At 36.1% G+C, this 72,089-nt stretch overlaps 1 protein-coding gene across 1 annotated transcript; it reads right to left on the bottom strand.

Moving 5' to 3' along the window:
- Nucleotides 1-17,556: 17,556 nt before the first annotated feature.
- Nucleotides 17,557-71,336, bottom strand: LOC145685881 (uncharacterized). The gene is made up of 6 exons (XM_081758600.1): nucleotides 70,813-71,336; nucleotides 28,369-29,352; nucleotides 27,334-27,448; nucleotides 25,794-26,073; nucleotides 23,898-24,026; nucleotides 17,557-17,931 (listed from the first exon to the last, which is right to left on the bottom strand). The coding sequence occupies exons 1-6, from the start codon at nucleotides 70,933-70,935 to the stop codon at nucleotides 17,832-17,834; spliced, it is 1,731 nt and encodes a 576-aa protein (XP_081614726.1). The 5' UTR covers nucleotides 70,936-71,336; the 3' UTR covers nucleotides 17,557-17,831.
- Between the last annotated feature and the right edge of the window lie 753 nt (nucleotides 71,337-72,089).

The following is a 72,089-nucleotide window of genomic DNA, read 5'->3' as shown; positions in this document are numbered from 1 at the left end:
GCAGAAGATCCTCGTTCCTACAAAATATTCTACAGAATGGACTATTCAGAATTTCATACGTTACTGGAATTAGTAACTCCGAAAATTCAGAAGCAAGATACGAACATGAGGGAGTCTGTATCAGCTGTAAAAAAAAAAAAAAAAAAAAAAAAAAAGTTTGTAGATCCTTGCATCAACCAGATTGTAGAACTCAAAATCAAATGACTTGGAAAATATGTAAATGAGGGCAGTTATCAGGCCCGGAAAGCTAAAATAAAGGAGGAAAAGCAATTTTCTAGTATCGCTACTGAGGGTATCCGTTAAGCTTACTAGCCACAAACACCATAAAGTAAACTTATACCGCGCCGGAGGTCCCTCTCATGCACAACACCCGGACTTTTTGTTTTGTGCCAGCATTCAGTAAGTGTTCCTAAAATTGCACGAAGGTCACACAATACTGATGAAAATTAACTCTCATTGTTTTTTTTAATATATTACATTATCTTTTGGTATACAAATTGCACAATATACTTAAATTAACTATTGTTAATCTCTTAAAAGATGTAATTACATTTGTTCACACCTGTAGTGTTTGGTCGGATACTACTTACTTCACTGCATACCTTCTCTAAGGCCTATATTCTTGAATATTTTTTAAAAAATATAAATCGTGCTTCACGTCATACAAAAAATCATATTTTTCGTATGACTAGTAATACCATTAATACTTCTCTTGTCCAGGTAGCATTGTTTTGAAATGACAGTGAGAAATAAAGTTGAATATCGTGAGGCGCTATTGTTTTCTGATTGGTAATCGTATGCAAGTCCAGGAGAAAAATAGAAACTGCTTCTATTTCTTCCAAGTCCGGATCCAAATAAGGACAGCAGAAAATTTCAACTTGGAATAAGGACAAGTCACACGATTGTTAAGTAAGGTCGTGAGTTAAGAGTCGTGAATCGCATCCTTACTTCAGTCCCGTCTGAGAGAGGCTTAATGGTTTGAGACAACGCAACGCAAACTCTGTGGTTTAGCTTGTGGTCATAGATATGCTAGTTATAATTGATTTTTGCACATTTTACATTGTGATACGAATCGCAATTATTGCAAAGATTAGTACAGAATTACAGCCCACAGCTTTTAAAATCTAGCGTACACTATCTAATCGTACTTTTACGAGAACTGACCTACTAGTTATAAAAGACAAATGAGAAATTCAGTTCCGGCAAGTATTTTCTGATGTGGAAAATTTATATGCATGCAACCAGAATTGAACCTAAACAGAAGGGACATTCTATTCAAAATTAATTTACCAATTTTAAATTTCTGAAAGATTTCACATTGAAACTTTGGAAAATGGAATTCAAATGGAAACCATGTTTTTATGCTTAATCAGAATCGAGTTACTATTAATCAAAGAATTATTTAAATTATCGTTTCGATTGAGACGGATACAAGTGCGATTTTTGTAAATTTATTAGCCATTCAAAAATGCATATTATATTTTACGAACCGTTTAATTCATTAATACATACTGTTAAACAGTGTTGGAAATCCACAAGTTTGAAGTGATTTATTAAGCCTATTTAAAATTATTTCTATGCTTGTGGTACTCCACGATTATTAGATAGATAGATATAATTCCTGTCATTTCAGTTACTTGCTTCCAATCTTTAAGATATGACTCGAACCATTTATATGATACACTTCTAATTGCATAGGAACAAAGTTTTTCCAGTAATATATTATGATTTATTAAATCAAAGGCTTTTGTTAGATCCAAAAATATTCCTATACATAATTCTTTCCAATCCAACAACTTTCTGCGGGTTTTAAGAAACTGAAAAATTGTTGTCTCATTGGATTTACCTTTCAAGAAACTATGTTGTGTTTTGTTGGATAAAATAGAGTATTTATAAATCCATTACTCGATTGAACATTATTTTCTCCAGAATTTCACCTATTGGGTAGCAAAGATAGTAGTTTTCTATTTCATTGCATTTATCTTTTTATGTAACGGCGTAATTTTAGCAATTTTTAGTTTACCGGGAAAATTTCCTGTGTCGAGTGAAATATTTGAGAGATAACATAATGGTTTAACTAAGTATTTATAACAACTTTAACAAATTGTGAGATATTTCACCAGTTCCAGCCGAATTCGAACTTTTTATTATGATAATTATTTCAGTCTCTGTTGCCGATTTTCAGAATATTGATTTATCATATTTTTAATTGTTAGTTCCATTATGTAAGTTTTACTAGTTCTTTTGTAATACTCGTATGCTCCACTTTATAAAAGCAAGTTTCCTAAAATACCTTTTATCTATATACTGTAAAGTTCTCTTACTTTTCTTCCAATTGTCTTTAATGTAAAAGAATAACAAACAAATTCAGATTTTATGATATCAACGCCGTACAACGATGTTGAAGTTCTTTAGTGAAGTTCCATCTCTCAGGTAACGTGAAAACTACGAAGAACTGAACCTATGGTCCAGTCAAAAGCTGTCATCTCAACTCACGGAATCGCGTAGATCGATTAGTGACAAGGTATGCAACTCCACACGAAACAAAATATTTACAATGCCATGTAGAAATTTTATAAGAGATATAACAATTAATTTACTAATAAAGTCGTTAACCATAAAATCAACAGAATTTATATGTAAACAGTGTTTTCCCCGGAAACAATATATTACCTATAATATCAAAAATACAACTGAAAAGCACTGTTTTACAAATGTTTTATGCAGTAATGTCCGAATGTTCAGATGAATTTTTAGATTTGTATATTCTACAGTTCCATAAATGAATGTTGTTTACATATGATTATCATGCTTACGGAATTTAGATTTAAACTTTCAGGTAAATATTAATGATTTCAAATAGTGGTAGTGATGTTTTAATATAGATAGAAGATAGTTGAAGTTCCAGACAAATTTGAGATAAGTAAAGTTAATTTCCAGAAAGTTAAGTTTTATAAAGATAAGTGTAGACAGAACGTAGTTGAAGTTCCAGACGAATTTCAGGTAAATAAGGTTGATTTCCAGGAGGTAAGCACTTAATAGAAATCCGGGTGAGTAAGCTCCAATAGGCAAGTATCGAGTAGGTTTGCAGGTATATATATTTGAATTAATTCTATACCTGTTTATATAAATTGGAAAACATATTAATATGTTTGGTTAAATATTTGAGCAATTGGTTTAGGAATCCTTGTTTAATTTCTTTTTTTAACAAGTAGGTTGTAACGCTAACTTTTATTTATTATTTTTATATAACTGTTATTTTACATGCCTTTTAATTGTTATTAATATTTCCTTTTATTGCCTTTCAGATAGGCAATACGGTAATGTAGCAGACGTCGCAGAAAACATCAACATTAAGAGAACAATCCCTGTATCATGTTAATTCTCCTTTCCAGGCACGTAGACAGGATTTTGTAAAGGGGGGGGGGGCTGTGGTCATCACACCAGGGGCTCGATCATTCTAAACTATTTTACTGGCAACATTTTTTATTTTTCGATTAGCCAGGATTTCGTAATGGGGAGGGGTTGACATGAAATACTGAAGGCCCAGGAGCTCGATTTACCTAAACTATTTTACTGGTAACATATTTTAATTTTTTAGGACAATAAAATGAGGATACGTTAGTAAGTATTTTAATAACAACCTATGAAGAAATCTCGAGTAAAACAATATAAAAAAGTATTGAAAAAGATTTTACAATATCTACGTTTCTTCCTCTGTTCATTCAAATATAACAATTTTCCTTTCATTATGACCTCAACTATTATAAAAAGTACACATCTACTACTATAAAACGTACATATCCAATATTGTCTTGTAAAATATTTAACAGAACTTTCTTTCCACATAATCCTTTTGTTTTCATTGTTCCGTCAACTACTGTCTGTTCCAAATGACAGGTTAAAAGAGCAGTACAAAACTGTTTCTGAAATAACGTGTTTGATGCTGAAGAGAAGCGATGACAAAAAAAAATTGATAAAAAAATGTCCACACTATTACACAACGGCGCTGTGTTTTCGAAACCGTCAAACTTCCCTGACAAGTAGCAGAAATTCTGAGAATTCCGTAACTTTTCTAAAAACTTCAAATTCCCCGACTTTTCCAGGATATCCCACTCATTCGCCATCATATATTGCAAGGAATACAAATCTTTTCATAAGAAAGAGGAACTAATAGTTTGCTGTAGCTTTTTATTTTAAACGGTGGTTCTTAATTTTGTTGTTTCTTTTTGTTTCATCCTTCCTTATTTTTTTCATTTCTGGTCTCGAAGGGGGGCTCCGGACCCCCTGGACCCCACCTTGGCTACGTGCCTATCCATTCCCATATCGAAACATTATTTAATTAATGAGGTTTTTACACTTAGTCGATTTCCGTTCGATTCAGTTGAACTGACGTCACTTTCAACTCAATCGACCGTGTAAACAAACTTCAACTTAATTGCCTGTTGATCGAAAGCGACTAATCAACTGGCAACCGAATTGAAAGACGTTCTATTTTCTGGGGTCGATACGATCAGATTGTCCAGCGAGTACGACTGGGTTGCTCAGTGTAAAAACCTGATTCCAAATGGTTTTTAACGAAAAGGAAAAGTGTCTTGGAAATGGCCCGTTTCTGTACAGCTGAGATGGTATTACTTTTAGAATTATATGAGGAAAATATATGGTTATGGAATACAAAAATTCTCTTTACAGGAACATTGCTGCTAGAGAAACAGCACTAGAAGCAATTATTTATCAAATTAATTTAGAAATCACAACTGCAGATCTACAGAATAAAATTGAAAATATTAGAACGACCTATAGTAGAGAAATTGTAAAAGTAAATGCTTCAAAAAGATCGGGTGCAAGTGTGGAAGAAATATACCAACCAAAGATAACTTGGTTTCATAAATCTAATAGCTTTTTATGCTACATTATACAAGGACGGAGCTCCAAGTATTATGATATGACCTCTTAAAAATAATCTAATATTTAATGCTAAGCAAAGGTTTCATTGCTCCTCACCTGAGTGATTTAGATAACATTCTCTCTTTTAGTAGCTATCTAGCACAATTGGTTAGTGCTTTTTGTACTTACTGTTATTTTTTTATGGTACAATGCTCTATTTGTACCGATAACAGGTAAACCTTTCAGAAGTAAATCTGCATCCAGTAATGCAAGTTACATACAACAAATCGGAATTCGCAATAAGGGACGCCAGACATCTCTTCTTATATTATCTTTTCTCCTTTATACATCCCTTGTAGGGCTTCATGTGTGTTACCTATATATAGAATGAACTGGCAAATTGTGAGTAGCAACCGGGAAAAGACAAGTATTGAATTGACTCTGATCAAGTGAGTAGGAAACCTGACCATATATATAATCTGAGATTGGTGTCCCGGTTTTTCGTTTACAAAATCTGGCAACCCTACCTACGGGGATGGTGAATATTGGTTCTAAATAGTAACCGGTGGAAAGTCGTTTCGCCAGTGCCATTAGTTAATATCGGTACCAAAATGTTTACTATTCTCATAGGTATTGATTAACTCCAATGTCATATCTCTATGACTTACCATTTCCAAAATATTGGCCAAAAAATAGTTCCGATTTCGGGAGATTTAAGGAGCCATATCTCGCGAACCGTAAGTCATAGAGAGATCACATTGCTGTTGATCCAATACCTAAGAGGATGGTGAACATTTTGGTACTAAATTGTAACCTGTGCCCACTGGCAGCTGTCTCCAGATATTGACCAAAAAAGTTCAAATTTCGGGAGATTTAAGGAGCCCTATCTCATGAACCGTAAGTCATAGAGAGATATTTTGTAAATTTTTACAAGAAAGAAAAGAAGGTACGGATAAAAAGATTTGATTTTACATGTAGGAACAATCACAGTTATCCTTCCCGCTCCATCTCTCCATTCTTTTTAAGTTCGTTCTGACAATGCTCTTGGAGCATTCTCAAGTGTTTTTTTTTTTTAATTTTTTTTTATTGGAAACAGTATTTCAAAACTACGGTTTATGGTATCATATATTTTATCATATATGTCATTCACGTTTATTGGCTCATAAATACTACCACACATCTCCTATCTAAGCAAATAAGTAAAGTTGAACTAAAACACCTTGTTTTGTAATTGTATTTTATGTATACTTATATTACAGCACTAGCAAAAAATGATCCTTCTAGCAAAACTATAATCTGTACAAGGGGGTCCATGTTGTGGTTTCAGGGAGGGGAAAGTATAAGCAACATTTCAGATATAGTCTCAAACTTTGCTGTAACTATTTTTAAAAATCTATTGGGTTTTCGATCTTCCGAAGTACAATTTCCTCTAGATGGTGCGAGCGCCCCGCCTTGCCCCCTGATGGGCGCCCTTGAATCTGTATATTGTTAATTTCTTTTGTACTTGTTATAATAGAACATAGTATACGATACAAGATATTACAGACATAATGTTCTGTAAGATAACAGTTAACTTATGATCGAATATTACCCTTAAATCATTGATTTCTGCTCCCCTTACCAAAATTTTACAACCCATCTTATACTCTAAGCAGAAGAAACCTACCTTTGTCATTTGGCGTCGTTACCATAAGGTTTATTTAATTTTTCCCTACTTATATTGAAATGATTGTACATATTAAAGATATCAAGGTTAACAGGTGAGTTTACAAGAGAATTGTATGAGGAAGTACGATTTCGATCTGTAAATGTAGTCCAAAAAATAACATTTCTGCAGAACGACGACTGTGAAACAACAGGGGCTGTGCTCTAGTAAACCCACTGGAACCGCCAGTATTGTTAACCAGATCTTATAGGAATGGGATGCTGGATTCCAATCACAGAAGAATCGCAGAGTCACCAAGAAGTTCATAGAATTTTCTACAAACAAATGGTTATTCCTTCTTTTCTGTTATATACATATATAAGCTCCTTGTGGGTGTATGGTTAGCATACTTATCTTTGCGGTGGGAGACGGATTCGATTCCCAGCGGTAGTTCATATGATTTCCATTTCACATTAAGCTGTAGGCCCACGTTTCATATAGCTGACGAAAGGGACGCTAAACTCAAAATCAACCAATCATTAATTATATACATATCTGACTCTTTTTTGTGTTTAGTACGGCTTTTGTTAGTATGAGAGAAAAATGTAAAATAATATTAAATAGCTCAGAATTTTTGCTATCTGATAAACATCATTAATTAGACATACAATGTATTTCAATAATAATAATAATAATAATAATAATAATAATAATAATAATAATAATAATAATAATAATAATAATACCTCATACATTTAATAGATTTAAGATTTACAAGAATATTCGTCTAAAAATCATAATTGATTACGCTTGCTTCAGTTTCTTTCCAAAAAAGATTCAAATTTTAAAAATTACTTCTTAAATGCAACCTGTATAATGTAAACTTTTGAAACTTAAATGCAGTTTATGAGTACGATACTTTGCAGAATTAATATTTATACTTAGTCTCGCGCTAAGTCGTGCTCGTGCTGACTTCGTTCAATTGGACGGCGCTCAGGCTCACTTTCCTTAAATGGGATAGCGCGCACTAATTTCAATTGAATTCGGACTCACTTCTCTTTATTCTCGCGCTGACATCAATGGACCACAAGTTTGTGCGTTTACTGATCTCAATTGAGGTCGAGCTTGGCCTCACTTCCCTAAATTGACTTATTTTATTGCGTCTCAATCTCATATGGACATGCACTCACTTTTTACATTGGGGATCGGGCAAATTCATCTCAATTAACTCGGGCTTGGGCTCACTTCCTTCAAATAAGGCTCATGCTCACTCGAGTTCGCGCGTACTTATTCCACTGGGGCATGGACTCTATATCTTCATCTCAGCTCAGATTCACGCTCAATTACTGAGTCCGAGACCGGTTGAACGAGAGTCTCGGATTAGCGAGCGACGAGATCGCGAGTTTGGATATCTCTGCCTATAATGTATGCATTACTACATTCATACTTACGATAATCTTATCCTTCCAGAAAATCAACAGCATAGTGTCATATTTGTAACATTTCCAGAAATAGAGTTCACTTATTACTAGAGCCTTTCTATTTCAAGGCCTTTGCTGGCGCTGCTGTCGATGTGTGCTTTCCGATGTGAGGTCTTACTTTGATACCAAAGTAAAATTTATTTTCCTTAAATAATCTATTCTGAATTTTTAGTCTACTCCTGTGGCAGAAGTTTAATATGTTGCCTTCTTCACTTCGCTCTCTAAAACTGAACAGACCCAATACTTCTCCTATTCTTTTCAATTTGGGTACTTATGTCCAGTGATGTAACTAAGTCGGATCAAATAGAGCTTGTACCTCGGGCGCTGTACCTAGGTATTGAGGGGACGCAAAGGTGGGCAAATATTTATTTTCACTATAAGGCAAGGAAATGAGTTTTAGCAACCTAAAGATCATTTAAAAAATCTCACAAACTTAACAAGACATCAACGACTCACCAAACTTAGGATCATATCCATAGAGCATAAGTTAGCTTCCAAGCTATCTTCTGAGGACATTGTAAAAAACCTTCGCAGCCAAAAGAGCCCGCAAAGATAAATTTTAGTTTCAGTTTTTTGTGTTTTCATTGAACTTACACTGATTTATGATATTTGCAAAATGGTCCAGTTTAATACTCGAGACAACAGTTGGACTGTTTGTCATAATTAAATATTCTATTTTAAAGCAACAGACTGTTGATTCATTCTACACATATGCACATTCCGATATAATTCCAAAAACATTGTGATTTGTAGGTATTAACTTTTAAGAATATGTCAAGCATGCTACTATCAGATTGTTTGGCAATCAAATACTAATTGCATCAGGTCAAAAAAAAAAAAAACTTTTGATTGGGTGTTACTATAGACCGCACAGAAACTCTCCTATTTATGTGCTCGAGAATTGTAGGGACCTGCGCTTGCAACCCTTAATGGATGCGATATTGTTCTTTATGATGATTTTAATTTATCAATAGATTGAATTGACCCCAGGACAGGTGTAGGTAAATGTTCTAGCGACAACTGGTTTTTAGATATGTTTATCCAAGAATTAGAGGTTAGTCAATTTAACCTATTTCCTACTCGTCGCGAGAATATTCTTGATTATATGGTCTCCTCTCTTAATGAACTTGACATCACTCCACGTAGAAATTTGTTTCCATCGGACCATGAACCTTGGATGTCAATATTCCTTTATCTAGACCGTCATCGAAAAACAACAGCTTCGAGCCTAAACAATTTATTTGGCTATGGAAGAAGGCACTATAGGACAGTATAAATCGCGCCCTTGAATTAATTCCTTGATGTAGTGAATAATGGTAATATCAAAGATGCTGTTTCACTTTTTACGGATATTATTTCTGCTGTTGTTAAAGACTTTGTCCCGTGAAAACTGAAACGGCTTCGTCAGTCCCCTCCGTGGTATGATGCAGAATCTCGGTTTGTTCTTCGAAATAAACACTGCGCTTGTATCTGTGGTGGAAGCAGTTTCCGAGGGAACAAATCTATAGGTCTTTTTCGAACATTAGGCGACATTCCAAATATCTTCTTCGCATGAAATATAAGAAACATGTGGAAAATCTATCATGAAAATTCACTTCTGAACCAAATAACTTTTGGACTCTCAAATACCCGGAGGCAACAATCCTGTATCCTGCAAGAAATAGACTACAACTCAAATAGTTTCGATGAGAAGCACAGATCTGCTGCTTTCAATGACTACTTTTGCAATAGCCTTTCTAAGCTTGGGACTCCTCCCTCTTTACCTAAGATCCAATCTGTGTGTTCGCTTTCACTAACTACAATTAAAACCTCCCCTAATGAAGTCAAATCAACAATTTCTTCACTATCTTCTCGCCGTTCTTCTGGTCCAGACAATATCAGTACTATTTTTCTCTGTAACACAGCGCACTCACTTGCCTACCCTTTGTCGTTGTTATTCAATAGATGTTTCTCGGACGGTATCTTTTCCAATCTGTGTAAGGCTGCCAATATCATACCTATCCTCAAATCTGGAGATAGAAAACAACTTTCATCTTATAAACTTATTTCTCTTCTCTCTTCTGTGTCGATTCTTTATGGAAAAATAGTTAAAGATAGAGTGTACAGCTTTGTCAAACCTTTTTTAAGTAGTTCTCAATATGGTTTCCTACCTAGACGCTCATGTCTTACAAATTTGTTAGTGTTAGTCGCCCATGCGGCACAAACATTCATAACTAACTCCCAGCTAGATGTACTTTATTTTGACATATCAAAGGCATTTGACACCATAAACACCAAGTTGCTTCCTTACAAACTCTCCAATAGATATAACATTCATAGTACGCTCCTCTCTTTCCTAGATTGTTATCTCTTAGGGAGAGAACGTGTCACTCTACCTGGATCCGTGTCTTCATTTAGTTCCGTCTTATCCGGAGTGCCTCAAGAGAGCGTGCTAGGTCCGCTTTTGTTTTTGGACGATTTACCTAGCATCTTCTCGACCTCATATCAAATATATTGCTTTTCGCTAATGACTATAAACTCTTCAGAGTCGTTAACACTGTAGACAATGCTTCTGCACTGCAAGCTGACAGAGATATGTAATGTAATTGCTACTCTACCTGGAATCTGCCTCTGAATCCCAATAAATATACTACAACCTATATTTCCTTTTTAAAAAAATGTGCTTTTGGCATTATATATATATATAATGTTAACAATGTACCTATCAAAAGCGTTTCATCTCAAAAAGATCTAGGCGTTGTGTTTGATAAAAACTCTCCTTTGCGGATTTTATCAATTGGATCTCATCTAGAGCTATGAAACTACTTGGTCTACTCTGGAAATACAAACTCTCCCTGCCCTTGCAATGTTTTATAAGGCTCTTGTTTCTCCGATCATTAAATATTGTTCACCTGTACCTACTAATCTATCTCGCATTGACTCTGTATTAAACTTATTTCTTGCTATAGTTAGATTCAGAATTCCCGAGTTATGTAATTACTCGAAACAAGAACTAATGTCTTTAATGAACTTACGTTCCCCTGACAAACGACGCCGCGGGGCTGACTTACTTTACCCGTATAAGATCATCAATAGCAAAGTTGATTCTGAGCTTTTGCCGTCGCAAATTAACTTCCGTGTTCCTCAGCGGCAAACTCGCTCTCTCAACTTGCTAACTTATGACACCTAGTTATCGATTGTAAAGTGCTCCTTGTTTTACAGGCTACTGCACGATTATAAAGCATTGTCAACAGGATGTAACATTTTTACCTCTGAAAGTTTAGAACTCACAAGGGAACCTTCCGAAAATGATAGTTGCAGTGAAAGATGTGGCTTATGCCAATTGAAAGAGCTGTAACAGAGATGTTCATTCCCAAAAAAAATTAGCTGCCCATGGCAATAGGTTCAAGAAATATAATGGGTGGAAGTTCGGGAAACAGCAAGGTTGGACAGGGGGAAAAGTGCAAATTCCGCAAAAAGGGGGCACGGCAAAATACAATGCTAACAAGTGATGTATAGAAAGAGACTTGCCACAATAGGGAACAAATGAAGGCCAACAGTGGGGTTAACAGTGTTTCCAACTGCAATGAAAAGTACATGTTTTGCAAAGAGCACTATATGAAGTGAGTGCAATATTCAGTGCCAACCTGTCATGTAGAACATAAGATATGGCGTGTATAATCAGTGGTACAATCTAACAAAAGAAAATAGAAAAAACAGAAGTATGAAAAATACGGAAAAGACAGAGTTGGTCATAATGCGCCACATTTGTCACGAGCTGTGCATATTAGAGTGAACAAAACAAGAAAGCACCGACTATGCTGGAAACCGATGTACCTAGAGTCGAAAAGAAAAACGAGTTCCAAGGTTGGCAACACTGGCCATGAAAATCCAGACAAGTCTAGTATAGTTAGGCCACTCGATTCACAAAAAGAAAATTCCGGCAACAGGCATCACTCGGAATGCATCAATGCTAGAGTGATTGAGGCAATATCAAGTTGGGGAACATGAAATGGTTGGGTTGAGCCAACAACCGATAAAGAAGTAGAGAACATTATGTCATGGTTGGGTCGTATGTGGAAATATACAGGGTGTCCCACCAAACTTTGTGACTTAAAAGATTTGCGAAACGAACAAAAATGTGACGGATCCAATTGTGAAGGAATGTACCAATGTCAGCGGGTGATAAAAGTCTGTGAGAAGCAAGTGCCCCCAGGATCCCCATTATAGGGCCCCAGGAGCCAACTTCAAATTTTCAAATGGCAACAGGGACCGAGTGGTACCTCTCTCGATAGATTATGGAATGTGCAATAACATCTATAGGAAACATTTGCTATATGAAGCATGTTTTTCAAAATGGCCGCCACAAATATATGTTGTCTTAACATGGCATCGAACATTGTAATCCTAAATTGCTGCGAAGCGAAAAGAGATGTTGCAAATCCAATTGCATGTACTCATGTCGAGAGCCAAGAAAACTTTGTAAGAAGCAAGTCCCCCAGGGCCCCCATCATAAGGCTCGAGGGGTCAACCGCAACATTTCAAATGGGAAACAGGGGCGGATGATATTTCTCTGGATAGATACAACACCGCCTATAAGAAACATTTGCTATATGAAGCATGGGTTTCAAAATGGCCGCCAAAAAGGGACGTTGTTCTTGTCACCGAGTAGATATTTTTGGCGACTATTTTGAAATTCCATATAGTAAATATTTCTGATATGCGTTGTTGCATATTCCAAGATTTATCGAAAGAAATATAACTCGAACGATGGTGCTATTAGAAATTTTGAAGTTGGCCCCTGGGACCCTATGATGGGGGACTTGGGGGCACTTGCGTCTCACAGAAGTTTGTCGCCCGCTGACAGGGGTACATTCCTGCACAACTGGATGTGTCACATTTTTTTCGCTTTGAAACTATTTCAGTCGCAGAGTTAGGTGGGATACTCTGGATATATCATATAGGCAGTGATAGTACTGCAGACAGCAACACACAGCAGATCAAGCCTTTGATTAAGTTTCCTTTCTAGAGGTGTGGATATGTAATAGAAAGACCACCAAAGGTTCCGACACCTCTAGAGTACTGTTTCGAGACATTCACAAGCGATCATTCTACCATGTGTGACGGATTGGCAGTATTCCGCTGTGTTCACTCCAAATGTATCTTCTGTTTGAGCCATTGTCTCATCGAACAATTGCACGTACAATGTGGACGAGCATGTACAAATGATGCGAAGGCTAATGCGCTGTTGCCGGAATTTTCTTTTTGTGAATCGAGTGGCCTAACTATATTAGAATTGTCTGGGTTTTCATGGCCAGTGTTGCCAACTTTGGAACTCGTTTTTCTTTTCGACTCTAGGTACATCGGTTTCCTGTATTGTTGATGCTTTCTTGTTTTGTTCGTTCTAATATGCACAGCTCGTGATCAAATGTGGCGCACAATGGCCAACTCTGTCTTTTCCGTATTTTTCGTACTTCTGTTTTTTCTATTTTCTTTTGTTAGATTGTACCACTGATTATACAAGTGATATCTTATGTTCTACATGACATGTTGACACTGAATATTGCACTCACTTCATATAGTGCTCTTTGCAAAACATGTACTTTTCATTGCAGTTGGCAACACTGTTAACCCCACTGGTGGCCTTCATTTGTTCCCTATTGTGGCAAGTCTCTTTCTATACAGCACTTGTCAGCATTGTATTTGGCCGTGCCCACTTTTTTTTTTTTTGCGGAATTTGCACTTTTCCCCCCTTGTCCAACCTTGCTGTTTCCCGAACTTCCACCCCTTATATTTCTTGAACCTATTGCCATGGGCAGCTAATTTTTTTGGGAATGAACATATCTGTTAAAGCTCTTTCAATTGGCATAGGTCACATCTTTCACTGCAACTATCATTTTCGGAAGGTTCCCTTGTCAGTTGATGAGAACTTTGTATATTGACAGTTGATTTTTTTGTATTTTATTCTTTTATATTGAGAGTTGAACCTTTTTTGTGTTTTATTCTTTTTTGTTTTTGTTGTTGTTTTCTTTTCTTTTTGTCTTTATGTTGTACAGTTTCAGCTAATTGGCCTAGTGCTGTATGAAACTTTGTGAATAAATAAATAAATAAATAAATAAATAGTTTGGTGTTTTACCTTGTGTTAAAAATGAAATTATATACTGGAATTTTGAAATGAAGCTTTATCACTTGAAGAAAAATGTAATAGGAGAATTACTGTATGACGCTAATATCAGGTGTAGCTGGGGGCGCTTTGGTTTCGTTGGTTAGGAGAGGGGGCACTAAGGCGAGTTCTTGCCCTGGCTGGGTGACAACTAGCCTAGTTGCGTCGCTGCTTATATCTCCTAGTATTACAGTCTGCTTACTTCGGTTTTCTGCTCTCTAGCCGTTGTTTGAAAAAATCCTTGTCTTCAGAACTGAAACCTGCAACTTTCATGATTTTAAGAATCTTTCCCTGTGTTAATACAAAGTATATTTAACATCTTAATATATTATTCTTTTTTTTTTTTTTTTTTTTAAGTATCTATTATTCCTACTCCAGGACAATTTGTCTGGATCATCCGTAATAACGGAGGAACCAGAAGAGGGACAAAAGCGAAACTTTGCATAAAGCAACTATAAGGAGGGTGACATCGTTTTACGTATTAAGCAAACACCACCTGGTGAACAGTGTTGGCATCCCAGTATAAAGTTGTATTTTTTCAAATGGCACTACGTCAGATTATATTACATATTTCAAATCAACATGTTAAACGAAAACTTAAAATATCACATGTATTATTCAGTGTTGCAAACTAAGAATGTTATAATATCACAAACATCCAAAGTTTGGAACCCTCTATCATACATACAGCACAACGAAGATGCACATCGGAAGTACCTTAGCATTGGATACTATGGTCATAGTATGACTTGTATTGAATGTATAGCAACAATGTTACAAGAGCTTGAAAATTTGAATTTTTTCAAAAGGCTTCATTTCGAAAAAATGCTTAGATAAATATCATATCTAGTTACTTTTGTGGTTTGCAATTGAGAAACAAATCATTTTTCCGTTTACAGCACTTCGATATCTCAAACCATTCCGGAGATATGATAAATATAGCTGAATTTTGCAACACTGCTTAACTCATGTAATTGCGAGGCCTTGTTGTAATTACACCTACTTAAAGTTACTCTTGCAATGCTATAAAAGAGAAGGAAATCAACAATTGGTTTAAATATTGTCCTTAAATACGCCATTTTCAGCAGTGTTGCGAACTTCATCAATGTTTATCATATCTGTGGAACGGTTTAAGATATCGAAATGATGTAAACATCAAAATGATTTGTTTCCAATTGCAAACCTCACAAGTGATTATATATGATACTTACCTAAGCCTTTCCGAAATAAAGCCTTTCAAAAAAATTCAAATTTTCAAGCTCTTGTAACTTCATTGTTATTCATTCAAAACAAGTCATACCACGACCATAGTATCCAACGCTAATGTGCTTCCGATTTGCACTTTCTTGACCATCTCCGTTGTGCTGTATGCGTGATAGAGGCTTCCAAACTTTGGATGTTTGTGATATTGTAACATCCTTAATTTGCAACACTGAATAATAAATGTGGTATTTTAAGTTTTTGTTTAACATGTTGACATGAAATATATAATAATCTGACGTAGTGCCATTTGAAAAAATATAAATTTATACTGGGATGGCAACCGGGTGGTATTGTTTAATACGTAAAACGATGTAAAATTTCGCTTTTATGCTTTACCCGTTATCACGGATGTTCCAAATAGATAGATTACGTAGTTAAGCGAAAGTAGTTTCCATAAATTTCAAACGTGAATATAAGGAACGCAATTAAGTTTTCATTATTCATTCTTGGTTCTGGATCATATAATTATCATAACTTCATGTTAAATAATGCATGAATTGACGAAAACCACACATTTAAGTTTCTAAGTGTTTATTTTAATTATACACAGATCACTTAAATAAAGTAAAGTTGTGTTTACAGTCTTAAGATACAAATCAATACAACAAACAGAAGAAAGTAATTTGTACATAGGAAATAGATGCATTTAAGATATGTATATCATCTTACAATTTTACACGTCATATTTATAGAAGTTATTATACACATTTTGATCAACTCTTGGCAAGATGATTGGAACATAATTATGTTCCAAATTTTGGCAAGTTCCCCTGAGATTAAATCGTACTATGGTTTAAATATTATATCTGTAAATACAATGCATCAAAAGTATATCAAAGATTTTTAAGGATTAAGCAGTTCTGAAGATTAAAACAAACTCAATAAAATGACAAATCAATACTTTTCTTTCTTTTGTTAGTACTATCCGCTGAGCGATTAAAATTTAAACAGAGACATGTTTCCATGAAACAAATTAATTATTATTATTATTTTTAAATATTTGCGCCGTTCTATTTGTACTGTATTATCTTTGCTGACAAGCAATTTCGTCTCTTTCAATGTTTGGTAAGCAACTTCAAAGTTTGTCTGTTGGTACACAAAATACTGACAAAAATTGATATGGAAATACAATACAGGAAAAAAAATTGAGAATATATATAGAGAGCTTAAAAAAGCAGTTAATTTATTTCATTAATGTGGTCTGTTTTCTATACTTGTTTTCTTATTTTCTCCGAATAACGTAACCGTATAAAAGGAAGTCATTTTCAAATTACTTTCACAAAATGTATCAAAAGAATTTTGCTAGATGGTTAGCAGTATCAGAAGATATTCGATCTTGGTTCATAAGAATCCTATAAGTTTGTTACTGAGTCATCGTGAAGGGCAAATAACAAATCTGCTTAAGTTTAGAGTAGTTTTCTGTATTCAGTAGAAATTTAGATATTAGAACAAAGAATTTATCATATCTTAAACTCGAAAACATTGTCAAAAATACACATAAATAAAAAAATGCATTAATACACACAAATCAAATTTTAGATAGTTAAAAGTAATTGCAATTCGATGACACCCCCATAGCTAGCGGCTTTACAAGGCAATAGAAATAGAAAACCTAGTCCTTCAACATTGAATAATACATCATCAGAGAGAAAAATGTATTAAAGATGCAAAAGCAGCATTTATTCTTGTTGCTGTAAGTGTATATAGCCTACTTGAAGTTCTGACTATTTTAAAGCTTACGTATTTATTTTCTTGTCTCGTCTTGTTTTAGTCTAGAGAAAATGATTCATGAATACATAAACAAGTAAATTAAACAAATATAATATTAAGCGTTAAAGCATTTTGTCAACACAATTTTGAGTAAGCAAAATTAGGCTTACTAAAGCAGAACGTGTATATTGCCTAAATTAATTAAACTCGGTATAAGAAACTTTACTAAATGTTAAGCCTGATATTAATAATTTATTAATACGTAGGCAACATTGGCAACTCATCAAGTTAAAATATGCATTAAATGTATATACACTAATTTATATAACTATGAAACATACAATTTTTAATAATAGTTTTGCACACGAGACCATATTAGTTAATTAACACTAACATTACATGTTTTAAAACAAAACTTATTAAAATGATTTTATGATGAATGACCTTCTTTGTAAATGATAAAAGATATAGCAAACAATTTGTGATCGTGTGTTGATAAAAGCATCCGATTGAATCACAACGTACAACATTCGCACTTCATAATTACAATATGTGAGTCTCAGAAATCCTATGTTTAGGATCCCACGTTAAAATGTAGTTACCCAGCTTATTTGTTCGATGCTATAAAGAAGGCATTAAAATTCCAAACAAACTTCAATTTACATCTTCAATATTAGCGACAACAGTAAAAATATAAGTAAAGTTAGAAATATTTAGTCATTTCCACTTGACGTTCGTACTCCTCATTGTCAGGGTTCTCCGTACAATTGTTGTTATTGTTAGGTGGCCTCACCTTGTTATACCTGAAAAAAAAAATTAAAAATCAAACAAAAGTCATTAATTATTTCTTCACGAGAAGAAAACTTTAATATGTATTGCTTTTAGATTTTTAAAAAGATACAAGTATATTCTTAGAAATAAGAGTATAATCATGGTTGTACATGAGTATTTATTATCTTACCATCTCAGGACTGTATTTATGCATGAGGACACCGTGGGCTATAGCCCGGGGCGGTTTCTTGGATATGTATATGACATGTGATTTTTACATATGCGAATATGCAAGTAAAAAGAATCTGGTTGGTTGGAAAGAAGTAATGAACATTATTTATGAATTTATATATTTTTCTTCTATTATTGACACGATAGAAAACTTGTGTTATTTTCCTTGAGCATCGCAGTGTGAATATTTTAATTCATTATTTGTTAGCTTACAGGCAACAAGCCAGGTGATACTTATAATAATTCTTTCTTTAGCATAAGATACGAAAAAAATTAAGTGAGGCTGAGTATACAAAACAGTCTAACCCTTTATTTGGCATTTTTGCTCTCAAGCAAAATCGCATTCTATTGCATTATCCGCACGAATTATAACTTCAATGATCATTTAATTGGTATTATTGCTTTCATACAATATTCATATACATGATTTGTGGGTCGCTTCTTTAGATACTTCTAGTCTTCGTCAACAGGAGACAGTCAAATTTAGTATTGTAGAAGCTTTATCTCCATGTTCCGCGAAAGTTCTTTTTTATTTTTTTATTTGTGATTTCTTGCTCTGTAGGAAAATATTTCAACGAAACTGCTGCTAATTACTGAGAGTATTCTTATGATATTTTACTCTAATAGGGCAATGCTGTTCAGTAGCTACACATAAGATCAATGGCAATGTTGCTTTGAAATAAACACCATGTATTTTGTAACCAAAGTACAAAAATACTTCAAAAATTACGAAATTATGGTCAGGAAGACACGGTTCAACCATAAAAACAAATAAATATTTTAATAGTAATGCTATCAATGATTGCCAATTAAAGGGCTAAAATTAAATTAGAAGGTTTCTTAAGATTTTTTAAAATTTTTTTGCCAAGTGACTAAAAACGATACAAGGGTTCTCAAGTTTCTATACTGGTATTTATTGATATTGAGAGGACAGCATTTTTTTTTATAGCTTGGAATGGCAATGACATAAAATACCGCATTGTACTATAGTATTATTAATGGCATTTTTCTTTTAATGTTTTCCTAATGGAAACAAATAAAATTTGAGAAAAATACACAAGATACTCAAAATCATTAACGCACGTTTATTCCTTAGTAATAACTATGTACGTAAGGAGATGTTACTTACGCGAATATATACAAAATTTCGTTACGTTGTATCGGTGTTACCTGAGTAAGTTCCTGGTTGTTTAAGTATTGATTCAATTTCAGTTTGCATTATGAAAAACTAACTACAATTTGTAATGGATTCGAAGAGAGAGCAAGATCCTAGGAACTTCAAATAGAAACGCAGGACGAATCCTCCTGCATTGAGTTAAAAATGTTAATTCCTTAATGCACCCTTGACTTCAATAAGGCTTGATCTAACAGTAAGTGTCTGTTGGCAATATGGAAGATAAATTTGTATGTTATGTTAATGTAAAGATGTAGTTATATAAACTCTTAACTAGTCATTCTTACTCTGGTTCTACAACGCTTCGTTATCTTATTAAACCACTACTATATTTAATATTACCTATATATATTTTCGCGGAACGCAGGAGATAAAGCTTCTACAATACTAAATTTGACTGTCTCCTGTTGACGAAGATTAGAAGTATCTAAAGAAGCGACCCACAAACCATGTATATGAATATTATATGAAAGCAATAATGCTAATTAAATGATCACTGAAGTTATAATTCGTGCGGATAACGCAATAGAATGCGATGTTGCTTGAGAGCAACAATGCCAAATAAAGGGTTAGACTGTTTACTCACTTAACTCTCAGCCTCATTCAGCCTCACTTAATTTTTTTTCGTATCTTATGCTAAAGAAAGAATTATTATAAGTATCACCTGGTTGGTAGCCTATAAGCTAACAAATAAGGAATTAAAATATTCACACTGCGATGCTCAAGAACAATAACACAAGTTTTCTATCGTGTCAATAATAGAAGAAAAATATATAAATTCATAAATAATGTACATTACCTCTTTCCAACCAACCAGATTCTTTTTACTTGCATAATCGCATATGTAGAATTACCGCAAAAGTCAAGGCAATTACTGTTTCTTACAAAAATGAGAACGAAGCAAGAAATTCTGAAATTTGGAAACGTTACATGTAGGTAGTTGGATGAATACTCATATCCCCATCAGAATATAGTACAAGAAAAATGAGTACAAAGAATCGTTAAAGTACTGTTACAATTATGCGCATAATCCGGAAGTACATACTAGTGCTAAAGTCCTTCAAAGTAATCTTCCAATGAATTCCTTGTACATTACCAATGAACGTATTCAAGAAAAAAAAACACATGTGGAACGAACAAGTAGTTGCACTCATTTTGCTTGTGCTATATTCTGATGAGGATATGTTCATCTAATTCCTTACATGTAATGCTTACACATGTACAGTCATGTCCAAAATGATTGTCACATATCTATAACTGTCTTGTTGTGGAAATATAATTTGATAATGATTTTGCAGGGTACTTTCAATACTGTTACTATGTGTATAATCGGGAAATGTATATTTGCAGTAAATTTCACAGGAAAAGATTTATAAATACGAAAATTAGAATGAGTAAGACAAAATATTCCTAAGTGGACACGAAAATATCTCTTTTTGTTATATTGTTGTTATTTACTGCTTTTTTGACATGAAATTTACAACATACATGTCTTTGCCCATTATACACGTACTAACATTGTAAGAAATACCTGGCGAAATCGTTATCAAATTATATTCCTACACATTTATAGACATGGGACAATCATTTTGGACATAACTGTACCAATCTTCCATTTGCCTGTTTCAGAATGTCTTGCTTCGTTTTTATTTTCGTAATAAATAAATAAATAAATAAATAAAATAAAATAAAATAAAAAAGTTGCCATGGCTTTTAGGATAACTCTCGTAGTATTATTACGAAGCCACGATCCAAATTACAATAACAATCTTTTTCATACATCAATTGTCCGTTTACACCTCACCCTTCTTTTTCTCATGTTACCTGAGATTATTTTCTAGGCACAGACTCCAGCCCACTAACCTATTTAATAATTCAAATATAATCGTATTCATAATCGAGTATTGGATTGGCCATAGGTTTAATCAAGTCTTAAGAGTTAATAATATAATTTGTATTATTAATGCAAGGATGTTTTATATTATGTTTTAGAATTAGATTTGTATTGGCTACATTTGTTTTGAAATTGTATGTTTTCTCTTTGACCTAAATTTTCAAATCCATTTTATCTCATTTTGGTATAAACGACTTTGTTATTGCAAGACATATTTATTATGTAACATTTTAAGGGAACCTAGATAAATAACCATCATAAATGGTAAACTCACGTCTCTATCTCTGCAAATTTTTGTGTTATTGTTGTTAAGAATAATATCGCTCCTCTCTGAAATCTTCCTCAGTACCATTTCTCCTTGTAGCTTTTTATCTTCCTTTAAATTTTTAAGGAAAACAACACTAATGTAATTATATAAGACAGTAACACGGAAAAATGGTGCTGAGGAAGGTTTCAGAGAGAACCGATATTGTGCAATAACAGTAACGTAAAAATTTGCAAAGGCGAGTTTATCATTTATTTATATAATATGTGTCATATAACGTCCATGAGTAAATAGTTACACAATAATTATTTAAAAAAATCATGGGATTGTGTAATGTAAACACTTTGTTACAGTCGAGTTGTGTAATGAAAATCTTCGCTATCTACCAGCTTTGACCGGCACTCTCATTTCACATTTAAATTCAGAATTCTAACAACACTAGATATAACTTTTTCCTAATCTCCTTTTTCTTCTGTGAGTATGGGTAACTTCTATTAATAATTTTCTCCCATAATCTTAATTGCTGACTTCCAACTTCCTTCAAATTATGTATTACGATGGTTGAGAGCCAAAGGAGCGTAACTGCCGAATTTAGAAATTCTGAGTTCTGAGCTATGAGGACATGTATCATAGATTGAATTTTGTTGTGACAGAACTAAACTTGAACTGTAACTTAAATATTGTTTTCAGAGGATAACACATTAGAAAGTATTGTGAAAATACAAATCACCACATTTTCAAACTCGATTTTCTCAAAAGTACTAAAACAGCAGTTACGCCTCTTTGGCTCTTAATCATAGATTAGATTTTGTGAGGTTTTGGTTTTATAAGGTTTTTATTATTATTATTATTATTATTATTATTATTATTATTATTATTATTATTATTATTATTATTATTATTAATAATAATAATAATAATAATAATAATAATAATAATAATAATAATATGAGCATTAGGAAAGAGTTCATAAATTAAAATATAAAATGTGTACGATACATTCGTTTCCCAAGAGAATATGGATCTCCCATTGTAAGATATCACAATTGGTAGCCAGTAAAACTGCACACCGAAAAACAATATTTAATAAGTTTTGACCGCTTTGTTTCATGATACTCTGTAAGTACTCCTAAACATTACTTCTTTGGAAGCCCTACTTTTGATATTTTCCGGTTATTTTGAAAATTGTGAATAGACAATTAATCCATTAAGACGTCTTAACTGAAACAGGAATCAATATAATGTCAGTCAGTTTTCGATCGTGTATAGATCGTCCTCAAATATAAACAAATAGAGAGGAAGGGAAAAATACGAGATGCAACACCAGTAATCTGATTGTCACCACGTCACGTAGTCGCACATGCGTCCCTGGTAGACATATGACTACGCTGTGGTCAAATATTGACCCGCTTTATTTTATTTATTTATTTTTTAAAAAAGAAAGAATAAAGTTTTTAAAGTACTTAAAGGTATTAATAGTGACCAAGGCCGATATGTTACCTTAAAAATGTACAGTTGGTAATTTTATTCTTCCCAAAGCTTCTGCAATATGCCTTGAGTGACATTGTGGTTGCAAGTTGGATTGGCCTTCGTAATTCCAGCAGTGTATATGAAAGTGGAGGAACAAAAACATTGTTCTTTATGAACGAAGAGAATAAATCTGGCATCAAGATTACGTGGGAAGGACAACTGCTATCGAAAAAACGATTGAAAAAGTGCGTGAAACATTTACTCGCAGCTAAAGAATCTGTGAGGAGAGCCAGTTAGGAATTGGATATGCCCGAGTCCACAGTGAGAAAGATTCTAAAGAAAGAATTGCAATTGGTACAAAAGAACTAGGCTGATCAGATCATCGCTTAGCGTTCTGCAATAGCTTACTGATTAACTTGAAAAATATCATCGAAACGGTTCATCCCGCGTGACTTTCACTTATGACAGATGATTTTTCCTCAATCGTAAAGGATATTGTTTACGTCTTTCTACTACCAGAATTACGAAGGTAAATTCAACCCCCATCCACAACGTCCCCCAAGACATACAGCAGATGTTTTGGTCAGTTGGGAGTACCGACTGGACATCTGTAGGGTAACATGTGGGTTACAAATTGATTATACTTGAGTTCATTAAAAACTCTACAGATATACTTTTCTACCTTCAGTTTTGGTGAACATTTAACTATATAAAATCGATCAATAATATCATATCTGTGTATCCTGTACAAGCAACTAAATGGTTTAATGTTGCTGAGTATTCATCAGATTTCTTTGGTAAGTTAATACAATATTATAAATGAGAAGGAAATAAAAATATGAATATATTATATTTAAAATCTATTCTAAAATTTGACGTATTTAAACCTACAAAGAACTGATTAAGTCTAAACAAATTTACAGTGATATAATTACACTTAATACACTTGGAAGATGCAGATTACCTGGTAAAATCGCCTTTACATAGTTTCCACGGTAACAAATCAACCTTCTCGTGCAGAAGTACAGACACTTCAGGACTCACAAAATTTGGAGTGCCTGCACCGGATCCTCTGGTAATAAGATTTCTATAACTGCACATGGAATATGGAATATATTAATCAGAACATAGATTATTATATTTTTTTTACATAATTTGGAGAATTCCAGCTAGAGATTACTGAATTACTGAATTATGTATATTCGTTACACATATATACCTTCTTCAGTAATAAAAAGATGAAGAAGAATGGGAAGTATTTTTGAAGAACTTTTTTGTGCGGAAGGTGTGTTTTTTCTTCTTCTAAAATAAGATTATCAGACGTTTCCGTCTCCCGAGGATAGTCCCCGGATTTAACATGATTTTAAAGCAAAAATCTGATAATCATATTCAAAAATTGATACTTTTATTTGTTTCAAAATGATGTATAGAATGAGTAAACTTCGTTAGTTTTATGCACGTTTTGTGATAAATACTTCGGCAAATCACATACTCGTCACACATTTGTTTATATAAAATATATACTAACTGAAGACAGAAAACATGGAGGTGAGTATTAAAAATACACTGAATAAACTTATAATTAAACATCCTCAGTTAATAAGGACGTTAAGGCATACGAAAGTATATAAGACGAATTATGTATATTGTAAATGCATAATAATTTGCCATAAAAAATCAAGGTTTTTCCGCAATAGTAAAACTTACTAGTAATAGAAATCTCTACTGAGATTTGAAGCTAACAATTTAAAATAATGGCGTAATTTGAAAAGTAATGGATATATTGTAATGGAATTTTAAAAAAAAAGACTTGTCTTAATGTGATGCTGTTGATGTGGCGGCAATAGGCAATGAATCAAACATTTATTCAAGAAATTCATACAACTCTTCTACTCACACTGAGCACAAGATTCATGGACGTAGGTTATTAATTGGAATTCGTGATTCTCAGCCTGGAGGTCCTGAGTATGAGTGCGGTAACCATCCACCCTATCTTAGGTTTTCCCAAGGTTTCTTCTTAGTCCCAACAGGCAAATGGCACTTTTAAATATAAGCCTTGACCGATTTCTTTTCAAATTCTTTTCCATTGTTATGGTTACTGTTGATTGTTAACTATTTCGTTGTAAATTTGCCTCGTAGGCTGTATTCTGAAGTTTGTTAAAGAAATAAAATATGTTTATTTCCGCCTGACGCCAACGGCGGTATTTCTACCAGATTTTCTTTCTCAATAGTTGAGGTAATATCAGTTCAATACATTGCGATAACTTTACTACTATTCAATAACTAATAAAGAATTTACTAAAACAGGCAATCAGATTAAATTATGATGATTAAAACCATCGGTTGATCTTCCAGACCCTAACCAATTAGAACTAGAATAATCAGGGCATAAAAGACCATGTAAATATATAGATGAATGTTGTCCGCAAACTGTTAGCATTCTTACTTCACACTCGGAAGGTATTTGTTTCGAAGTTCGTAGTTGGCTTTGTTGAGGCTTTTATCTGAGTTTCTTTAGACAAATGTTGTAATAGTACCCTTAAATATAACCTCTGAACGATTTGCAGATGATATGTCTTCACAGTTGAGCCTTTGTAAAGCATTAGAAACACACCAACTACTTATACTATGCCCAGTCTAAACTTTTTAAACTATCGGTAATTTCATGAAAAGTTATCGAAACGTATAACTATAGAATTATTTTAAATGATAGAATAATCAAATGTTGATCAATTTTCTGAATGGTCATTTTGATTACAACATTGTAAAGTTTCATACAAGCTAAAGATTTTATAGAATACAAAATAAATAAGTAATACCATTTCAGGAGGAGAAAATAATTTTCTAACATCACTCTTACCTGTCGTAACAGCAGTGTTGAGCAGCAAATGTTGTGCTACCTTGGGCAAGAAGAGATCGAATACAATATTGAGCCCCAGGCTTATAAACATTCAGTTTTTCACTTTCGCCACTCACATCTCTCCAGCGAAAATATCGCAAATGAACTTCGTCCCAGATTTTGTCGTCGTAAAATATGGCTGTTGGATAAGAGCATGGGCATGAAGGAAGACTACTTAATTTGGCTAGAAACGTTTGGAGTTTATCCTTACAACTCATCCAGCGTTCACACGGATCCTCGTCTGAAAGACAGCACACAAAGATCTAAATAGGAAACAAGAGTTCAAAAATTTCAAAGTATTGATTCTGTAGTTCTAAATAGTAAGTGCTAAATTCGTGAGTTCAAACAGATATTTCAGGACAAGTTAATAGAGGTTTTCTATAAAATGGTTCCGTTTCTAACTATAATTTCAAATGTAGTCATGTTTAAAACTATCGATCTATGCATATTGAAATATTAATATTTATATATTTACAATAACAAATTTACTGACAATTAGATATCATGTATCTTGGATCTCATTAAGTATCTGGTTACATAATGGATTAGAAAATCTTTAAATGCAAATCACGAAATACTGTAGTATTACGAAGAAATAATACATCTTTCATTTTCCTCATATAGACAATTTTTAACATTTGCAGTTTGGCACTTCTTATTGTTACAGCGTCTTTAATCAAAAATCTGGATTGCGTATAACCCGCTCCCCCCAGTGATTTTTAACGAATCATAGTCATTGTAACGATTCATGTAAGTTCATAATGAATCGGAATTGCATGTTATAATGATTTAAGATGTAAATCTTGTGGTAAGGAAGCTTTAGTATAAGTAGTAGTAGTAGTAGTAGTGGTAGTAGTAGCAGTAGTAGAGTAGTAGCAGTAATAGTAGTAGTAGTGGTAGTTAGTAGCAATAGTAATAGTAGTAGTAGTAGTAGTAGTGGGTTAGAAGCCCCGCGGGGGTTGGTTGGGTTCTGTTCTCGATATAAGTAGCAGTAGTAGTAGTGGTGGTTGTATCTGCAATAGTAGTAGTAGTTACTCTTCCAGTTCCGGTGACAAAGAACTGGGGGGAGCGGGCTATAAACAAGCCAAAAACCTAATTAATTTATTTACAGAGCTTCCTATATTGGTGTATTAAACTAAGTAAACAAATTATAGGAAAGAACACAATTTTCATAGTTAAATGTGAATGCTATTTATGAAAAAATGATAGATAAAAGTTATTATCAATTCAATTATTCATGAATCGTTACAAAATTCAATTATTGTAATTATTGAGGCAAATTCCAGAGATTAAAAATACATATCACTTAGATGGAGATAAAAGAAATATTGAACTTTTGCTATTGAAAGCTGTTTTAATCGAAGCAAATGTCTTTCGAAAGGTGTTTAATGAATTTATAAAATATATAAATAAAAGTCTTAGCTGCTTTCTTAAATTGAAGTATAACGATGTTCACCAAAACTGATTAAATACATTAGACGATGATGTTGCTTTTACCCACTGGATAACTCCTCGAAGTTGCTTGTTGTATTGTCATCACATTCATGGCCCCAACATGGTGCTCGAGCAGTTTCCATACAATTCTTACCACACGATCTATTGCGAGTTTGAATGCCCTAAACAAAGTAAATAAGACGAGATAATTTTTTATGAATCAAGAATTTACAAAATAGAAGTGCTTAAATCTAGGCTATAGTTCTAAAATAAGATATGATCTTCAGTCGAGGTTTAAAAAAAATTAAACAAGCTTTTGTTATAAACTATCCTGTGTAGTTTATCAACAGTGATTTACATCACAACTACTTGTCGGCACATAGGATCGAAACGTAACATGTACTCGAAGACAAGTGGAACTATTTGGGTATACATGAATACTATCAAATAAATTTTCAAATGTTCACGCCATCTCCTCAAAACAAAGATATTTAGATGTAATGCAAGCTTATTTTCAGTGTTTGTAAAAATCGTGTTTTTCTTCAGTAGGTTCTGCTTTCTTTAACATCGTGCATATGACTGCTTCTTCAGCTGAAGAGTGTGAAAAGAGTTCGTAGGTCTATAGAGTGATTATTGAACATTTATCAATCTCAAATATAACATGGATCGTAAATGTAATTCTATTTTACGTGTTGAGACTTTTTTCAATCAGTGTATACTCTCTTACTTTGGAAGCATATTTTACGTGATGGAAAAAAATGAAGATCATTTTCAGACTCAACACACCCCAAAACACGATAATCAGTGAAAGAAACCCATGCAGTTGAGAACAAAAGTTATTTGTTATTTTTACGTATCTGTATTAGTGATTCAACTATTTTTACTTGGTTCTCTTGCATACTTGTCGCATTTAACTTTTATGCTTTACGAAAGACTGAAAAAACAGAAAAAAAACTATATCTTATTTTTGATTGTAAACTCACTGTAGAATAAGATTGGTTATTTTCTGTGTACTAAGTGTCTCTTTACCTGCTAGTATTTACTCTTTTATATAGGTATTGATATAATATTAAGCATATGTCTATAAAGTTATAGAACTTACCCGTCCGCACGTGGCATTACACAAAGACCAAGCCGACCATTCGGAAACTTCAACACTTTTGTCTCCACTACCACTTCCATCGTAGAACAAAGAGTCGAAGAAATCATAATCGTTGCTCCACACGTCTGACGCATCGCCTTCTGTTAAAATACTGTCACTACTATCTTGATTGGGAGTCTTAAATGTTACGGTAGGAGATTCATTTGTACTACCTAAACCTAGAAAATCGGCAAGTTTAGATCCTAGACTGGATAACAAGCTATCACTTTCCTTCTTTGTTTCCACACTAGCCACGAACCCTTGGGAGGAACTTTCTATGTTATCTATATTAGCTAAACTAAACCAGCTAGGTTGTAAATTGGTACCATATTCATCGTATAAGTTCGGGTAGTCGACGCCATTTTTTTTCTTTCTTGTATAACCATCAGATTCATCACCTGATACCAAACTATGTGACGTAACAGGATCTAATTCCGTTAAATCAGTTTGTAGCACTTTATCTTCTGAAAGATCTTCGTGCTCCTGGAAGTTGTTGTGTCTAGATAAATAAGTACCCAAAGAATCAGACCCTTGAGGTCGATTGGAGTTTAAAAGATGTTTTCTTTTATCCGCATTATTTATTTCATGGTTACCTGCCAAAATTCTAGCAGCCCCACCAACTAAAGAACCTAATAATTTTAAAGTTTTGTTTTTCACCAGTTCTTGCTTCTCAAAATGGCGGTGTTCGTGGTGCTGTGGAGGTTGCAAAGGAATAAAATCCTCATTGCTGAGTTCTAGAGACAGTGGTTTTCTGTTCTTGCGTCGTGTTCCTTTGTTTTTCCTATTTCGGCGTCTACCATGCCTCTCCTTGCTTCTATGTCGATATTTACGACTTCTTTGCTGTTTGGGTTTCGGCGTATGTGGTCGAGGTTCTTCTGTGGTTACGATTTCTTTGGTAAACTGCTCAGGATGAGTTTCTGGGTATGATGTCACCGAAGAATTCAGCTGCAAATACAAATAATAAAAAAAAAGATTCAGTTTATACAGGGACAATTGTTACTGTAAGAAAACACGATGATAAGGATACATATATAAACTAGATGGAGAAGGCAATGAATAAGCAGATCAATATATTTAAGAAAGCAGAAAGCAGTAGAAGGTCAACAAAATATTTTTACTATCAGTTTTATCAAAACAACAGCTTTTTGAATCAACAATTACATCCTATTTGAGCTCTATTTAAAACGGTATACATGATGTATACTGTTAATGTTTGGTATCATAGATAAGAGGTAAGAAGTCGACTAGAGAAATCTTTAGATTTAGAAGAACTTTTTTTTGCTTTCTTCGTATAATTCCAACTAAGTAAGTTCATCGAAATAAAAATAATACAATATTACACACTAGATCTGTAAGAAACTTTGAACTTGTGACTTTCATCATATATGCCATTAATTAACCATTACAAACAGCGCCGTAACTTAGATTTTTTCTGGGGGGTGGGGCAAGCATTAATACGTATATTTAGGCCTTCTTTAAAAGATGTTTTTCTAATTCTTGGGCCCCTCTTTCCATCTTTCTCTTATTCTTTATGGACCCCCCGGAGCCTGTGGAGCTTCCCGCAGGGCAAGGTCTGCGGGGTCGTTAGTTACGCCCCTGGGCCCGTTCCATACATGACAAATTAATTAAGGAGACAATATTGACAAATCTCAAAGCCATACGAATAAATTATTTCTAGGGCCCCAAATAGTAGACATTTTTTTTTTTTACTGAAATGAGCCCACGACTCGTTTTTGTTTTATTTACCTTTTCTGTGCTGTTTTGTTTATGTAATGTAATGAACTTGTTTGATGCTTCATTTATAATTTCATGTTCGTATCGTATATGGAGTAAGGATATTTTGTCTTAAAGTGGGCCCCCCTCGAACGGCGGTGAGCTTCCCTGGTGGGACAGCTGTTCCTCCTGCCCCCCTCTCACAAGTTACGGCCCTGATTACAAAGTATGAAAAATTTTGCAATTGTTACAACCTGTTCCACTACCGATATAAGTTGTTCCAGTTAATGAAGTAAGTTATAACAAGAAAATTGTACATATGAAACAAGCCATTGTATATTAGCTTACATTAGCATCGTATTATTATTATTATTATTATTATTATTATTATTATTATTAGCAAGGAATGTGATTAAATTTGAAATTAGGAATTATATTTCTCGGTTTTTGGCATCTATGACCATTTTAGCCCATCACGTTTGGGAGATAATATCCCTCGGCGATCACACTATCCGGGGAAGTGTTTAGGGAAGAAAGGAATAGAGAAAGAAGGGAGCGGCCTGGGATCTTTATGTTAGGTTTAGGTACCTTCCCAGTATTTGCCTGGTGTCAATAAGGATAACCCAGGAAAAGTCTCACTCAGGATGAATGTTCTGAATAGGTTTTTACACCTTTCCGACCGAGTGTTCCCACTGGAATGGTTAAAATAGGAAATTACTTTCCGTGGCACTTGAGTTAAATTAAAACTAACATGGTCATTTAAATCTAAAATCATTAATTTGGAGCTAGTTGGCTTGTTGGATTAACTAATAATGATTGAGGTTGAGGTATTTTAGATTGAATCTTTAGAATCATAATTATAAGCTTTATGACGTACATATTAATTGACAACGGAAGTGCAAATACCATGCTTTCATCTATGGCAATTATTACTGTCGAATTATTTTTCACTTCTTATACTTTCAGATAACTCAAAACAAAAAGGCGATACATTGTGTCGTCATTATTAATGTTAAGCTCTATTTTGAGAGCGGTAAGAGCTACTTCCTTCTGGACTCCTTAACAGTCTAGTATTTTTGTAGATGCGAGAAACTCGTTAGATATCTTTTAAGTCCTGAACTTAATATTTTATTAATTTATTTTCAAGGCATTCTTTTCATGTATACTGTTAGGTTTTCTCGCAATAAAAAATACTTGGCTCAACTCAGTAATCTCCTACTCCTGCCGAGAAAGAAGAAAAATATTTCTGTCTGGAATTCAACCCTTGATCTACTGACAAATAATCAGTTGGGCCATCGAGAAACTTATGTACTCTCGGAGTTATTAAAACGGAGATAGCACCTCCTCTAGTGCAGAAAGAATATGCTCATACGCTATTAGTAAAATGAAATGAGAAAAAGCACGAGGAGAAGATATAGAATTACATTAGGCATATTGAATGAAACTGATGAAGAAAACGCAAAAAAAAAAAAAAAAAAAGTTCGTATTACAATTTTATGCTAAATTATTCATTATATTCTCTTGAACCTAGATGAGATAATTTTCTCTTGTCTTTTCTACATAGATAGAAACACAATTCCATAGTTTGCACAAAATAATTCCATTTCTCCCGGCGACATGATTTTAGTAATTGTTCTCGAGTTATCCGCCAAGTGAAGATATTGACATCCAACGTTCCGAATACAAACATTGCATTTATCTCAGGGATTCTGATCAAGAGACCGGAGATATGTGAGCATAGCTTAGAGTTAGGAGTTAGGACACAGAATCGATTTTACAAATACCACCATAGTAGCAAAGTACAGCAATTTTTGGAATCATATTATATATATGGTTCCAAAAATTGCTGCACTTTACTACTATGGTGGTATTTGTAAAATCGATTCTGTGTCCTAACTCTAAGTTATGCTCTTCTAGTCCTGACTTTTCGGGTTGCTGAAGTCTTATGTAGCTGTTGTGTTCTTTGCATCGTTGTTCTATATATGGTACGTCCCATTTGCCCTCTATATAATCTGCCCCAACGATATACTCCAGGAGTGCGCAGGCGAAGGTTGTCTTTCACTGGTTTGAGTAACGTCTCATATAGACTAGTTCCACTCTCATATAGTCTCGGTGCTGAAAAATTAATTAGATTAAAGCTCACCATTCCTTTCAGATGGGAGTTTATCATTCCTTCCTATTGAAGGTGGAAGTGATGCACAACAGGAACACTTACGCAGATTTTGACTAACTTTATTGAGGAAAGATACTCCGTAATTTACTAGAAATATGTTCTTTTAGTTCATTTCAACACAAGCAAACCTCAGATAATTAACGTTTGTTTGATACATCTAGCATTTATATCAAGGAACACGAGATATGTTAGAAAAGTAATGAGACTTTTAAAGATGAATTTTATTATTTTTACAGATCAAGGTTACTCCTTGCAAAAAGTCCTTTTGGCCACCTACACAGCGATGGAAGTGTTATTCTTCGTAGCAGTACTGGAAGGCTTCTGCTGAAGTCTCTTTCAGTTCGTCGGTTACGGTCTACTGGATATTGTAAAATCCCGCATTGTTGTGTTTACAAACACCCGACAGTGCTTTTATTTACAAATATCAACCATGTGCTCTTACTACGGAGCACTATAGCTGCAGACGATGGAGACAACAGCGGCACAATTGGTCATGTGACGACGGAGGAACAACATCCCATCTCCTGAAGCACCTACATAACCGAGAGGATTTCAACAACAAACATCAGTTTTTACTAGTCAAATCCCTTTTCTTGCCTTGCAGTGGAGCCCTGGAAATACCTCACCTAAACCCCGAAGCCTCTAGCTTGCAGTGGAGCTTCTGGCTTTCCTTTCCTCTTGGCTTGCAGTGGAGCTTCTGGCTTTCCTTCCCTCCTGGCTTGCAGTGGAGCTTCTGGCTTTCCTTTCCTCTTGGCATGCAGTGGAGCTTCTGGCTTTCCTTTCCTCTTGGCTTGCAGTGGAGCTTCTGGCTTTCCTTTCCTCTTGGCTTGCAGTGGAGCTTCTGGCTTTCCTTTCCTCTTGGCTTGCAGTGGAGCTTCTGGCTTTCCTTTCCTCTTGGCTTGCAGTGGAGCTTCTGGCTTTCCTTTCCTCCTGGCTTGCAGTGGAGCTTCTGGCTTTCCTTTCCTCCTGGCTTGCAGTGGAGCTTCTGGCTTTCCTTTCCTCCTGGCTTGCAGTGGAGCTTCTGGCTTTCCTTTCCTCCTGGCTTGCAGTGGAGCTTCTGGCTTTCCTTTTCTCTTGGCTTGCAGTGGAGCTTCTGGCTTTCCTTTCCTCTTGGCTTGCAGTGGAGCTTCTGGCTTTCCTTTCCTCTTGGCTTGCAGTGGAGCTTCTGGCTTTCCTTTCCTCTTGGCTTGCAGTGGAGCTTCTGGATTTCCTTTCCACTTGGCTTGCAGTGGAGCTTCTGGATTTCCTTTCCTCTTGGCTTGCAGTGGAGCTTCTGGCTTTCCTTTCCTCTTGGCTTGCAGTGGAGCCTTACAGGAACCTTTACTTCTCTCTCTCTACTTGCAGTGGAGCATTGGAAGATTCCTTATCTCAACACCGGCCTAGCTTACAGTGAAGCTTTGTCGGGACTCTAACCCCTTTCCGCTAGCAGTAGAGCATTGAATGTCCTACCCCTCCTCAGGTAGCTTGCTTAGTGAGGATCCCTTCTTGAGACGATCAAGGCGAAGGGACACCTACTTTAACCCAACATTAGAGAATTTACATCTATTTTGTATTCTAGTAAAATTTTGTAATAAAACCGTAGTTGGAGAAAACGATTCCGGATTGTAATTTGCTCTACCTATGCTCTACCAACACTTGCACATGAAGAACTTTACAATATTATCCAAAGTACCAGAATGGCGGCCTTGCAAGTGGTTTCTGAGAAAGGGGAATAAGAAAAGCCACAGTCTGATGAATAGGGACTGAGGAACCACAAAAAGAACTATTTTCTGCCAAAAATTCATTGATGGAGACTGTTGTGTGATATGGTTCTTTGGAATTATTTTGGGGCACACTTTTCTCATACCCAAATATTGCGTTAACATTTGATGGGACGGTAAACACGTTGAAATTTTACTCACTACTGATCATTCTCATACTACTGATCAACGATCTGATCTCACAAGAAACTTTACTCTTTCCATATTGCCATACGTTTTTGAGGTTAAAGGTCTTCCCGCATGATAATTCTCGCTTACTTATTCTTGGCTTTCTAAAAACGACTTCTGGCATCTGAACACTTTTGCCAGGGATAAGGAGTGTTCTCCATAAGCCCTTTGTAACTTTTCGAGTTTGCGGATTTGCCAAGCTTTACACAAAATTTAAGATATAACGGTGCTTAAACTTTTGCCAGTCCATTTTCCTAACGCAGCTCACAAACACAACTTCATTTCAAACACTCTTAACCTCGTATACTCAGTCTTATTATTTGCCAGGAATTAGAAGCCTTAAACAACGTAGCTAATACATCGCTTTTTGAGAATTTAAAAAGAGGAAAATTATTGAGTGATATATTATTACTAGCATTGTAGAACTGTCATAAATTTTTGAAAACTTTAGGAAAAGAAAAACAATATGTTATCACCTATATTTATATAGATTCAGTAGCTTCTCCACACATTATGTTCTTTTTCTCAGGTGTTGTTTCTTTAAAAAGCGAGAATTCATAGTGTTCTCTAGTACCTTCATACAGTAACATGTTATTTCTTTAACTTCAAGTTAAGTGAAAAATGTTTTGCAATGTCATTTCGACGGATTAAGGTACATCATTATCTTTAGTTTTTGATAATGTAACCACTGTGGGCCCAACAGTGGGAAACAGTATTCTAGCCAACTGTTAACGTTGGGCTTACAGTTAATTGACCAGTTTGTCGAGTATTTCCCAACGTAGCCCCAACGAAAGAAGTAAAATTACGATTATTGGAGGTGCGAGGTTGAAGCTGCTGGGGTAAAGGCTCTATTGGCATTGTTTCTATTTGTATGATAGATACGTTCATAATGCACCTAAATCCGTCAAACTCTCGCTTTGTGTATCTTTTATGTCATTGGGAAACTTTTGTGCCGCCACTACTGTGACAAGTTGAAAGTAGTGAATAAAATATTGTTGAATGATTGAGAGCAAATTGTTGGTTAGCCAGCATATTACACTTTGAATTACATTAGGCCAACGTATTTTTCAACGGTATTTCTGCAATAATCAATCCACAACCAGTAACATGCCAATCACTGGCCTATGTATACTGGTTACTGAGTGTGCTGCTATGGTAACTGAACACAATTAAATTTAAAGTTCGAATTTTCAATGATTTTTTTTTTAAATTATCATTACTAATTATCATTTTAAAATTATTGCGGAACTAACATTTTCAGAGACAATGACGGAAAAAAGTAACAGCTCATGGTCTGTAAAGAGAACTACTAATAATTTTACAATTATCATAATTCACTAGGGATGGTACCGAGACCGAGACTACTCTCGGTCTCGTCTCGGTATCATCTCGAATTATCGAGACGAGACCGAGACGGCCTTTTATATACCGAGACGAGACCGAGACCGAGCTCTATAAATCGAGACGAGACCGAGACGAGACTTAGGTCAGTCTCGAAAGTCTCGGTCTCGTCTCGTTTTTTGATAAAGACAACTATTAACATTGACCTTTACTCAAAATTTCTTTCGTTGCTGTATTAGGTAATATGGGAACAGTTGACTAATGTTCAGTGGCGTATTTAGGGGATGGCTATCGGACTGAAGCCCCTCCCGAAATAGATTTGTGATCATTTTTTCGCATTGCACGTACAACACAAATATTTCTTACTCGTTCTCAAGCTTCTCACGAAACAAAATCCACTGCTGATGTGTATAGTCATCTCTGCCTCTCTCTCCCTTATATATATATATATATATATATATATATATATATATATATATATATATATAACAGCGGATCCAGGATATGATCGAGGGAGGGGCTAAACCATAATTTGACATTTTAGGATTGAAGCCCATTTTATACAGTGTATAGCTGAGCGTCAAAGGGAGGTATAACCCCTTTAACACTCCCCTTGGATCCTCGCCTGTATATCATATCTAATATAAGTAAAAGGAAAAGTTTGTTTGCCTGTGTGTCTGCGTGGCTGTCTTTCTGATTGCCTGTGTGCGGCCTGGGGACCAGACGAGAGTCCAAGAGTTACGAACTTTGGGTGACAAGTATCATGTCCCTGGCCTCAGACCAAGAAGAAGCGTTTTTTATTTTTTAATTTTGAATCAGGAGGGGCGTTTACCGGGACATGTAAAAGTAGTAGAAAATGACCGATATTAGTGTCAAATGTATAGTTTTTGCGGTCGCTGAGATCAATGGTGTCACTTCCATTAGCGATGACTTTCAAATTCAGCTACCAGTGCATGTGGGCCGGGGTTCACCTGCTGGGGAGGGGAACCGAGACATGTAAAAATAATACAAAACGATCGATATTAGTGTCAAATGCATAGTTTTCGCGGTTGCTGAGATAGTGATACTCCCACAGGCCTTGACTTCCAAATACTGGTCCCATGCGAAAAATGGGTATTTCATCTAGTTATATATAATAGTCATATATATTAAAAATGCTGAATTTTTTTTACCATGCTGTGTGAAATATGGAAGGGGAAATTCTTCTAGATACTCTGCAATACCACTAGATAAACAAGCAATGTCGCCAACGCAACATAAAGTTGTAATTTCTCAAATTGCTCTACGTTTGATATTACATATTTCTGTTCAGTTAATTTTATTTAGTGTGTGGGTTTTCTCGGGGTTCTCCCGTTTCCTCCCACTTTCTTCATTCCACCATTTCATTCATCTCTCATCATCACAGTCTCCTTTAGCCTAACCGCATAACCGTGGGTCGTAAAATTCAAAAATTTCATTTTATTTTTTAATTGAGTTTAACGCCTCTTTCAGCAGCGAAGTTATATGAGATTGAACCTACTGATTAACGTTGAATCTAAACCACTTGAGCTCCCGCCGGGACTCTAACCCGGGTCTCTCACGCCATAGGCTAACTGCTTAGCCACGAAAGAGCTCTACATATTTCTAATTTAGATATTAAATAAAACCACAAAAGCACATATATTATTTAGTGTAACAAAGGACAAGACATATCACTAACATCAACATTTTGGAGATCTCTAATAACTCAAATGACAGGAACATTATAACATTAGTGTTCAGTAGTTTTAATTACAAGAAGTCGCAGTTACATTATTTTAAGCAGTATTGCGAACTTTAAAAAAAAATGCTAAATATTATTATAAATATAGTGCAAATAACGTAGCTAAAGTGCAAAATATTTTAAAACTACTCGTAATTTGTTTTATGGTGCAAGAATGTTTTCAAAACACGATGTTTTTCATAGTCTTTGGGCTACTTATAATGTTAATGTCAAAGTCTTCGTTCCAGCAAATTGTAACTGGAATTAAACGTAACTGACAACTTTTCAGTAGCACTAGTTGTTCTCCCTAAGCCTTAGGCCTGGTGTATTTTTTAGATTAAAACACTGCTTTATTAAAATTTTAATTACACCCTAACTGCATTTCATTTGTTATAGTTTGACCACCGACCACCTCAAACTCGATCCATACCATATAGCTATATGCAATTATTCAAAGACTTACAGTTAGTAATACACATTGTGTTGATTTTTGGTTTGGTTTGGTTTAGTTCAACGTCTCACGATTATGCTAGGGCGGCTAAACGAGACGTGGAGTTACTGATCATAGTGGAGTTACTGATCATAGTGGAATCCGAAAAATTAGGTCGTTGAACATTACTGTCACGGGGAATCGAACTCGGGACCATGCGAACCAAAATCAAGCGTACTAGCCATTACATCAAATGGGGGTTCTTACATTGTTTTGATTTAAATAATTGGGTCAGTGTTGCCTGATCCGAAAGTAGAGTGTCTGTGCTCCAAAAGTAGAGGATATGAACTATTTGTGGCCCAAATATACAGAAATGAATTATTTGACAACTAATGACTGGTACTAATGAAATAATGTTTAAAATAGACCGGAAAATGTGATGGACATATTGCAACACAAAATTATGATCGATAGACGAAAACAATTTTAGATTGGATACCACGTGACAAAAACAGCCTAGGAAATGGCCGCATACAAAAAATTGTGACAAAATCAGGAACCACTGGGGAGTAACCTGGAAAAGAATTACCCAAGATAGATAGTTGTAGAGAAAACTTGGGAAGACTTCATTCAACAGTGGATTGATAATGCTTGATTATGATGATGGTGATGATTTTATATCGAGACCTCAGAGGTAAACTAAACCAAGTCATAATTTCGTAATTTTACAGGAGAAGCGAAAAACCGGTTCCTTAACTAAGATCTATAATACTGTTTTTCAAACTATACTAAGTAGTTACAAAGTAGTAAGATGGCTTTAGACTTACATTATTACACCACTAGAAAGAACATAGTCTATTAAAAAAAGTATTCTAACTCAATTTGACCAAAAAGTGACTTAACATAGTCTACCACTAATGTTCAGATATATATATATATATATATATATATATATATATATATATATATATATATATATATATATGACTATTTAATACTTCATGTTGCTGCAAAACTACGAAAATGAATACAAAAGAAAACTAGAAAGTTAAGAATCACTTGTTTTGGCGAGAGAGAGAAAATAGATACAGCTGGCTCGAATTACCTATATACTTATATAATATGTATGTTCATGTTTCGCAAGTAATTTTCAAATACAGTAATATAAAATTTCAACGCAATGAACGCACGATTGGTTTTCTCGAATAAAGATCACATGCACCGCTAAGAGCTCAGGAATAAGCTTAATCTATGTTACGGCAGTGGATGTATGCGTATGTAATGCATTACAACTTTAGGAACTTGTATAAGAAACAGAATGTAGGCCTACTTAAATTTAGACGCGAACTATGCGAAACATCTGACATTGAATCTAACTTGTTTTGTGATGCAACCCGAGGCCACACATAGCAAAGATGAGTGCCGTAGCTCCCACCACAAAGTTAAGGAATTTCGTGTTATAAGGTGTCAATTAAACACGTAGATGTGAAACGGTAATAAAGCATTTGATCAATTTTAAACAAAATATATTGTAGTAATAATTTACCCCATTTGTTCAGATAATGAACGTTATATTATGTTTTTAAAATGACTGTCAAAACAGAATGTATTGGATAATAAATGAGAAATTGTAAAATTTCAATTTCGGTACGATTAAATACATTCATGCTGCTATGTGTTGCGTTATCCGTTAGAATGTATTGAACAATTCTTATTCTAAGGAAGGAAATATAGTACTGAAGTTAATTTAATAGAGTTTAATTGTATAGGCAGTACTGAGGCCATATGAGAAAGTCTTTTGCTGAAAGTGAAATATGGGTTACTATTAGAATTTTATCCCAGATATGATATACCCACTGATGATTGAAACTGGAACACACGCATGGAAGGCATCACCGCTAGCAAATTAGCTCTGAAGAAGTACACCATTTTTTACTCCAATGTGTAAATGAGAGTTGAAATTTTTTTTTTTTTTTTTTTGTACGGACAACTGCTTCAAATTCAAGATAACTGTTCATTAGTATATTGTCGTAATGTTCAGTTACCACGAAAATACAAACAGCGCTGATTTTTTAGACGGTTTCCCTAGGGGCAGAGAGGCTTTGAATAAACTGGGGGAACCAGGTTTGAACGTCCTAGGAGGAGGATTTCGTAGCTCCTGACATCACCACTGAATACAAATCCATCTCTTAACTTGAAGGGAAGAAACTTAATATTTCCGTAATTGGAAATGTAAAAGGTTTTAATATATTACTGTATTACTCATACATACTGAAATATAATAGATTATGTTAAATAAATCTTACTTTCTCGCTATGCCATTAAGAGATTTGTTAGATAATATAAATCTTTATATGAAATCTAAAAACATTCTATCTCTCTTTTTTTTAAAAAAAATCTGTCTATAGTAACCCTGGTCTCAGTTAAAGTCTTGTCTTTTTGTGAAATAATCCTAAAATAGTTTCTAGGAAACCTCGTTTATTCGTTTAATTGACTTTTTCATCAGTAGACACATAACATTGAATGCAATTAATTTTTTTTTTTATGGGAAATTCCATGACCTGTGAAATTTCTGGCAAAAGTGCATAAGATTTTAATTAATACAATCTGCTAAAATTATATTGGAATTAAATGTGTTGAAAACAGAAATTAAATCAACTTTAAGTTGTTCAAGAGGAGGTCTTTTTTTCTTTCTTTCTTTTCATATAGTTTACTATGTCTACTTTCAAAGAACTGACGAACACACGTTCCACGACCTTTTCTTCTTCTGCTGTTTCATAATTTGAACTTGAATGAAAGGAAAGATTCTATCATCGTTATTGCGTTTTAGCTTGAAGCATTTTTTTAAAAAGAATGAGCAACAGAAGGAATGTATAAATCCAATAACTTCTCAGAAAAACATTTGCAATGTGAATGCTAAGGAAAAGTAGTAGATTTGTTTTTCTTTTAAAAAAAATACACGAAGCTTGTCTTTTTCAAACATTACAATCCACGAGAAGTTGTCTTGTGTAAACATTCATTTGGAAAATTATAGATAAACATATTTCCCTACTCAAAAATTACCAGCTATTAACATCATCGAGAAACAGAAAATGAGATAGAGCTGGACCACTAATAGTATGTCGGTGGAATTCTTTGTAGTATACGAACGAATTGGGAAGACAAGATGAAATGATGATCAAGCATATATGTATGTATGAATGTATGTATTGGGTATGTGTGTGTGTGTGTGAGAGAGAGAGAGAGTATGTTGAAATAATCTTTTTGAGGGCCGAGCTGGGCCTCTTTTGGGTTGGAGCCAGCGGCATGGACAAATTATAACGTAGCAAGGAAGATGTTCACGATTCTAGTTTACTTGGAATTGGTTCTGAGCTCGAGGACTGCCTCTTAATTGTCTATTGTTTCTGTTAGGTATCTCTCCATTTCGGCAGTTTCTAACTGAGTGTACTGTGTTACCTCTTTGACTTCGAGAAGATTTATGAATGCGCGCTCCCCTGTTCCATATCGCATTGTTTCCTTGTATGTTTATAACAAGAGAAGGTTTCTTCGTATAGAACGAAGGTCAATGGACAATGTACTGAAAGAAAAGAGTTTTCTTGTCTTTCTGTCTTTCTCTTTTCCCCATTTTGTTCGTCTCCGTGAAAGTCCAGTTACAGACCAGAGATGAAACTCCATTTAAAGAGATTTAAGGAATTTCTGCGTCTTCTCTGTCGTGTCGGCAACTTCAAAGCAACTGGGGCAGCGGGGCGCTGATTGCCTGCTGTGTAGCTGGAGAAAAAATCGAGAAAGAGAAAGAAACACTAAAAAAGAAAAAAAGATTTTTAAAAAAAGTAGCTCCTGCCATATTTTGAGGCGCACTGCTCACGTTTCCTTGGCACGCGTGCGGGTAACAAGTTCCTTCTACAGAGATCTGAACGCATGCAACTTTTAGAACATGCTACTAATTTTTTTTTTTTTTTTTTTTTTTTGTTTACTCAATGCATTTTCATTTTGCTCCTTTGTCGGGAGAAAGAGGGCGGGAAACAAGGTGATGATAGTGACAAGATTCTTCTTCGCCTACTTTCGTAATTCACAAGCTGCGTACTATCCTTTTATTTATTTATTTATTTTCACAGTTGATTATTCCAGTATTTTTAGTATACTTTGGAGTAAAAAGCAGCATTCTTTTGATACCTTAGAGGACAGTGAAAGTGTCGCAAAATTAGCAATTAGTATTTTAAACTTCAAATATTTTCATTTACAAATATTTGAAGAATATATCTTTTTCGAACGTTTGTTATTACAGCATGTGAACAAAATTATGAGTAATTACAAGTGGTTTTACTGTTAGAAGAATTTTTTTGTGTGTCATAATTAAAAATCGGAATTTATGTACTTAAAATTAACGAAATATGCATGCAACTATGCTGTTAAATGTGTTAAAATATACACTTAAAATGCACTAACAATGTTGAGTTGAGTTGAATTTCAGTTTAGCGTCCCTTTCAGCAGCGAGGCTATGTGAGACATGGACCTACTGATTAACGTGGAATCCGAATCACATGAGCTCCCGCCGGCAATCGAACCCGGGTCTCCCGCGCCAAAGGCGCGTACGCTAATCGCTTAGCCACGGAGGAGCTCGCCCTAACAATGCAGTTAAAAGAACGCTTTCAACATGCAGTAAAGTTGTGACAAAGATTTGTAGGTGAAATATAACATCGAAAGTGCACTTTATCTTTCAGGGACATTTCTTCAGAATTTATTTTAATGAGTTCCAGTTTATATACTCCTATCTTTTTAAAAACACAGACAAATTATGAGATTAAAATAAACACAGTGAAATGAGAACACGATCTCTAGTTTTTCTTCACATTTGTATTTTAGAGTGCATTTACTTTACGCGAAATAATGGAAGCCTCACTTTTCAACTCGTTTCCACTGTACAAAAGAGATTTCGTTTTTAAGGATTTACTCCTTCCCGTAATTAGCCTTACAGTATATCTGAAGATTATTCCCTTCATATTTTTGGTGTCAGTTTGTGACATTTGTAGTCAGAAAATGACCTTTTATCATAAATAGGTGTTACTGAACAAATAGTGGACAATATTTATAGAGAGGAGCAAGTTTAGATCCATATTTTCTGGCAACTTGAAATTTAACCCTTCAAGGTATTTTCCCATGACTTCAATTGTTTTGTAGTCTGAGTTTCTGGCAGTAACATCCGTCAATGTTTTTTCCACAGAGCGCCCAAATCTACTAGGAACTAACTGGAGTTGGTATCGAACTTCATCAACTAAAGCAAAGCATTCACTGAGCAGCATTCCTCGCGTCTCTTGTTTCCGAATTGATGTAATATAGTGTAACTACAACTGAACCGCTGAGAAAGATAAAAGACCATACAAGAAAAATAAAATAATAATAATTATTATTATTATTATTATTTTATTTTATTATTATCTTAGAATGAGTCTTTATCATTATCAGATTTCTCTTAACCTCTTGACAATTGTAAGCGTTTTTGCTCTGCTAATCGGTTGCTATTTTATGTACATATGCAGTACATAAATAAACGATCTGTTCCAATAAAATAAAAACTATCGTTATGGCTACGAACTATATACCGGTATATATATACAGGGGCGGATCCAAGGGGGCTATAGGGGCTATAGCCCCCCTTGATGCTCAGGTATACACGGAATAAAATGGGCTTTAATCCTGCTTTACACTAGATAAAGCTGCAAACTATGGTTTAGCCCCTCCCTTGATCATTGTAGATCCAAGTTATGAGCCGATGAAATATCGGAAAAATGAATTTTTGGAGACCATGACAGAAATTCTAACGACACCAGAGAAGATGGTGCGGTGAATCTCACAGAATGTGATACCTTTAGTTTTTTTTTAAAAAAATGCCAAAGTCAAGATTAAGTGTGAAAGTGCGCAAGAGTTTCTCGAATATTTTGAAAGTAAAAGTAGGTGGAAATGAGCGTAAATCGAACAGTGTTATAGGGTATTTGGAAATAACATCAACAAGCTTTATGGACGAAGAAGATGTGGTGGTGGTGAAAAAATTCGAGTATTTGGCATCAATATAGCAGGAAAAGAATATGTAACAGTAGAATTAGCAGCGGTTGGACAAAATGAAGAGAAGCGACAAGAGTATTGTGTGACCGAAAGGTACCAATACGCCTTAGAAAATGTTCACAAAACAGTAGTGAGACCTGCCTTATTATATACGAACGGAATGTTGGACGACGAAAAAGAGGAAGAAACGATAGTTCTATGTTGTGGAGATGAAGATGCTGCGTTGGATGTGTAGAGTGACGCGGAAGGACAAAATTAAGAATGAAGTGATCCAGGGAACAGTAAAAGTGAGACCCCGTAGTAGAAAAACTGCAAGAAAGTAGACTGAGATGGTTTAGGAATGTAAGAAGGAGACCTTTGGAATACGTAGCTCACCAAGTGGATGTTATAGAACTGAATAAGAAGCGAGGCCGAAGCCGACGAGAGAAGAAATGAGGAGATTGTATTAAGAATGATATGGTACAGTGTGGTGTCGCAGCAGATATGACACAAGATAGAAACAGCTGGAAGATAGCGATCCGAAAATCAGATTCTAGGTAACTGGGAAAAAGGCTTAAAAGAAGAAAGACATTGGATTGACCAATAATATTAAACAGAGGGAAATTAATCAAATAATTATTTAAATAGTAGTAGTTATCATTCTTTTCTTTTTTAACTATTAATTCAAAGTCTACTTCGGAAAGTCCTATTCTGGATATTATTGTATTTATATTTGTATGGGTGCTTTTATACGTAGAAAACGCAACATTTCAACAAGAACAGTTCGAGTACATAAGCTTACATCTTTCAGGATGTGTGTGATTTATGTATGTATAGCTTATTTTAATACAGAACAAGCATATATTTAGGTTTTCATAATATCTTGCTCAAAGGGGGTTAAAACTCCGAACTCCTTTGAATACGCAACAGTATCTACAGATGGTGATCAGAAAAATGGAAACATCTGTAGTTGGCAACACGTCAGATGTGTGGGTTGGCAGTGGTGTTGTGGCGGCCGCAGCGCCGGACCGTTGATGGTGGTGTGTTAGGTCGGTCTCCATACTGCGTCAGGCGCAGTGCAACAGCAGTGTCCAGTAGCTGCAGCAGACGGAGGTAGTGTAAAATGGGAGACCTCTCAGATTTTCAAAGAGGGCAAATTGTTGGTGTGCAGTTATGTGGAGTGAGTGTGACGGCAGTGGCTACTGTGTTAGGTGTGTCGCGTGGGACAGTGTCGAAGGTGATGACGGCGTACAGAACACACGGGAAAACCACATCGGAGAAGCGGAACAGTGGGCGGAAGAAAATCATGAGTGACAGGTCACACCGGGTATTAAAGAGCATTGTCACGCAGAACCGTCGTGCCACTGCGGAGCAAGTGACGGAGGAACTCAATCAGCATCTCCCCCACCCTGTTTTGACAATCACAGTCTGCCGCGAATTACATGACATGAACTTACGGAGTCGTATTGCACGGGCCAAACCGCTCATCAGGAACCATAACGCTTTCGCACGCCGCAAATAGTGCTGCGATCATGCAACTTGGACCGCTGAGGACTGGAAACGTGTGATATGGTCGGATAAGTCATTCTTCACCCTATTCCCAACCACGGGCTGTGTTTATGTGTGGAGAACGCACAAAGAACCTTATGATCTGGAGTGTTTCCGCCCAACAGTGAAACATGGCGGCGGCTCGGTGATGCTGTGGGCCGCCATATCATGGTTTTCATTGGGTCCTGTGGTCACACTTAGCGGACGAATCACTGCCAACGATTATTTCGCAATTTTAGGAGACCACTTGCATCCTATGATCCGGATGTTGTTCCCGGATAATGACGCCATCTTCCAGGATGATAATGCACCCATTCACACAGCTGACGTTGTTGCAGTGTGGTTTGAGGAACATCGGGATGAAGTTCAACACCTCCTCTGGCCCGCCCAATCCCCAGATCTCAACATAATTGAACATCTGTGGTCCGTCTTGGAAACACGACTCCGGCGACGATTTCCACCTCCATTCTCTCTCACAGAACTGGCCGATGCCCTGCACGAGGAATGGTGTAAAATTCCACTTGCTACCATTCACGACCTCTATGCCTCCATCCCACGTCGCATCAAGGCTTTCTGAAGGCGAAAGGTGGCCCGACACCATATTAATCTGGTAAGTTGCAATTTCGTTCACGTGTTTCCATTTTTCTGATCATCATCTGTATATATAGATTGAATGAAATGAAAAGAAATCTTTACGTTTTATATCCCACGATTATGCCGGCTAGGCTAAAGAAAACGATGATGATGTGAAATGAATGAAATGGAAAATTGAAGAAAGCAGGAGGAAACGGGAGAACCCGAGAAAACCCACGCACACTGTGTTTGTCCGCCACAAAGCTCACTTGGTGCGAGCTGGGATCGAATCAAGAACCCCATACACCAGAGCTGAACGCTCTACTACTGAGCAGAGATGGAGTGGGTCAGTGGGTCAAGTTTTCTGAGTGGGTCAGTGGGTCGTGGGTCAACAGCATGTGACCCACGGTGACCCACCACCCATCATGACCCACTGCCACCCACCACCCACCGTGACCCACCACCTACCGTGACCCACTGCGACCCACCACCCACCATGACCCACTGCGACCCACCGATTCAGTATGATCTACCGACTCTCTCTGCTCACTGCATTGTAGACAGTATCTTCTGAAGACTGGTGAATTTGTCTTCATTTTACGTTCAAGACCTTCATTTCCCTTCCTTTTCCACTTGTTTCTGTCTACTTACCTGAGGTGAGTATATCTAACCTAGTGAAAAAAAGAACTTCAGGACTTTGGGATATTGATATTTTTAATTGTAATAATAGCAATAGCACTTAAACTACTACTTGGCTTTCGAGATCTGTGAGTTTTTAGAGGAGCTAACTACTGAAAAAAATACATTTTTGAATCACTGTAATATATAAATTATTATATAAAAAATTGAATGTCACTATGTGTGCCTGATCATCACAGTCAAATTGCACAGTGAAATGAAATTACTTTTGGTATATAGTTAGACCTTAATCCAAACTGGGATGTTATATTGCTTTTATTATAATGCATAATATCCTAAGGAGGTAGTGAGGATCCGAATTTTTGCGGGGGAAAAAATAATATCTCGCACGCCGTTAAACTTACGGAGGCTGAAATTCAGTGTATTAACTCTTTATTGAAAATAAACAGAATGTGTTCTAGCATTTTTAAAATTCTCCTTTATGGGGGGAGGGGGCACTTTCTATATATGGAAAATTGGTAGTGAGTTGGTTTGTAAAAATAATCGAAAACGATCGATGCTATTTAAGAAAAATATTAGAAACAAAAAATACAATGCTTGGCTTCATATATCCATTGCTTTCTACTATAATAATTGCTGAAACTTATGTTTATTATATGGAGCGCTTACAGCACAGGGCAATCAACCAGTGACTACGCCAGAGGGGGGCAAAGGGGGCGAGCGCCCCCTTAGTAGCTACTTCTGCCCCCTGATTGCCACTTAGACTGCCCCCCCCCCCAGACTCCTACAGTCTTTAAAATTCTACATGTAGTATTGTATATCAGTATCATAACCAATCTCATTGTCAAATTGTAGTCTACTTTCCATGCATTTACTATGTGGCAGATTAGTCCTCAAGCTTTCTTCTTTGAGCGTCTGGGTATGCACGCATATTTCTGTTTTCTAATTTAGCGCATTTTGAGGTAAATTTTAGTTATACTTCTTTTTTATGATTTTTAATTATCGTGCCTAGCGAACAATAGTAGATTTGGTCGACTTGTTTTCTTCTCATTGGATCAACTTCAACTTCGATTGGAAACAAAAGAAAGGTAAAACCAGTTACGTAACTTGTTTGCATTTATCCTGGTTTGAAGTTTTCAGTTTCATATTTTGTTTTATTTAAAGCTTCTGTACTTCTTTTTTCTGAAACATTATTCTCGGCTTTCAATATTCAGAGGATATGCTTATAACAGCTTAGTTTGCAACTACCAGGGCTTAATTTTTTGAAGGGGATAAAAAGACTTGTGTTTTTCCTTCCTGCAAATGTTAATAATAAATTTATGGAATTAAATTGATTCCCAATAAAACGTATTGTCAGAGTGTTATCTTTCGTTAGTAATTGGTATATACTAGTGCTCGCTTACATATTTTGTTTTAAAGTACTGACGTGACGTCTACCATATTGACTAGGAACTGCTGAAAAATTCGTAGCCCAACCCAAAAGGAGTGCACGTAGAATGGTGAAGTTTTACTTCTTCTAGACTTTCCCCGAGAGTCAATATACTACCTTGTCCAGTGCTCCAGTTTTTGCAGAAAAGTTAAAAAATCTGAAGATTTCCTCGCACCACTGTTCGTAGCACTTCCCCTATCAGATCTAAAATGGCGTCCTTTCAAGTGTTATTTAAGTTTGGGAAATAAGTACACGTAATAGTTAGACGGAGCTAAATCTGCGAAATAAGAATAATGATCTAGAAATTGAAATCCTAGATTATGCAATGTCAATTGTGTTCGCAGGGGCTTGATGGACATGTGTATTCTCCTGAAGGAACAGAATTCTTTTCTTTTCATTTTCCGCTGCGTTGAACTTTGAATTTTTCTTTCAGTTTTGTAAGTAATGTAGAGATTCTGGATTATATATCTGATCGTTGCGGAGGTAGTCTATGAGTACGACTCCATACTTATCCCAGAAGAATGTTGCAAACAGTTTCTCAACCTACTTCTGTGTCTTGAACTTCTTGGGGCGAGGAAGAAATGAGTGCTACTACTCCACTGACTGTTGTTTCGTTTCAGGATCATAGTGGTACAACCATATTTCATCTATGGTTACTATTCGTGAGCGAAATTGATCAGCATTACAGTCAAATTGGAAGAAGACTTCTCTTAATGTCGCCACTGTTTCATTCTCCTGACAGATATTTTGAGAACCCATTGTGCCGAGAACTTGCGCATACCCAACCCATTCTGAATTATGCTACCGACGAGTTCCAAAGAAATGCCCAGAACTGAGAAACCGGGGTGCAGCCAGACCTCTGACTATAGTAAGTATATCGTGAGTTTACTATACACTTTAAAAACTATACAAATAATAGCTTAAATTAATTTTGTCACTTAAAAACTGAGATGGCCTAGGCCCTCTGGCCCCGGCTATAGCCACCACCGGCTGAAATGCTGCAATTTAAAGAATGTCACAAATTGCATCCATGATTTTGGGAAGAGTCATTGCTTTTAATCATCCTGGATGTAAAGCATAATTTGTTGAGAAATCGCCACGTTTATACTAAGCCACTTCTTCACCACTGTCTATAACGGAGGAGAGTCCCGTGGTGTTTCACTGGTTTCCTAATTAATTTACTTCGGTGACTTTCCTTGGTGGAACAAAAATGTTATAACAGTTAGGATCTGGACGTTCGTGAAATTCGCTGTTTGGGCACACATAATCACTTCAGAGGCCTGAGAAACAATAAGAATTTCATTATTAATATGAAGATTTGTATTTGTATATACAGAGATATGTTTTTCTAAACTACGGTTTCATTTTTCTACCTAGTACCTACACTCCGTCTGGATTGGACTACGACATTTCCAGCAGCTCCTCGTAAATTTTCTCTCTCTCTCTCTCTCTCTCTCTCTCTCTCTCTCTCTCTCTCTCTATATATATATATATATATATATATATATATATATATATATATATATATATATATATATATGAGGAATGTGTTGCTTGTAGCATACGCGAAAGCATTTCAGTTTATGTTTAGGCTTCAAAAGTTTCATTGAAAAATATTTCATGTGCAGACGTTACTTATTTGTTAGTTACACATTTTACTTGAAATAAGTTTAATTTATAATCATATAGGTCTAATATAAAAACAGCAACGAAATACACAATGTAATGTAAAATAAGTCAAACGTAATAAATATGTCATTTTTGGTATGGCAAATAGCCCCCCCCCCGAAAATGTTTCTGTCCCTCCTTTGCCCCCCTAAGAACTTAAAGCTAGCGTCGTCACTGCAATCAACCCATAAAGTTGTGAGAAAAATATACATAAAATTTGTACTGTAAGCTTAATTACACGGAAATTTTAAGTTTGGATTGTACGCATAATTATGTGGAAAATTTTACACTTTTTTTCCTTTTACGTTGGTCTACTCACCTTGATTTGGAGCTTTCAAATTTCATCCTTTTTTCCACTGAAAAGTATTGATAATTCAACAAAGAAATAATTATACTATGATAATTTAATTTAAATTCATCGTAATTTGGCACATAGCAAGCAGCAGTGTGGTAATTGAAGCGGAAGAAGGAGGGAAATTCCCATTCACCTCTGAACACTTTCCAGGAACCTCGTTCCCTTTCGCTTTCTAGACGGGGTAGGGAACTTGGTAATAGCATCAAACCTTCATGTGTAAAAATTAAATTTATAAACAAATAAGAAATCATCAGTTTATCAGGCTTTAATTGATAATTTATTCACAAGATTCCCTATCGAAGGCGTGGTAGATGAAGTTTCTGTTCTCCATGAGTCGACATTGCCAACTGACATGGTCGATATGGAAAAGATGTTGTATGGTGATAGAGAGATTATACGTATTTCTTGCTGAGTATTTCAAAACTGACTAAGAAAAATCGTTATCAGACTTAAGTCTAACAAACAGATTGTCGATGAGGAGTTGCAGAAATCGGGTAGAAGTATTATCAACTTCCACGACAGAGTGCGAACGGGAATTTCCCCTTATGATTTACAGATGACTGATATTAGAAATAGACTAAGTGCTCAAACATTGTCTAACTTGTTGTTTATCAATGTTAATAGCCCACTGCTAGACAAGCTCAAAGTACACGAGCTAGTTATTTCTTGGCTGAAGGATGGACATCATTCCGCTGCGGATGATTTACCACGAAAAAGTTACCAACAGGAAATAAACCAGATTTCAGGTTTGTTTTAAGGTGGAAAATTACGAGTTATAGAAAATGTATACTTGTATTAGTAATGGCTTATTTGTGTTATTCAACTTTGTACCTATTTTTTCTTTAGTAAGTCTCTTCTATGCTTTAGGTAAAGTACTTTGAATAAATATTCATAATAATTGCAATTATGCATATTTGTAATTTAAATTTAACGTAGTGTTTTAGTGATACACAAATTACAATTATGAGCATACTTTATGGAGATGCTCTCACATAGGGTACCCGAGCACCTTTATACCGTATGAACAACTGATTTTTCAAGTCTTTTGTGAGAAAAATACTGTGAACTGAGAAACCATAACCTTTTCCATATTGTACACGTGTATTTTCCTGCGAATAGAAGTTTCTTGTGGAATTCGTTCAGAAATTAACACTTGCAAGAATACTCTCTTAGTACATGTATATTTTAGGCACACACTAATTTACCCCCACCTCGAACTGTTTGAATTTCCTCACTGACAAACACTTTACCATTTTATATCGTAAAGGTCAGATCCACCGTTATTGTAACAAAGTGGTGCTTGAGCGATTGACTAGAAATTCAAACTCCGATTAGTGACAATTTCACAGTCTTGTTTTATTACAAGTGTAAACTCTTTAGTCAGTTCAGAAGAGGCCGTGGATCGTGTTCAGAGTTGATGACGATGGATTTTGGTGAGTCAGAGTAGGTGAAAGTGGATGAGAGTGGTTCATTTTGGGTGGTGGGTCACGGTGGGTGGTGGGTCAGAGTGGGTCATGGTGGGTGGTGCGTCAGAGTGGGTCATGGTGGGTGGTGGGTCAGAGTGGGTCATGGTAGGTGGTGGGTCAGTGGGTCGTGGATCAGTGAGTCGTGGGTCAAGTTTTTATTGACCCACGCCAACTCTGCTACTGAGCCATTGCGGTCTTATAGGTTGCATAATCTACAAACAAGATTTAATGTATTTCTATTTCGCTTGTTGGTTTAAAGTATTTTCTTTTTTCATTCATTTCATTTGACATTATTTTCAATTTATTAGCTATAAATCGCCATCCGGCATTGTACTACGATATTTAAATTGAGCTTAGTATTATATTATTATTATTATTATTATTATTATTATTATTATTATTATTATTATTATTATTATTATTATACAGAAACGGAATTCTACGAAGACACGAAAGGATACAAAAGTAAGTCATTTACTTTTTTCAGTGCCTCGCAGAGGTGTTTACTGTAATATCAGATCTCAAACCGTTCCAGAGTTATTATTATTATTATTATTATTATTATTATTATTATTATTATTATTATTATTATTATTATTATTATTTAATGGTAAATATTGCTATATTGCTTAGAATAGCGTATTTGTGGGAATTTTGAGAAATAATTGTTTATTTACTTTGCTTCTATAACATTACAACAGCACTTTTCGGTAGGTGTAATTACAACAAGTTGTCAGAATTATATAATTTTTAAGCAGTATTACAACTTTGCCAGTGTTTATCATATCTCCAGAACGGTTTAAGATATCAAATTGCTTTAGACATTATGTGACAACCACCTATGTGATTGGGTGAAGTACTTATTGAAGCAGTTTTTCAAAATAAAATATTTGAGAAAAGTCAATTTTTCAATCTCTTGTAACTTTGTATCTATTTAATCGCAATCCATCATATCATAATCACAGCATTGGACACTAAATAGTATTTTGAATGTGCATTATTCTGTCTGCCTCACTTTCCGTTATTACTCCTGAAGAGGACTTCAAAATTAGGATGTTTGTGATACTGTACTATCCGTAGTTTGCACAACTGAATATTAAATATGATATTGCAAGTTTTCGTTTGACATGTAAATTTGAAATGTGTAGTGCTAGACCTATTTGAAAAATCATCTTTTTGTTGGGCTGGCAACACCGTTAATCTGGTGAAATCATGTAGTTTGTCAAGCAATGTCTCCCTGTCGATATTTACATCGTGCAAAATTTCAGCGCTGTTCGTCTAGTTTAAAGGGTCATTTTTGATACCAAACTAACATTTTCCCATCACGTTAAAGACATTGTGAGCGAAGCTTATAGAAAGTTGGGGTGTACAATGAGAACTGGAAAGGAAAAACTATATATAATGCAATCGTTAAATCGAAACTTGAATACGCTGCCGAAACCTGGAAGCCTGCAAGCATAAAATATAGCAGCAAAATAGAAATGATGCAATCAAAATTCGCAAGGTACTTAGTTCTCAAGGAAACAGGCATGTATCCTAAATTTGAAACATACCAATCTTTAATTAAACAAGTGAACATTGTATCCCTTAACAGCGGAAGAAAAGTTCGGTTACTTTGCCTTCTATATAAAAGTTTAAGCAACAAAACCCAAGTGTCACAATTACTTGAACTTCTGAAATTTAAAGTTCCCAATGTCCAAAGGCGTCCAAAAGCTGACTTATTTCACAGTAGAACATTGAAACCCAATATGATGAAAAACTCACCTATTTGGAGCATGTATCACCTCTACAACAAAGTTTGTGTAGTTGATCCAAATATTGATATATTCAGGATGTCTTCTATTAAATTTTAAAAAGCAGTAAATTCTTTAAGTGACAGAATCGATGATTAACCAGTCATTAAAATTATCATTTGTATGCTTATCCTACTCTTACATGTTTATGTGTTGTTATGAATACTGTAAATGGGTATTTCTTTTTTCAAAAAAGAAACAACTTTTTAAACATGCATGGATATATATGTCTAGTTTTTGTTATGCATTTATAAACGATTGTCTTTCTGTAAAACAGAATAGCGACCCTCGGAACTTCCATGCAAATGTAGGAAACGCTTTCAGGTTGACAAGGTTGTTTTTTGAAGTATTTTGTTTCTACTGCAAGTTGATCTTTAATCCTTCCCATCTAACGATCAATTGGGTCCCTGATTTCTTCCTTTTGTCTCAAAATGTTAAGAGAATCGGAAAAACTCTTGTAAATGATTATGTTGATGGGTGCCGTGTTGAGTAGGGAGCGAGGGTCACGTGATGAGTTTTTACAGGTGGTTGCAGCTGAGAAAAGGCAGGTGTTTTGAGAGAAGATTTGTGGGAATGTCAGCAAATCCTCTCTCCCTCATACCCAAAGCCCTTTCTCCTCCCTCTCATCTGTTAAATGGCTGCTCTTCGACCGCACACAAACTATCTCGTTTCGTGGTTGTGAAACTCTTGACAGCGGCATCTTTTGTTCTCAATTACCAATAATGTGACGTAGCCAAGGCAGTAGCCAGCCACAGGGACGGCCCTCGTCGGCTCTGTCTCTGCTACAAATTATTTTCTTTATTCGTTCTTACGCCTTCCTGGTTTGGTTGCTTAGCACTGATTGAAGACCGTGCGCAAACACTTTTATATGGCATGTTCAGTGCACAAGGGAGTCAAGTCCACTTTTTTGATCGTTTCTGACATATTTCATTTTTCAAATTTCTATCTGAAGCTTCTTTCAGAGTTTAGCAGATATATATTGTAAATAACTCTTATAGCGTTAAAAAAATACGTTTTCCATGTACTGTACTTAAGCACAAAGAACAGCGCACCGTACAAACTTTGTCTCTTTTGCTCACAAATTTGGTAAGTGGATTTGATTCCCTTTTGCTCTGAATGCCCCATATGTAGATATGTATCAAGGGCTCGGGGCAACAAGTGGACAAGTCACACTTTTGTGAAAATCCTTTTATTAGTTTAAATGGTGTGTTGTAAGTATATCTACATTTTTAAAAATATATTTCGTCAGATTCCGACACGATAGAGCTGCCATCGTGTCGGAATCTGACGAAATATATTTTTTAAAAATGTAGATATACTTACAACACACCATTTAAACTAATAAAAGGATTTTCACAAAAGTGTGACTTATCCACTTGTTGCCCCGAGCCCTTGGTATGTATAATGGTCTGCATATACAGGATTATTTACAATTCTCTCCAGAGTTTCGAACATTAATATTGAAACAACCATGACAGTCACAGCAAACAGAAAGTTGCAGAATTTCTCAAACATTCTTAACATCTTACAAGCAGTGACGATTTCTGATTTTCTCTTGGGGAATTTCATTATGCAGGGGGTGAAAAGTACTAATTTTTATATACCACATTAAACAAGATCGGAGATATGGCCCCAGAGATTTGTAGCTACGGGAGAAAATTCCCACCTCACCTCTCACCTCCCTGGAATCATCACTGCTTGCAAGTTGTTGATATAAACACCCCCAGTAACACGGCAGATGTCAAATCTTGTATTGGAGTTCTTGCCACACGTTCTGACATGTAATGGTCGACATCAACGAATAGTTCTATGATTTTATGCTGCAGTTTTGGTTAATCACGTAGCAGCGATGTATACGTAGATGTAATATTGGGCACGAAATCGCCGTTGTACAGTCCGCAGCAAAAAACCTGCAACATGAGCATGTAAGTTTATTGTGAAACTACGCCTAACGCGCAGGTAATCAACATAACGTCTAAGCAGCACGAATCACGCCAGGAGAAACCTCGGCGTCCTCCCCTGCACACTTATTTTGGAGCAAAAGACTTCGTCGTTTCACAATAAACTTACATGTTCATGTTGCAGGTTTTTTGCTGCGGACTGTACCTACACAGCTCACATTTAGCGAATTTTGAGACGTAGTAAGCCGAGTTTCTACGAAAATAGTGTCCAATGCAGCCCTCATATTTTAATTTTATCCCTCCCTTCCATCGCGGACATCTGGATCAAACTCTGACAGTAAGCCTTCTTTTTACCAGCAAATCACGCTATTGCTTTTGCCCTCTAGTAGCAAATGTAGCCTACAATACTTCCAGCTGCTGCTCGTTGATGCAAACTTTGAGTCTGCAAGTTTCTATATGAATAAACTTACTGAATCTGTCATAGTTGTTTTCAATATTCATGTTCGAAATTTCGGAGAGAATTATGAATAACCCTGCATATATCTCTTCTTATTAAACTTCTAAACAAAGAGGAGAGGGATGACATGAAGAGTGTGAATTACTGGCGTAATATGAAGATTTACCCCCTCAATCACAATTCAATACCCCAAAAGAAACTAACTGAAGTATCCTTCCCGGGGATGTCTGTTTCTCTCGACCCCTAACTATGATAGTGGTTAAAAAGGAGTTCGAGCATATTGTCAAATTCCACTGATTTTTCCTTTTATATGATTTGTCTGATAACTACTGTATATTGCGAAATGAAGAATGTAAACTAAATACTTTTGGCTTATAATTTTATACTCATAGCTCTTTTCCCCTGTTTTTTTTTTTGGGGGGGGGTCGGATTTGAGTTTAACGTTCCTTTCAGCAGGGACCCTATATGAGACGCGGACCTACATCTTAACGTGGAATCCAAACTACATGAACCCTCACCAAAACTCGAACTCTGATCTCTTGTGCCGGAGATGCATAAGCTAACCATATAGCCACAATGGAGCTCTTTTCCCCTGCTTTCACCGTCGCCCAGTTTAACTATAATCAAAGGAAACCCGTTCGGCAACCCTGATAGGAGCAGTTGATGAACTAGGATTGTATTGTTGTAGTGGTAGGTAGCAGTGTAGTATAGTTTGACCAGATTTAGAAAATCAAAAACAGGACACTCGGCAAACTGGTATAATTTGAAAGTCCACCTATTTATAGTAGTCTACTTCTATACATAACAATAACTGCATAACAATGAAGCTTTACATTATTTTTGTGGCTTGTGTTACTATGCTGGCAATGTATCAGCAGAGGTATTTACAGAGGTTGTTCAGTCTAAATTTGGCCAATTTCCACTTACTAAAAATTTAGAACAATCCATGGCGCGAAGTCCGTTAGTGCTTGATGTGTTTCCCTTGGTTACCAACAATAGCCCGACAGCGTAATTTCCACTGTAATGGGCTTCTCTGAAGAACTGGGAGGGGAATCTTGTCCCATTCCCTTTGCACAACTTTCCAAAGTCCTTCCACATTTGTCACACGCAGTTTTCCCAAAGCCCGCTTCAGCAATCCAAATCCACAATAGTCCATAGGACTTGCATCTGGAGATTTAACAAGTACCTCATTGAAAGGTATCACCTGTATACCACTTGCTTCCTCCATCTTCCTGTAGAATGCGTTGGACAATCATGAGGTATGTGATGAGGCCTTGTCCAAGTGAATGCGCACCAGATTGGCGTCATTTCCGTACATTGTTGGAATCTCATGCTCGTAGATCGGGCGCATGATCTGCTCCTGAAAATACTGCGAATTTATTTTGCAGTTCTTCGCCACCATACGAATTTTCAGTTTACCTCGGTAACAGTAGCCAGTGATGACCATGAACCCTTTCGGGAAGGATTCTTTACAGACAAGGACCCACCTTCTGAAGTTCTCGGCGCCTTTCTCTCGGTACATGATGCCTCTCGGTTTGCCGCAGTCGGAAAGGTAAATCCATGCTTCATCGAGCGTTACGATGTACATCCACCTTTGTTTTGCCAGATCCCGTTCGTACAGCTTCCGGGCGTTACATCATTTTCTTTCCTTTTGGTGGGCATTCGTGAGAAGATGGCCGCGAGCTTTCACGACTTTTTCCAGCTTGAGTTGATGGTGTAACGTCCGGCTCACAGTCCCCAAACACACGTCAAGACGATTAGCCATACACCTTTGTGTTGGCGGATCTTCTTGCATTGCCATTTTGCGGAGTTTCCTCTGCATGGTGGAGGTGGCCTTGGTGCATTCCCGCTTCCTAGGCAACTTCGTTGGTGATCCAAATGGTGGAGCTTCGTTGCAATTGTACTTTTTAATAACTTTTTTATTCCACTTAAACTGACGTTGCAACCATTCTTCTTGCACTGTTTTCTAATGCCAGAAACACTAAAGTGGGCGTCATAAAGAGCCGCAACATAGCCTTCCCAAAACCGGCTTAGTTTGGGCGGCATTTTGGTCACAGAGCGAAAACCCACACACTTGGAAACAAATTTAACACAACACTCATAACAATGGTTCTGTTTTGTGCGTTATTGTCGTCCGCGCGGAAAAAACAACTCCGTTCCCAGTAAGCCACTGTACAACACTGCCGGACGCCACGAGCCAGGTCGGGTGAGTCCATTCTGCCCTGGAGGGGGAAGGAACGAAATCGGTCAAACATAGGCTGAACAACCTCTGTAAAAGATGCTTCTCTAGACAAGGTTTTGTGTATTTGTTGTTCCAGGTTACACTTCTTGTATTTTTATAGTATGAATACGACAGTAAATGTTCGTTCTTACATGTCTTGAAGAGATTGATGTATAATTTGCGGAATCTTCGTCAAATTATACAGTTATTATAAATATTGCGCCTCCGTCGTTGGGTATTGCACTACTTTTCGAACGTGACAAATACGCTATTTATATACAACTTTCTGCGTCTGAGAAGCCATTAGATGTGTTTATGTCCCTTGGGTAATATCTAGTGTATAGACTGGGAACGTTTCTATAGCATGGAAGTAGTTGACTTGCTTCCCATTACCGTACCCGCTGCTACCCATTACCCAGTATCCGATCATTTTTCTTGGTTGTATAAATTCCCACGTCTTTCTCCAAGATACGAGCGATGTATTTTACTACCCAAAAATTGTAAAATTTCTAGCGTGGCATCATATCGATCGATTACACAGTTAAATACTGACTGTTAAATTGTTAATCTTCCCATAGCCAGTCCCACGCCCGTGCTACGAAAAGCGGAGGAACCCTTCTGGCCCAGGTCTGGGCTGCATGCATTGTGAAGGTTCAAAGCTGGAGGGGGAGAACGGAACTCGGGAAGCACATGGAAGCACGTTCCTCTCGTTATGTCCGGTAAGGCTGATCTTGATCTAATGCTGTTTCATTTATGAACAATGTACATTAGCCGGATAACAATCTACCGTGGAAGGACGACTGCGGCAGGATCTCCAAAATGATGACTAAACTATACCATCGGATCCGGAAGAGTACGTACGATCTCGTCAGGGCCTCATCAAGGTAGGCAGAACAATTATGTGAATTGCCGTCTCTATAGGAGGAGGTGCAGCTTCGGATATCCTCCGAAATGGGTTTGGGATACAAAACTACGTGGAGCCCCAATAAGTATGGAAGAGGGTTAGTGGTGCGCCCAGTGGGGCGGATCCACGCCCTACCGGGAGAATGATGTGTTACTGCCCTCGAGGAGCGTTTAGAGAGTGCTCTTGGGTCAGGGATAGGATTAATATCCTAACCAGTGTTGCCAGACCAGCCAGTTGGAAAAGCAGGAGATTCGAAGACAAAAAACAGGAGAAAGTAGTAGACACATACATTGGTGGTGTTTGAATGTAAATCCGGAGGGGAGGCAATAAAATTTGCCATTATTAAGGGGACAGTAGTCAAAACAAGCAGTCCAGAATTCATTTCCGATGAACTACGTTGAGCAAATGAAAAGGAAAAGTCCCGATTTATGTTAATATTATTTGATACACACATATGTGAAGTAAACCGTAGTGAAAGAGCAAAGTGGAGTGGGAAAATGTCTTTTCATGCACGTAGCGATAACGTAGCTGTGTTGTGCAGTCACATGTGATCGTAGCGTAAGAAGATTTCTTGCTGATGATCGTGGAGAAACGATCTAAGCCACTCTTCCAACCCAAGTTCCAATCTAAACAACACTTACTTGTAAATCTTCCAGAAAGTCATAAAAACGCTAACCATAATGCATATAGAAGATGACGTACAGTTGTATTCTTTGGATTCATATTATATACAGTAAAGCTCTATAACTATATGCTCTACAGAGCTTTGTGTATTATAACAGAGAAATTTCGTCTTTTTATGTGAGGAAACATTGAAAATTCAACATTAATAATAATATATTTCTTTAACTTTTCGAAGTAAGGAAAAAGCAGGAGATTGTTCACTTTTAATTTTCTTTCGCAGTAGATCAGAAGAACGTAGAAAAAGCAGGAGATCTCCTGCAAAATCAGTAGATCTGGCAACACTGATCCTAACACATTCTCATATCTCAAGAGTAAGAGAGGTAGTGAGGTCATCTTTGTCCCAGGGTTTCCTTTATTTAACTGGGTGCAGACTCATGACTAGGGCAACCAACTTTATGCTTTATACAGATGTATATTATGCTTTATTTTTCCTTACATTATACTTTATTATGCTTTTCCCTAAATTATGCCTTAATATGCTGTTCCTTGAATTATACTTCATTTTTAAGCATTTCTATTAAAATGTATATGAAACTTAATTTTTTCCACTAAAATTACATAAGAAAATACTACATTATTTTGTGTAGTTTTCCTTAAGCGATGTTTCCAAGAAGAAACATGTAGCTGCACAGTACACTTCCCATATTTAATGAATTCAAAACATAGAGCATAAAGTAGATTACCACCTTGTACTTTGAAATGGTCAGTTGAGAATTCTCTTACTCTCTAAGATTGCATAAACCCTTGATTTTGACATCTTGGAATAAGTACCACCAGCCTTGCCTGCGTCTTAACACAAAGTGAGGGGGGAAATACTTTTGAGTGGAAGGTGCGAAGAGAGGAGGAATTCGAACTTCTCATTGTTACGCGTAAAGGCAATTGGTAGTTGATTTCCATTGTTTGTAGCATTGATAACAGCCTTTGTTGAGCATTTTTTTCTTTGGCACAAAATATATTAACATATTTTTTCTTTGATGTACACATATACAGGTTCTGGAAAGAAAAGCATTAAGCATTCTGATTTATGCTTTATTTTTGTAAATTATGCTTTATTATGCTTATAAAATTAGCAAATTTGGATATGTAAAACGGTCAAAATCACAGATATGATAGCAGCCATAGGTGAAAAATTCAATTATGCTTTTACTGCTGTTTATGCTTTATGGTTGCCCTACTCATGACCCTACCGGGGGAGCCACCGCTACCAAATGGCCATGTCTTTATAGGTAGACAGCCTACATCAGCGATAAGAGTCCGGTTTCGTTTTACCTCTACCGTAAATAGAGGAAGTCCCGTATTGATTGGACCACCCTACCGACGAAGGGTGTGCTGGTTCCTTCCAAATGATGGCTTATACGTATCATTGGGTACGAAAGGTAGCTGAGGTACAACGTGTACGTGGTACCTCAAGACGTAAAGTGGAGAAGTCCTGTACTGATTGGACTAATCTGCCAGGGGAATTCACTATTGCCAAATGACCAAATCTTTAAAAGGTGTCTACATCAGTCATTGGCTCTGGTAATGTACGGTGTACCTCTACCGTAATTACAGTAGAGAAAGTTTCATATTGCTGGGACGATCCTGCCAGGGAGGATATCAGCCTACTGTTTGGAGAGTAGCTTGAACGGCTACTGGGAAAAGGCATCGATCCCAAGTATCTGAAAAGGTTTCCAATCCCAGTAGAAGGGAGGGATGGGCCCGGAATAAGAGTCTAGCATCAAACCCCAATGGTGAATTAACAGGTACCGTTGGATCCTGAATGAGATACGAGTATCTTGACGTGCTCGCGATACTTCTACGTGGAAGGCAATAACCACTGAACAATAAGGTAGGCAGGGTCGAGAATGATCAAGCCCCTAGGGTTCGCCAGAGTTTCTTGGATTGGGTTGGACTCTGCTGGGCTGTGGTCTAACCGTAGGATTCGGTAGATAGTGTTTTACTGGCGGCAGGCCCTTTACAATCCCTTTATGATTTTTTACAAAACACATACTTGTTACTTCTATGATTAGTTCGTTACTTTTATATCTGGTGCCTGAGGTCCCTGTCCTTTGTGGTGGACAAACATCATGAGCGTGGGTGTTCTCGGAGTTCTCTCGTTTCCTACCACTTCTTCATTCTACCATTATCGTCCATCTCATTATCACTGTCTCCTTTAGCCTCGGTGCATAAACATGGGACGTTAAACTAAGCAAGGATGTTTTTTTTAATTAGACAGAAAAAACTATTTTTAAACTAAATTTCGTAGCACAAGACCCAGTGGTGCCCACCCCCCCCTTATGTCAATGAGGCACCCCCCTATGTCCATGACGCACCCCCCAATTGTCTATCCGTAGGTGTTCTTCCATGAAAAAATCTTCTTTTCGATTAATTTTTACATCTCCTCAAACATATTTATATAGATTTTTACCCCCCAAATATTTCAATGACGCAGTTTGCGTCATAGCCCCCCTTTGTGGGCACCCCTGCAAGACCAAAGGTTTAAGATCGTACGTACCATGTTACAGGGAGGGAAATTAGAAAATCTTAAAGAGGAAATGAATCAAAATAATCTAGATTTGGTAGGAGTTCGTGAAATTAGATGGGAAGGTAATGAGGTGTTGAACAGCGAAGGATATAGAATGTTTTACTCAGGTAATGAGAAGCGCGTCATAATGGTGTAGGAATAATTCTTGAAAGTGCTTAAAGGAGAAGGTAATGAAATTAGAATTTGTTGATGATAGAGTTACAATGTTAAGACTTAAAGGAAAAGAGAAGGATCTAGTAGTGACACAGACATATACACTGACATTCAATTGAACAAACAGAGAAAAATTATGAAAAAGTAGAAGAAATAATAGATAGGAAGAAGAGGGGCGATTGTGTAATTATAACGGGAGATTTCAATGCAGCAGTGGGAGAAAATAGAAAGGTAGTGTCGTAGGCAAATATGGTTCAGGCGAAAAAAAAATGAAAGGGGAGAGAGACTGATCAAATTCTGTATAGACAGACTTGCAGACTTCACTAGTAATTGAGAACACGTGATTAAATTAGCATATTATATATATATATATATATATATATATATATATATATATATATATATATATATATATATATATATATATAGGGTGACTGGTAATTCGGTGGATCCCTTGCAAGTACCAGTACTTTGCAACATTTTCACCTTTATGAACTGGGCGTCGCAAATCAATGGTTTCTGAGTAAATTTCACATGTGTGATTTCTTTGAAATTTCCCGGCTAACGAGAGATAAACGAGAAAGTTTTATCCTGTCCCACTTCTACATACCGTAAAGCGCTGAAATTTTGCAGGTGTAATTCTGTGTTGGTCACATTGTAATGTACAGCTCGTAACTCTGCGCCGTTGCTGAGTTATAGGTCGGAACGTAAAGTAAGGTATAGTGGTCCAAAATCCATTACTGCACATCAGAAAGCAGCGTGACAACATCGCAGATGTACTTGCTCCTAGGAAATGAGTGATCGGTGAAAGGTTTATAGAAAAGGAAAAGAGGTGTATGGAATATTTATATCTAGAAAAGGTTTTTGACCGCGTGAATTGAATTTTGTTGTTACAAGGTCTAGAGAAGGTAGTGGTGGAATGGAAAAATAGAAGACTCATAAGAAAATTATATATGAATAAACAAGCAAATGTTAAAATAGGATAGAAAATGACGAAGGAGAGTGTAATTGGAAGAGAAGTTCGACAGGGATGCTGTCTGTCGTCAGCAAAATTTGTTACCTATCTAGAAGAGATAGTGAAAAAGAGTCCACAAAATGAAGATGGCATTTCAGTAGGACGTAGAATGATTAGATGTATATGGTTTGCAGATGATATGGCGCTTGTTGCGGAATCTGCAGGGGAAATCTATAAAATGTTAGGAAATTTGAGGAAGAGATGTGAAGAATATGGAATGAAAATAAATCAGAGAAAGGCAAACTCCATGGTGATTGGCAGGGACGTACGCAGAGGGTGGGTCCTGGGGGTCCGGAACCCCGTCTGAAATTTCGACTTTTGTGTAAATTTAGCCTAATTTTAGGGACAATTTTAAGAATTTTAATATAAAATAACCTCATATTGAGTTTGGACCCCTCCCGAAATAAATTCCTGTGTATGCTACTGATGATTGGAATGAAGCGGTCGGTGTCAAACATAGAAACAGGAGGGAAGAAAATAGAACAGGTAACTAGTTTTCGATAGCTGGGAAGTGTTATTAGCAATTATATCGTCGCGTGGGAAAAAGAGGAAAGTAACTCCATTTTAGTAGGTTTACAAGCGAGATGACAAAAATATTATTTTCTTAGAAAGATGTGTTTTTAATAAGATGGTAATTGAACTACATTACAACAGATGATCGACAAGGAGAACAGATAGCGTTACGTTCTATTTACACCAAGCGGGGCTTTCAAAAGTATGTCCCAATATGAAGAAAACGAAAACCGCATTTTTGGAGTTACGTTCCTCTGGATCTCATGCGACGATTTGTAGTGTGAACGTGAAATAAAAGAAGGATAGGAATGGCGAAAGAAGCCCTTAGAAGGAAGAAAAGTATGTTTTGTTGGACCTTCAATTAAGAATTAAGAAAAAGACTCATAAAATGCTTCGTGTAGTGTATTATACTGTATGGGTCAGGAAAATGGGCATACGGAAAAATGATTAAAAACGACTGGAAGCTTTCGAAATGTGGATGTGAAGAAGAATGGAGAGAATTAGCTGGGACGAGTGGAAAATGAAGGAGAGGGTCTAAGAAATGGTGAGGGGAGAAAAGAGCAATTTTAGATATTATTAGGAAGAAGAAAAGAAACTGGTTGCGACGTTGGCTAAGAAAGAACTGTATCGTGAGGGACGTGCTAGAGGGTATGGCAGCAGGAAAGAGAGGGAGAGGGCGAAGGAGATTACAATTAATGAATGATATAAAAACAGAGAAATTGTACGGGAAGACGAAGAAGTTAGCGGAATACCGTGGAACATGGAAGCTTTTCAGTTACAGCAAGTGTCCTGCCAACAATGACCGAATATCGATGATGATGATGATGATGATGATGATGATGATGATGTCAAACACTTAAACTGTTTGAATCTCATATGATATGCCGGTCAGTTGCTTTGAGGATTTTGTCCTAGATGTTTCTATGGAAAATTTCTTCCTTTGGATTCGTAGGCCTATATATAACGTTTACGAATTTCGTTCCAAGGAGAATTGAATAACCGGAAGATTGGTTGTTTTCTATTTTCAGAGCAGACATATTCTCATTTTACTTTCTATTTCTAAAAGTCCATGGTGATTTATGGGTAATAACCAGTGTTATGGTTCGTGTAAAAGTCACGAACGATATTACAATGGCACACATTGGTTCAATAAAAAGACAAGAAATAAAAATCTTCTCAACTCGGGTGGTATTCTAACTTGATTGACTTTAAGAACACGCATGTCCAGAAATAGCAGTTGCTGAAAGTTAAAAAAAAAAAAAAAAAAAAAAAGACCACACGTTTGTTTCTTAGTTTTATATAATGAACTGTAAAGAGATGATGGGAAGAATAAATTGAATATTTGATTCTTGTGTTCGATATGTAAGATAAATGAGTTAGGATTCTTTTCTTTGTTGGGAATTTTCCCCCAGTTCTAACTATATAATTCTATGGCTTTCGAAGGTCATTCAATCCAATCTAGATTGTTACTACCAATCTTCTTAAGGGTCTTCACTACAGCGAAATTAAACTACCACTAATTTTAAGTTTTTCTGTAATATCTTCAAAACAAATAAAAATATTCGAAAAGCAGAAACGTAGTGAACTAGACAACACGATTTTGCATGTGATACCGCTATCACAACTCATCTATCTGCTTTCGATTTGCAACTGTAGATAGATTTAGCATTATTTTGCGGGTTCTGTAAATAGCGGCGTACCAAAAGCAGATAGATTAATTGTGGTAAAGATATCACATGCGAAATCGTATTGTTTAGTTCACTACGTTTCTGCTTTTCGAATACTTTTATTTGTTTTGAAGATATTACAGAATAACTCTAAAATTAGCGATAGTTTAATTTCGCTGTAGTGAAGACCCTTAAGATCTGTTTTCTTTTTTTGTTGTTATTGCTGCTACTGCTGCTGTTTGTATATCTCAATAATTTCCAATTGGTTAATCAAAATAGGAATGCGCTTGTATATACAACCTGAGAAACAACTAGAGGAACACGATAAGCAAAGGAGGGGAGGGAATAAATTTGAGAATAGCAAGTATTGGGAATGTAAGAGAAGTCGTGGATCCACGAGTAATGTGTATGCTAAAGTCATCGACTCTGGGTGTCAATGATCTTGTTTTGGCTGCTGTCACCACTGTCGTTTCTCAGTGTCATGTTACCTGTCAGCTCCTTCCTCTCTCTGTGTAATTTACTGAGAAGGGAAGTTGCACACTAACGTCATGGAGCATTCGGTTGAAAATTTGTGGCCTATCCAAAGTCTGAGAAGCATCATGACTTTCAGAGTCCCGTTCTTAGCAAGAGTGTGGCCCCGTGTAGCGTAGTTTGGTGCGAGCGATCCCGAGTTCGATTGGCGTTGGGGACACTCGGTCGGAAAGGTGTAACAGGTTTATAAGGCCAGCCATCCTGATGGAGTTTTTACCTGGGTTTTGCTCATTGCAATGCTGGGATTATACCTAATATAATAGTCCCTGACTGCTTCCTTCCTTCCTTCCCCATTCCTTTCTCCCCCACCCCAATTCCCCGAGCAGTGTGATCGTCGAGAAACCTCATCCCTTATATGTGTGACGGGTTACATGACAATAGATGCCGAAAGCCCAGAAATCTAATTATAATCCTTTCTGCGCAAGAAACTGTTTAAGGCCCAAGGAAGAATTCTTATTACCTCCTAAGACGATTTTCTCTTTCTGCTTCAGATCCAGCAATAATTGAGACAGAAAAAGAGTTATTTTTTTTAACATGGAGTTCAACATTTTATTTTAGTTATAACAATAAAACAATAAACAACGTACAAAATATTATATTAGAGACCTACATAAATAGAAATTAATGTAACAATGATTGACATTCAATTTTAATGATTTTTGGTAGATGTGTGGACCCTGTCTAACTTAGTTTTTAGCATATTTTTGGTAAGAGGTGAAAGGGTGACATGTAAAAATAATCGAAAGCAACTTATATTAGTGTCCAATCCATGGTTTCCGAGATCGCTGAGATGAACAGTTACCCTCTCCATGCCGTTTAAGTACAAATTCATCTCCCTTCAGCATCAGTGAGGCTGGAAAGCAGGAGACATGTAATCATATCCGAAAACAACCTATAATAGTTCCAATCCATAGTTTATGGGGTCGTTGAAGTGAATAGTGACACTCCTGATGCCGATTAAGTCCAAACGTATCCCACATCGGCGTAAGGGGATGAGAGGTTGAGGTGGGAAGAGTGTGACGTGTAAATATAATTGGAAACGACCGATATTAGTGTCAAATCCGTAGTTTTGGGGGTCACTGAGATGAAAAGCGACACTTCCGATGCCGTTTAAGTCCAAATTCATCCCCCATCAGTATAACGGTGAGAGGTGGGTTAAGAAGGGGTGACGTGTAAAAATGATCGAAAATGAGTGATATTAGTGTGCAATCCATAGTTTTTCGGTTTTCTGAGATGAGTAGTGACATTCTCGGTGCCATTTAAGACTAGAACCATCCTCTATCGGTATGGATGGAGGTGGGAAAGCGTGACGTGTAAAAATAACCAAAAACCAAGTTTTGGAACTAAGATGAATAGTGCCCCCCCCCCCATGTCGTTTAAGTCCAAGTAATTCGCCACAGGTCAGGAGTGGAGGTGGGAAGGGGTGACTTGTAAAAATAATGCAAAACGACTGACATTATTGTTCAATCCATAGTTTCTGAAGTCGCTGAGAAGAGTAATGATAGTGCTGATGTCATTTAAGTCAAAAATCATCTATTCATATCCTAAGGGGGGAAGAAATTCAAACACTCTCTATAAACTTCTTCTTCTCGTTCGAAGAACAGACATTTCAGATAGAGTAGTGTTAGCATCAGTGGCGGATCTAGAAGGTAAAAACTCGGGGAGCCAACCAAAACCCGGTGAAATAAACAATGAGGGTCTATAGCAGTACTTCTCAATGTTGTTTACGTGGCTCCTTCCTTCTTGAACTCTGTATACTTCACGTACACCCCACTTCTTGCCGCTGGTTGGTCTGACCGCTTATGCTATTTCAGATAGAGTATAAAATTCTCAAGTCTTCAACGATAATAATAATTGAAGCAAGCATAGCGAAGTTACTACCATTGGACTCGATAGGGATTTGTGTGTCTGCCCATCTGTTCCACGATAACTCTCGGAAAACTTATCCGATTTTAATGAAATTTGGTACGGCCTTCCTTCAACATGCAGGAAAAAAAACAATTGTTTGGGGTTGCAATCAATTAAAAATAAAGGAATAAAATCTACTCCTGGTTAAAGGTTGAACATAAACATAGAAGATAATTCTCCAACATAAACCACGTAAATAAATTCAATTATGACGAAACTTAGTGTATATTATCGTAAATATTCCCACAGCTTAGGGCTAAAATGTTCCAAGAATAAAAGATTAACTTTACCCCACTGGAATAAAAATTCCATAATTATTTTCGTTTAAAAAATGCTCCGTGATGTACTATTTCTCTGAGATTATCCAATCATCCCATCTGCACGGAGTTGATATCAGTAAAGAAAAAGCGGTGGATTTACCCCCTTCCTCCCTTATTTCTTTTAGAGATTCGCGATAAATTTTCTAAAGCTAATCCGGTTTATGCACATGATGTTTCAAAACAACACCGACAACGTTTGGGAGGTGATTCCTGACACAAAAATAAGACAAGAAATATAGACCAACCTGCGTGCAGAAATCCGTCATTTCGGAGTTATTGACTGCTAAAAACGTGAAGAAATTGAACTTTAAAGATCCAGAGCTCCAATATTGTGGGACATATCGTAATCGGGTCAAGACTTCATTTAGGAACGAGTATGTGCCCTATCTAAACATCCATACCTAAGACCCCACGGTACTTCCACAACAATTTTCATAGAGGCAGTTGGTGAGTACTGTCCGTAGCCAAACTCTCTCTTTAAAAATTACTGCGTGAATACTGCAAGATTCTGAAATGGGTATTTTCGGAGAGTGCACATATTAGTTCCTAGTGAAGTCTTGACCCGACTACGGTCTGTCCCACAGCATTGGAACTATGATCCTTTAAAGTTCATTTTTTTCGTGTTTTCGGCAGCTTATAACTCCGAAATGACAGATTTCTGCACCCAGATTGGTCTATATTTTTTGTCTTATCTTTCTGTCAGAAATCACCTCCTAAACGTTGTCGGCGTTGTTTTGAAACACCCGATATATATATATATATATATATATATATATATATATATATATATATATATATATATATATATATATATATATATATATATGTGTGTGTGTGTGTGTGTGTATGTGTGTGGAATATTATCTGTAATCCGCAGTGCGTGGGATTAAAATCAATCAAGAACTCGTAGTAAATTTAGCCCTTTTGTATGGGATGAATTAATTTTTTCCGGGAGGCATGGCTGCTCAGTGGTAGAGCGCTTGCCTATGGTGTATGGGGCTCCTGGTTCAATTCCTGGCAAAGTAAATTTGTGGTGGATAACATTATGTTCGTGAGTTTTGCCAGAATACTCCCACATTCTCATTCCACCAATTATTCCATCATCATTCACTTGTCTTAATCAATCCGTCTCCCTTAACCTAAATCGCATAATCGTTGCACGTTAAACTGAACGATTTCATTTTTTCCCCTTAAATTTCAAAATATATTCCACCATAATTTTCGTTAAAAATGTTTGATTTTGGTGTAATAATGGGTCGTGCATTTTCTTTAAGGTTTCACAATCATTCGTTGGATGTAACTAAAATCAAAAGTATTCTATGATAACTTTCGTAAAACATTATTTGATTTTGACGTAATGTGGTGTAGTATTTATGAAATTTTTCATATCACTTCCACTGTCTGGAGCCCATGTCAATCAAATATGAGGACGACATTGCTGCCTTTAGGATTTTTTTTTAATTATGTCAACTTTTGTAAGGAAGAAAAGAAAGAATATAGTTTTTTTCTGAGGATTTAGAAGAGTTTGAATAACTGGGATTTGAAATTAGTCAATAATGAGGGATTCCCCAATTTTCAATAACATATTTTTAGTAAAAACAATAAATAAATAAACACACAGGTTTTCTTTACACTCTATGTGTTTTCTTGTATTAATCCAGTTTCCATTATTATCAAAGGAAAATAATTGTGGTAGCAGCATAGCCTAGGGTTTTGGAGCTGATTAAGTTCGTATTTCCAGGATTCGCTGTATTTTAATAATTATATCTCCCTCCACCCAGTGATGACAACAAAGGAGGAAGGAGGGGCAGAGCGATTATTTTTAGAGTAGAAATTTCATTATACCGAAAAGGATAGTTTTATACTTTATCTACATCCAATACATGTCTGGAAGAGTAATCGGGGCAAAGCGTCGCTAACGGGTGAGCGCATGCCCCCTTTTCTCCCTTGTGCGTCGTCACTGCCTCCGGTCCAAATTCAGTAATTAAACTCGTTCGAGAATCACCTATATCAAATGCTTTAACAACAAATATCATTATAACTACACAACTCATAATCAGGTGACGAAAATTTTGATAGTCTTGGTAGAATTGTTCTTCATCCCTTTATCCAAGACCATAATAACTTGGTCTAGCTATAGTTGAGCACAAAATATATTCTTTATAGACTAATTTTAATAAAATCTAGAAAAAGATATCTTTCACTTATATCAGTAATTGGTTTATGATTATGCCTCAATAACTAATAATATTTTTAAAAAAAAAAAAAAACTCAGGTAACTGATCAGAACTCGTTTGTCACATGGGTCTCTAGTTTGCGGGGGATGCGGAGCGGAGGTACTAGTTCCGCAACTTGTTTTATTCAACATAATGCAATCTATATTCCCTATCGTTACAGCTGAAAAAGGTTTGCAGCTGTTCAGGCGCCTTTTAACTGAATGGGATGTGGCCAACATAACGATTCCCATTATCACTTTTTAACACCTCTAAATTTATTATTTTCTCAAGTAAACCTACCTTCACAACTGGGAATTCTGTCCCCTCGTTCGGAACTGAACAAGGGCCCACCTGCACAAGAGCCACGCGCGTTAATCATCATAGTGATGTGAGCGTATTACATAAGTATACCAGAGTTTTTTCATTTAAAAAAAATCGTTTACTTTTTATGCTTTGAATTGTGCCAGCATCTTTTCTAAAATAAGTAAATAAATAAATATCTTGTATTTTATGTAAAGCAGAAACTTAATGAAGAATAATTTTTACATTACATACCTGTGGTTCGTGCACCATATTCTGTTGCTTGCCCTCTGTTGGCATGGATCGAGCCCACTTGTAATGCACCAGCGCGAAATACAACGCCACGAGGCATAACATGTAGCAGTGAGGCAATTTCATGTTCTTATTCCACCCCTGTCATACCGTCACGCCGCCAGACAAATCGTCTCATTAACCACTTGGTCGGCACGAACGAGCCAACAACGGTTGGCTTTTCATGTGGCCGACCGCTCACTACCTTTGAGAATCCACCGACACATACAATGTAGTTAGGCCTAATCGCGTACCAACCAAAACAAACCCTGTGTCGGTCGGTCGGGGCCTTTCTTTTACATCCTGGCACACTTTGTCGCTCCGATTTTTTTTCTTTCTTTCTTTTCCTCCCCTCCAAAACCCTTCGACTCCACTGGCAATTCTTTTTCCACCAAGTGTGTCTACGCACACTGCGTGAGTTGAGATCGCTTTCAGCTCTTTTTCGCTGTTCGCCTTGTGTACATCATAAATGCGGCATTCGATGAGCATGCTGGCGGTTTCCTTCATATTGTGAGAGCAGTGCGTGGACAAAATAATATTCGGCGTTCAACCGGGAAATGATGAGGTAAGGGAGATTCTTCCTGCCTGCCTTGTGGTTAAGCGACAAATATGTAGACACTTCAAGGAAGATGAAAGAAAGAAAAAAAAAAGTTTTGTAGTGGCTTTTAGAGAAAATATTATACTTTTTTTTTTTTTTTTTTTTTTTTACAAAAAACAGTAAAATTACACATTGCAAAACTTGCCAGAAGTCAAGGTGTGAAAGCGGCCACAAAAATGCGTAAATTTACGATGAAGAGCAATGAACTGTCTTGTGACCACTGATAACAAATTTCTGTTGCTTTCGTAGCGATTATCAACTGAAATGCATATAACATTTCAATATATACTTCTTCTTCTTCTTGATTAGCTAAAAACAATATTAACCAGTTGAGAGAATGTTCAAAGAGCATTACCAAAAAGAACTTTAAAATAATTATTTTTTCTTATTATCTGCTACGAGCTTTATTCCAATAATTCGGCGAAAGTGCAAAACTTCGTAACTCATCAAACCCAAACTTTTCAGGAGAGCAAAAAAACCGATCTGCTTTTACATCATTTTATATGGGATACGAGGTTTTAAAAGTTAATTTTTCACTTTTTTTAAAATTGGGTTTTTGTTTACGAGCTTTTCCACACATGTAGATTCAGATGTGGGGAATTGAATGCAACCAAAATCTAAAATTCCATAAAAAGTGGAGATA

Source organism: Thermobia domestica, chromosome 5, assembly GCF_964235325.1.
Source record: "Thermobia domestica chromosome 5, izTheDome1.hap1.1, whole genome shotgun sequence".
In the NCBI taxonomy this organism is placed as follows: domain Eukaryota; kingdom Metazoa; phylum Arthropoda; class Insecta; order Zygentoma; family Lepismatidae; genus Thermobia; species Thermobia domestica.
The sequence above is the reverse complement of the archived record's forward strand: the minus strand, read 5'-3'. Positions and strand labels throughout refer to the sequence as shown.

Bases quoted from the DNA above. Each gene is read 5' to 3' on its own strand.
- LOC145685881 (XM_081758600.1), bottom strand. From the start codon at position 70,935: ATGAAATTGCCTCACTGCTACATGTTATGCCTCGTGGCGTTGTATTTC. The intron at 29,353-70,812 runs GTATGTAATGTA...TTGTATTTGCAG, and splicing joins ATATGGTGCACGAACCACAG to CTGAATTCTTCGGTGACATC. The intron at 27,449-28,368 runs GTAAGTTCTATA...TACTTTGTTTAG, and splicing joins GTAATGCCACGTGCGGACGG to GGCATTCAAACTCGCAATAG.